The sequence below is a fragment of the Elephas maximus genome, chromosome 3 (assembly GCF_024166365.1).
Source record: "Elephas maximus indicus isolate mEleMax1 chromosome 3, mEleMax1 primary haplotype, whole genome shotgun sequence".
Lineage (NCBI taxonomy): Eukaryota > Metazoa > Chordata > Mammalia > Proboscidea > Elephantidae > Elephas > Elephas maximus.
In genome coordinates, this window is record NC_064821.1 from 139,600,164 (window position 1) to 139,672,252 (window position 72,089).

General features: G+C 40.1%; 1 pseudogene; it reads right to left on the reverse strand.

Moving 5' to 3' along the window:
• Positions 1-26,409: 26,409 nt before the first annotated feature.
• LOC126071356 (guanylate-binding protein 7-like) lies at positions 26,410-43,717 on the reverse strand (annotated as a pseudogene).
• Between the last annotated feature and the right edge of the window lie 28,372 nt (positions 43,718-72,089).

Genomic DNA, 72,089 nt, shown 5'->3' on the forward strand with positions numbered 1-72,089 from the left:
AAGGTGTGTAGTTCGAACTCACAAGGCACTCCTTGGAAACTCTATGGGGCAGTTCTACTCTATGCTATGGGGTTGCTATGAGTCTGAATGGACTTGATGGCAGTGGGTTTTTTGGTTTACTCAATCTGTATGCTGAGCAAATAATCCAAGAAGCTCTACTATATGAAGAAGAATGGGGCATTAGGATCAGAGGAAGACTCGTTAACAACCTGCATTATGCAGATGACACAGTCTTGCTTGATGAAAAAGAAGGAGACTTGAAGCACTTACTGATGAAGATCAAAAACCATAGCTTTCAGTATGGATTACACTGCAACATAAAGAAAACAAAAATCCTCACAACTGGACTAATGAACAACATCATGATGAACAGAGAAAAGACTGAGGCTGTCAAGGATTTCATTTTACTTGAATCCACAATCAACACCCGTGGAAGCAGCAGTCAGTAAAACAAAAGATGCACTGCTTTGGGCAAATCAGCTGCAAGAGATCTCTTTAAGGTGTTAAAAAGCAAATACGTCACCTTGAGGATTAAGGTGTGCCTGACCCTAGCCTTGGTGTTTACAGTCTCCTCATATGCATTTGAAAGAGGGACAAGGAATAAGGAAGACTGAAGAACTGACACCTTTCAATTGTGGTGTTGGTGAGGATTATTGAATATACCATGGACTGCCAAAAGAACAAACAAATCTGTCTTGGAAAAGTACAACCAAAATGCTCCTTGGAAGCAAGGATGGTGGGACTGCATCTCACAAACTTGAGACATTGTGAGGAGAGACCAGTCCCTGGAGAAGGACCTCATGCTTCGTAAAGTAGAGGGTCAGTGAAAAAGAGGAAGACTTTCAATGACATGGATTGACACAGTGGCTGCAACAATGGGCTCAAGGATAGCTATAATTGTGAGGGTGGTGCAGGACCAGGCAGAGTTTCTTCTGTTGTGCCCAGGGTAACTGTGAATCAGAACTGACTGGATAGCACCTAACAACAACAGCAAGGTCTCTTTTGGTTTCTTTTAGTCATATGTTATAGTTTTCCTTGTGCCCATTTTTAGTTAGATTTATTCCTAAGTACTCTATCTTCTTGGGGCTACTGTTAATGGGATTGGTTTGGTGATTTCCTTTTTTGAAGTTCTTTTTGTTGGTGTAGAGGAATACTATTGATTTTTATAAGTTAATCTTGAATCCTGCTCCTTTGCTGAAACCTTCTATTAGTTCCAGTATCTTTCTTGTGGATTCTTTGAGGTTTTCTGTGTATAAGATCATATCGTCTGAGACAGAACCAAGATGGTAGAATAGACAGATGCTTCTGGCAAGCTCTCTTACAACAAAGACCCAAAAAAACAAGTGAAACGAGTATATTTATGACAACCTAGGAGCCCTGAACATCGAAGGCAAGCATGGAAAACAAACCGAGGGTCGGGGGAGGAAGAGACGGTTCAAAAGCGGAGAGGAGTTACTGGACCTGAATCTGGGGAGCCCTCAGGCACCATTCCTGGGAGCAGCGGTGGCAGGCTGGTAATAGCATTAAGCCACAGTTTCCTCAGGGAGAAGCAGCCAGCCACACAGCCTACCCACACCTCCGGAACTAAAGAAGAATGGTGCTCTCGAAAAAAGCTGAGTACTTGCGTATATTTTACCACGTCCCTGACCCCAAGCCACCTTCAGTGGCTGATGTCCCTGGGCCCAAGATAGACACTATTGAGCACCTAGAGCCATCCTCCCGGCCCTGGAGAAGGAATAAATTTGCAATTGAGGGAAAAGATAATTTTCCAGCTCCACTAACTGGGGGAGCTCAGGACAGAAGCGGCTCCTGTAGAGGCATAAATGGTCTGTGGACTTTGAGTGTCTTTCTCTTCTGTGTGGACCTGCGTGGGCCTATTTCAGGAGAATAGGCCCTTGCTGACACACTGCAACCACTTCAGCTATGTGGTAGAGGGGTGGGTGTTTGATGTTTGATATTCCTTTTCCTATTAGACAGGGTCCACACCTCCCCGCATCAGGGGCCTAAGGACTGGTGGCTCCACTCAGGTCACCTAGCCAGCCATGACAGGGGTCCAAGGATAACTGGTACCTCCCAGTCCTTAAAACCCAAAACATTGGGTGCCCATGGGCTGTCTGCAGAACCCACCCACTGGTAAGCTTTCGGGAACAGGGACATGCTTTCCTCAGAGACACACGGGGAATGACTCTGAATGCCATGCCTTGTTCAGAGTGTGACCCCCAGCTGCAACCAGATACCGGTACATACACCAGTGACCCCTGCCCCTCTAAGACTGTAGAACAGAGCCTGCACCACGTACTCGATGATCAGCTACATGGACACCTGAGCTGAATTCATACAAGAAAACTGAATGGATTCCTAGACTGATATACCTGATAACAGCTCTAGCCATTTGGGGACTGGATGTCAGAGCTCCAAAGGTGAAAATAATCAAGCTAGCTCACTCAAGTAACTCACTTGGGCAAATCAAAACAAAGCAAGAAGCTAGAACACAGTAAGCAAGCATAAGTTGAAATAATATGCTAACTTATAGATGGCTCAGAGACAACAGTCAATTTCAAGTCACATAAAGAAACAGACCACAATCACCTCAACAAGCTCTCCAAACAAAGAATCCAGGGATCTTCTAGATGAAAGTGCCTTTCTGGAATTACCAGAGGCAGAATACGAAAGATTAATATACAGAACACTTCAAGACATGAGGAAGGAAATGAGACAATACGCATAACAACCCAAGGAACACAGAGATAAAGTAATTGAAGGAATTTAAAAAAGTATTCAGGAACCTAATGAAAAATTTAATAAGCTGGAAAAATTCATAGACAGCAGTCAGAAATTCAGAAGATTGACAATAAAATCACAGAAGTAGACAACTCAATAGAAAGTCAGAGGAGCAGTATTGAGAAAGGGGAAGGCAGAATTTCTGAACTTGAAGATAAGGCACTTGGCATTAATATATTTGAAGAAAAATCAGATAAAAGAATTTTAAAAAATGAAGAAACCTTAAGAATCATTTGGAACTCTATCAAGAGTGATAACCTATGAGTGACTGGAGTACCAGAACAGGGAGAATAACAGAAAATACAGAGAGATTTGTTGGAAGAAAACTACCCTGATATCGTGAAAGATAAGAAGATACCTGTCCAAGATGCCCATCCAACTCCACATAAGGGAGATTTTTTCAAAAACTCACCAAGACATATTATAATCAAAATTGCCAAAACCAAAGATAAAAAGAGAATTTTAAGAGCAGCTAGGGAAAAACAAAAAATCACCTACAAAGCAGAGTCAGTACGCATAAGCTCAGACTCCTTGACAGAAACCACAGAGGCAAGAAGGCAATGGGATGACTTCTATAAAAAATTACCAGCCAAGAATCTCATATCCAGCAAAACTGTCTCTAAAATAAGGTGAAATTAGGATATTTCCAAATAAACAGGAGACTAGGGAATTTGTAAAAAACAAACCAAAGCTACAAGAAATACTAAAGGGAGTACTTTGGTTAGAAAATCAATAATATCAGGTATCAACCTAAGATTAGAAGACTGTGCAGAACAATGAGAAGTAAACCCAGACAGGGAAATCACAAAAATAAATCAAGATTAAAAAAACACTCAAAAAGGGGAAAGAGCAGTGTCATTATGTAAAAGAAGAAAACGTTAGAACAATTAAGAGGGACTAAGAAATATACTTCTGAAAAGCATTAGCCAGTGAAAACCTTATGAATCGCAGTGGAACACTGTCTGATATAGTGCTGGAAGATGAGCCTCCCAGGGTGGAAGACACTCAAAAGAAGACTGCGGAAGAGCTACCTCTTCAAAGTAGAGTCGACATTAATGACATGGATGGAGTAAAGCTTTCGGGAGCTTCATTTCCTGATGTGGCACGACTCAAAATGAGAAGAAAGAGCTGCAAACATCCATTAATAATCGGAACCTGGAATGCACAAAGTATGAATCTAGGAAAATTGGAAATCTTCAAAAATGAAATGGAACACATAAACATCAATATCCGAGGCATTAGTGAGCTGAAATGGACTGGTATTGGCCATTTTGAATCGGACAATCATATAGTCTACCATGCTGGGAATGACAACTTGAAAAGGAATGGTGTTGCGTTCATTGTCAAAAAGAACATTTCAAGATCTATCCTGAAGTACAATGCCGTCAGTGATAGGATAATATCCACATGCATACAAGGAAGACCAATTAATACGACTACTATCTAAATTTATGCACCAAACACTAGAGCCAAAGATGACGAAATAGAAGATTTTTATCAGCTGCTGCAGTCTGAAATAGATGGAACATGCAATCAAGATGCGTTTACAATTACTGGTGATTAGAATGCAAAAGTTGGAAACTAAGAAGGATCAGTAGTTGGAAAATATGGCCTTGGTGATAGAAACAATGCCTGAGATCGAATGATAGAATTTTACAAGACCAATGACTTCTTCATTGCAAATGCCTTCTTTCACCAACATAAACAACATGGACCTCGCCAGATGGAACACACAGAAATCAAATTGACTACACCTGTGGACAGAGACGATGGAAAAGCTCAATTTCATCAGTCAGGACAAGGCCAGGGACAATTGTGGAATAGACCATCAATTGCTCATATGCAAGTTCAAGCAGAAACTGAAGAAAATCATAGCAAGTCCGCTAGAGTCAAAATATGACCTTGAGTATATCCCACCTGAATTTACAGATCGTCTGAAGTATAGGTATGGTGCATTGAACACTAGTGACCAAGGACCAGATGAGTTGTGGAATAACATCAAGGACATCACCCATGAAGAAATAAGTCATTGAAAAGACAGGAAAAAAAGAAAAGATCAAGATGGATGTCAGAGGAGACTCTGAAACTTGCACTTGAACGTCAAGCAGCTAAAGCAAAAGGAAGAAATGTTGAAGTAAAAGAACTGAACAGAAGACTTCAAAGGTCGGCTCGAGAAGACAAAGTAAAGTATAATGACATGTGCAAAGAGCTGGAGATGGAAAACCAGAAGGGAAGAACACGCTTGGTGTTTCTCAAGCTGAAAGAACTGAAGAAAAAATTCAAGCCTCGAGTTGCAATAGTGAAGGATTCCATGGGGAAAATATTAAATGAGGCAAGAAGCAGCAAAAGAAGATGGAAGGAATACTCAGAGTCATTATACCAAAAAGAATTAGTTGATATTCAACCATTTAAAGAGGTGGCATATGATCAGGAACTGATAGTACTGAAGGAAGAAGTCCAAGCTGCTCTGAAGGCATTGGCAAAAAACAAGGCTCCAGGAATTGATGGAATATCAATTGAGGTGATTCAACAAACAGATGCAGCACTGGAGGTGCTCACACATCTATGCCAAGAAATATGGGAGACAGCTTCCTGGCCAACTGACTGGAAGAGAACCATATTTATGCCTATTCCCAAGAGAGGTAATCCAATTGAATGTGGAAATTATAGAACAGTATCATTAACATCACATGCAAGCAAAATTCTGCTCAAGATCATTCAAAAATGGCTGCAGCAGTATATTGACAGGGAACTGCCAGAAATTCAGGCCAGTTTCAGAAGAGGATGTGAAACCAGGGATATCATTACTGATGTCAGATAGATCCTGGCTGAAGGCAGAGAATACCAGAAGAATGCTTACCTGTGTTTTATTGACTATGCAAAGGCATTCAACTGTGTGGGTCATAACAAATTATGGATAACATTGCGAAGAATGGGAATTCCAGAACGCTTAATTGTGCTCATGAGAAACCTGTACATAGATCAGGAGGCAGTTGTTCAGACAGAACAAGGGGATACTGATTGGTTTAAAGTCAGGAAAGGTGTGCATCAGGGTTGTATTCTTTCACCATAACTATTCAATCTGTATGCCAAGCAAATAATACGAGAAGCTGGACTATATGAAGAAGAATGGGGCATCAAGTTTGGAGGAAGACTCATTAACAACCTGCGTTATGCAGATGACACAACCTTGCTTGCTGAAAGTGAAGAGGACTTGAAGCACTTACTAATGAAGATCAAAGACCACAGCCTTCAGTATGGATTACACCTCAGCTTAAAGAAAACAAAAATCCTCACAACTGGACCAATGAGCAACATCATGATAAATGGAGAAAAGATTGAAGTTGTCGAGGATTTCATTTTACTTGGATCCACAATCAACAGCCGTGGAAGCAGCAGTCAAGAAATCAAAAGACACATTGCATTGGGTAAATCTGCTGCAAAGGACCTCTTCAAAGTGTTGAAGAGCAAAGATGTCACCCTGAAGACTAAGGTGCGCCTGACCTAAGCCATGGTATTTTCATTCACATCATATGCATGCGAAAGCTGGACAATGAATATGGAAAACCAAAGAAGAATTGACGCCTTTGAATTGTGGTGTTGGTGAAGAATATTGAATATACCATGGACTGCCAAAAGAAAGCGTGGCCAGAATGCTCCTTAGAGGCAAGGATGGCGAGACTGCATCTTACATACTTTGGACATGTTGTCAGGAGGGATCAGTCCCTGGAGGAGGACATCATGCTTGGCAGAGTACAGGGTCAGTGGAAAAGAGGAAGACCCTCGACGAGGTGGATTGACATAGTGGCTGCAACAGTGAGCTCAAACATAACAACGATTGTAAGGATGGCTCAGGATCGGGCAGTGTTTCATTCTGTTGTGCATAAAGTCGCTATGACTCAGAACCAACTCGACTACACCTAACAACAACAACAACAACAAAGAAATGTAGTCATAGGTCTTCTATACGGAGTGAAAGACAAGGCTATATAAAGAAATAAAAGTTAGGTTTAAATTTAGAAAAATAGGGGTAAATAATAAGGTAACCACAAAGGAGACAAACTGTCCTACACATCAAATAAAATACAAGAAAAAAATACTCACCAGAAATAAAATCAACAACAACAAATATGAAGAAAGGATAATATATAATCTACTCAGCACATACAATTAAGTGGGAAAAAGAAACTGTCAACAACACACAAAAAAAGACATCAAAATGGTAGCACTAAATTCATACCTATCCATAATTATGCTGACTGTAGTGGACTAAATGCACCAAAAAAGAGACAGAGAGTAGCAGCATGGATTAAAAAACAGGATCCATCTATATGTTGCCTATAAGAGAAACACCTTAGACTGAGAGACAAAAACAAACTAAAACTCAAAGGATGGAAAAAAATATATCAAGCAAACAACAATCAAAAAAGAGCAAGAGTGGCAATATTAATTTCTGACAAAATAGACTTTAAACTTAAATCCATCCGAAAGGGTAAGAAAGGGCACTATATAATGATTAAACAGACAATATACCAAGAAAATATAACCATATTAAATATTTATGCACCCAATGACAGGGCTGCAAGATACATAAAACAAACTCTATCAGCATTGAAAAGTGAGATAGACAGCTCCACAATAATAGTAGGAGACTTCAACACACCACTTTCAGTGAAGGACAGGACATCCAGAAAGAGCTCAATAAAGACACGGAAGATCTAAATGCCGTAATAAACCAACTGACCTCATAGACACATACAGACTACTCCACCCAACAGCAGTCAAGTATACTTTCTTTTCTGCCGCACATGGAACATTCTCTAGAATAGACCACATATTAGGTCATAAAGCAAGCCTTAGTAGAATCCAAAACACTGAAATATTACAAAACATCTTCTCTGACCATAAGGTCATAAAAGTGGAAATCAATAACAGAAAAAGTAGGAAAAAGAAATCAAACCCTTGGAAACTGAACAATACTCTGCTCAAAAGAGATTGGATTATAAAAGACATTAAGGATGGAATAAAGAAATTCATAGAATCTAATGAGAATGAAAACACTTCCTATAAGAACCTTTGGGACACGGTGAATGCAGTGCTCAGAAGTCAATTTATATCAATAAATGCAAACATACAAAAAGAACGAAGGGCCAAAATCAAAGAATTATCCCTACAACTTGAACAAATAGAAAGAGAACAACAAAAGAAACCCTCGGGCACCGGAAAAAAAACAAATAACAAACATTAGAGCAGAACTAAGAGCAGAACTAAATGAAATAGGAAACAGAAAAACATTGAAAGAGTTAGCAAGACCAAAAGGTGGTTCTCTGAAAAAAAAAAAAAAATTGATATACCATTGGCCAAAGTGGCAAAAGGAAAAGAGGAGAGGAAGCAAATAACCCAAAAAAGAAATGAGATGTGTGATATTAAAACAGACCCAACTGAAATTAAAAGAACCATATCAGATTACTACAAAAAATTATACTCTGACAAATTTGAAAACCTAGAAGAAATGGATGAATTCTTAGAAACACACTACCTACCTACTCTAACACAGAGGTAAAACAACTAAATAGACCCATAACAAAAGAAGACATTCAAAAGGTAATCAAAAAACTCCCAATAAAAAAAAAAATTCTGGCCCAGATGGCTTCACTGCAGAGTTGTACCAAACTTTCAGAGAAGAGTTAACACCACTACTACTAAAGGTATTTCAGAGCATAGAAAAGGATGGAATACTCCCAAACTCATTCTATGAAGCCACCATATCCCTGATACCAAAACCAGGTAAAAAAAACACAAAAAAAGAAAATTACAGACCTATATCCCTCATGAATTTAGATGCAAAAATCCTCAACAAAATTCTAGCCTACAGAATTCAACAACGTATCAAAAAAATCATTCACCAAGACCAAGTAGGATTCATACCAGGTATGCAGGGATGGTTCAACATTAGAAAAACAATTAACATAATCCATCATATATAAAAGACAAGAATCACATGATTTTATCATTTGATACAGGAAAGACATTTGACAAAGCTCAGCACCCATTCATGATAAAACCTCTCAGCAAAATAGGAATAGAAGGAAAATTCCTCAACATAATAAAGGAAATTTATACAAAGCCAAGAGCCAACATCATCCTAAATGGAAAGAGCCTGAAAGCATTCCCCCTGAGATCAGGAACCAGACAAGCATATGCTTTATCACCACTCTTATTCAACATTGTGCTGGAGGTTGTAGCCAGAGCAATTAAGCAAGATAAAGAAATAAAGGGCATCCAGATTGGCAAGGAAGAAGTCAAAGTATCTCTATTTGCAGATGACATGACTTATACACAGAAAACCTCAGGATACAAGGTAAACATACGAAAATCAGTTGGATTCCTCTACACCAACGAAAAGATCATCAAAGAGGAAACCACGAAATCAATACCATTTACAGTAGCCCCCAAGAAGACAAAATACTTAGGAATAGATCTCACCAGAGATGTAAAAAACTTATACAAAGAAAACTACAAAACACTTCTACAAGAAGCCAAAAAAGACCTACATAAGTGGAAAAACATAGCTTGCTCATGCATAGGAAGACATAACATTATAAAAATGTCTATTCTACCATATGGGATCCATAGATTTAATAAAATTTGATCCAAATTCCAATGATGTTTTTTAAGGAGATGGAGGAACAAATCACCAACTTCATATGGAAGGGAAAGAGGCCCTGGATAGGTAAAGCATTACTGAAAAAGAAGAACAAAGTGAGAGGCCTCACTCTACCTGATTTTAGAACCTATTATACCTCCACAATAATCAAAATACCCTGGTACTGGTAGAACAACAGATACATGAACAATGGAACAGAATTGAGAATCCAGACATAAATCCATCCACATATGAACAGTTGATATTTGACGAAGGCCCCAAAGCAATTAAATGGGGAAAAGACAGTCTTTTTAACAAATGCTTATGGCATAACTGGATATCCATCTGCAAAAAAAGGAAACAAGACCCATACCTCACACCATACACAAAAAAGAGCTCAAAATGGATCAAAGACCTAAATGTAAAATCTAAAATGATAAAGATCATGGATTTAAAAATAGGGACATGCTAGAAGCCCTAATACATAGTATAAAAAGCATATAAAACATTACTAACAGTGCAGAAGAAAAATTAGATAACCGGGAACTCCTAAAAATCAAACACCTATGCTCAGCCAAAGACTTCACTAAAAGAGTAAAAAGATTACCTACAGACTGGGAAAAAGTTTTTAGGTATGACATTTCAAATCAGCATCTGATCTCTAAAATCTACATGATACTGCAAAAACTCAACTACAAAAAGACAAATAACCCAATTAAAAAATGGGCAAAAGATATGAACAGACACTTCACTAAAGAAGGCATTCAGGTAACTAACAGAAACATGAGGAAATGCTCACGATCATTAGCCATTAGAGAAATGCAAATCAAAACTACACTGAGATTCCATCTCTTTCCAAGGCTGGCATTAATCCAAAAAACACAAAATAATAATAATAATAATAAATGTTGGAGAGGGTGTGGAGAGATTGGTACACTATACACTGCTGGTGGGAATGTAAAATGATACAACCACTTTGGAAATCGATTTGGTGCTTCCTTAAAAAGCTAGCAATAGAACTACCACACAATCCAGCAATCCCGCTCCTTGGAATATATCCTAGACAAATAAGAGCCTTTACATGAACAGATATATTCACACCCATGTTCATTGCAGCACTGTTTACACTAGCAAAAAGATGAAAGCAACCAAGGTGCCCATCAATGGATGAATGGATAAATGTTGTTGTTAGGTGCCGTTGAGTGGGTTCTGACTCATAGTGACCCCATGCACTACGGAATGAAACATTGCCCGGTCCTGTGCCATCCTTCCAATCGTTATGCTTGAGCTCATTGTTGCAGCCACTGTGTCAATCCACCTTGTTGAGGGTCTTGCTCTTTTCCACTGACCCTGTACTCTGCCAAGCATGATGTCCTTCTCCAGGGACTGATCCCTCCTGACGACATATCCAAAGTATGTAAGACACAGTCTCGCCATCCTTGTTTCTAAGGAGCATTCTGGTTGTACTTCTTTTAAGACAGGTTTGTTCCTTCTTTTGACAATCCATGATATATTCAATATTCTTCACCAACACCACAATTCAAAGGCATCAGCTCTTCTTCAGGTTCCTTATTCATTGTCCAGCTTTCACATGCATATGATGCGATTGAAAATACCATGGCTTGGGTCAGGTGCACCTTAGTCTTCAGGGTGACATCTTTGCTCTTCAACACTTTGAAGAGGTCCTTTGCAGCAGATTTACCCAATGCAAGGAGTCTTTTGCTTTCTTGACTGCTGCTTCCATGGCTGTTGATTGTGGATCCAAGTAAAATGAAATCCTTGACAACTTCAACCTTTTCTCCATTTATCATGATGTTGCTCATTGATCCAGTTGTGAGGATTTTTGTTTTCTTTATGCTGAGGTGTAATCCGTACTGAAGGCTGTGGTCTTTGATCTTCATTAGTAAGTGCTTCAAGTCCTCTTCACTTTCAGCAAGCAAGGTTGTGTCATCTGCATAACGCAGGTTGTTAATGAGTCTTCCTCCAATCCTGATGCCCTGTTCTTCTTCATATAGTCCAGCTTCTCGGATTATTTATTCAGCATACAGATTGAATAGTTATGGTGAAAGAATACAACCCTGATGCACACCTTTCCTGGCTTTCAACCAATCAGTATCCCCTTGTTCTGTCTGAACAACTGCCTCCTGATCTATGTACAGGTTCCTCATGAGCACAATTAAGTGTTCTGGAATTCCCATTCTTCGCAGTGTTATCCATAGTTTGTTATGATCCACACAGTTGAATGCCTTTGCATAGTCAATAAAACACAGGTAAGCATTCTTCTAGCATTCGTCTGGTATTCTCTGCCTTCAGCCAGGATCCATCTGACATCAGCAATGATATCCCTGGTTCCATGTCCTCTTCTGAAACTGGCCTGAATTTCTGGCAGTTCCCTGTTGATATACTGCTGCAGCTGTTTTTAAATGATCTTGAGCAGAATTTTGCTTGTGTGTGATATTAATGATATTGTTTTATAATTTCCATATTCGGTTGGATCTCCTTTCTTGGGAATAGGCAAAAATATGGATCTCTCTGACGCTGGCCAGGAAGCTGTCTTCCATATTTCTTGGCATAGATGAGTGAGCACCTCCAGCACTGCATCTGTTTGTTGAATCACCTCAATTGATATTCCATCAATTCCTGGAGCCTTGTTTTTTGCCAATGCCTTCAGAGCAGCTTGGACTTCTTCCTTCAGTATCATCGGTTCCTGATCATATGCCACCTCTTTAAATGGTTGAATATCAACTAATTCTTTTTGGTATAATGACTCTGTGTATTCCTTCCATCTTCTTTTGATGCTCTCTGCATCATTTAATATTTTCCCCATGGAATCCTTCACTATTGCAACTCGAGGCTTGATTTTTTTCTTCAGTTCTTTCAGCTTGAGAAATGCCAGGTGTGTTCTTCCCTTTTGGTTTTCCATCTCCAGCTCTTTGCATATGTCATTATAATACTTTACTTGGTCTTCTCGAGAGGCCCTTTGAAATCTTCTGTTCAGTTCTTTTACTTCATCAATTCTTCCTTTTGCTTTAGCTGCTCGACGCTCAAGAGCAAGTTTCAGAGTCTCCTCTGACATCCATCTTGGTCTTTTCTTTCTTTCCTGTCTTTTCAGGGACCTCTTGCTTTCTTCATGGATGATGTCCTTCCACAACTTGTCTGGTCTTCGGTCACTGGTGTTCAATGCGCCAAATCTATTCTTTGGATGGTCTCTAAATTCAGATGGGATATACTCAAGGTCATATTTTGGCCCTCATGGACTTGCTCTGATTTTCTTCAGTTTCAGCTCGAACTTGCATATGAGCAATTGATGGTCTGTTCCACAGGCGGCCCCTGGCCTTGTTCTGACCGATGATATTAAGCTTTTCCATCGTCTCTTTCCACAGATGTAGTCAATTTGATTTCTGTGTGTTCCATCTGGTGAGGTCCACGTGTATAGTCGCCGTTTATGTTGGTGAAAGAAAGCATTTGCAATGAAGAAGTCGTTGGTCTTGCAAAATTCTATCATTCGATCTCAGGCATTGTTTCTATCACCAAGGCCATATTTTCCAACTACTGATCCTTCTTCTTTGTTTCCAACTTTCACGTTCCAATCGCCAGTAATTATAAATGCATCTTGATTGCATGTTGGATCAATTTCAGACTGCAGCAGCTGATAAAAATCTTCTATTTCTTCATCTTTGGCCCTAGTGGTTGGTGCATAAATTTGAATGATAGTCGTATTAACTGGTCTTCCTTGTAGGCGTATGGATATTATCCTATCACTGACAGCATTGTATTTCAGGATAGATCTTGAAACGTTCTTTTTGACAATGAATGCAACACCATTCCTCTTCGAGTTGTCATTCCCAGGGTAGTAGACTATATGATTTTCCAATTCAAAATGGCCAATACCAGTCCATTTCAGCTCACTAATGCCTCGGATATCGAAGTTTATGCGTTCCATTTCATTTTTTTTTATTTCCAATTTTCCTAGATTCATACTTCGTACATTCCAGGTTCCGATTATTAATGGATGTTTGCAGCTGTTTCTTCTCATTTTGAGTCGTGCCACATCAGCAAATGAAGGTCCCAAAAGCTTTACTCCATCCATGTCATTAAGGTCAACTCTACTTTGAGGAGGCAGCTCTTCTCCAGTCATCTTTTGAGTGTCTTCCACCCTGGGGGGCTCATCTTCCAGCACTATATCAGACGATGTTCCTCTGTTATTCATAAGGTTTTCACTGGCTAATGCTTTTCAGAAGTAGACTGCCAGGTCCTTCTTCCTAGTCTGTCTTAGTCTGGAAGCTCATCTGAAACCTGTCCTCCATGGGTGACCCTGCTGGTATCTGAATACCGGTGGCATAGCTTCCAGCATCACAGCAACGCACAAGCCCTCACAGTACAACAAACTGACAGACACGTGGGGGCATGGATAAATAAGTTATGGTATATTCACACAATGTAATACTACACATTGATAAAGAACAGTGATGAATCTGTGAAACATTTCATAACATGGAGGAATCTGGAAGGCATTATGCTGAGTGAAATTTGTCCGTTGCAAAAGGACAAATATTGTATAAGACTACTATTATAAGAACTCAAAAAATAGTTTAAACAGAGAAGAAAATAATCTTTGATGGTTATGAGGGGGGAGGGAGAGTGGGAGAGGGGTATTCACTATTTAGATAGTAGATAAGAACTACTTTAGGTGAAGGGAAAGACAACACACAATACAGGCGAGGCCAGCACAACTGGACTAAACCAAAAGCAAAGAAGTTTCCTGAATAAACTGAATGCTTCGAAGGCCAGCGTAGCAGGGATGGGGGTTTGGGGACCATGGTTTCAGGGGACATCTAAGTCAATTGGCATAATAAAACCTATCAAGAAAACATTCTGCATCCCACTTTGGAGAGTGGCGTCTGGTGTCTTACATGCTAGCAAGTGGCCATCTAAGATGCATCAATTGGTCTCAACCCACCTGGACCAAAGGAGAATGAAGAATACCAAGGACACAAGGCAATTACAAGCCCAAGTGACAGATAGGGCCACACAAACCAGAGAATATCTGCCTGAGACCAGAAGAACTAGAGGGTGACCAGCTACAACCGATGACTGCCCTGACAGGGAACACAACAGAGAACCTCTGAGGGAGCAGGAGAGCAGTGGGACGCAGATGCCAAATTTTCCTAAAAAGACCAGACTTAATGGTCTGACTGAGACTAGAAGGACCCCTGTGGTCATCATGGCTCCCAGACCTTCTGCTGGCCCCGGATAGGAGCCATTCCCAAATCCAACTCTTCAGACAGGGATTGAACTGGACAATGGTATGGAGAGGGTTGCTGGTGAGGAGTGGGCTTCTTGGATCAGGTGGACACTTGAGACTATGTTGGCATCTCCCTTCTGAAGGGAAGATGAGAGGGCAGAGGGGGTTAGAAGCTGGTGAAATGGACATGAAAAGAGAGAGTGGAGGGAGGGAGCAGGCTGTCTCATTAGGAGGAGAGCAATTGGGAGTATGTAGCAAGGTGTATATAAGTTTTTGCGTGAGAGACTGACTTGATTTGTAAACTCTCACTTAAAGCACAATAAAAATTTATTTTAAAAAGATCATATTGTCTGCAAATTGGAATACTTTTACTTCTTCCTTACCAAATTGGATGCCCTTTATTTCTTTTCCTTGCATTATTGCTCTGGCTAGAACGTCCAGTACAATGTTGAATAAAAGTGGTGATAAATGGCATCCTTGTCTGGTTCCATTTCTCACGGGGAATGCTTTCAGTCTTTCTCCATTTCGAATGATGCTGGATGTTGCCTTTGTATAAATGTCCTTCATTATGTGGAGGAATTTCCCTTCTCTTGCTATTTTGCTGAGAGTTTTTTTTTTTTACCACGAATGGATGTTGGACTTTATCAAATGCATTTTCTGTATTGATTGATAAAATCATGTGATTTTTTTATTTATGTTATTGATTATGTTGATTGATTTTCTAATGTTGAACCATCCCTGCATACCTGGCATGAATCCCACTTGGTCAAGATATATTATTTTTTTAATATGCTGTTGAATTCTATTGGCTAGAATTTTGTTGAGGATTTTTGCATCTATGTTTTTGAGGAATATTGGTCTCTAATTATTTGAGGATTTTTGCATCTGTGTTCATGGGAATATTGGCCTATAATTTTGTTTTTTATGCTGTCGTTGTCTGGCTTTGGTATCAGGGTTCTGCTGGCTTCGTAGAATGTATTCAGGAGTATTCATTACTTTTCAATGCTCTGAAATACCTTTAGTAGTGTTGGTGTTAACTCGTCTCTGAAAGAATGATAGAATTTTCCGGTGAAGCTGTCTGGGCCAGTGCTTTTTTTAATTTTATTTGAGGGGGTGGTGGGAGTTTTTTATTACTTTTTCAATCTCTTCTTTTGTTATGGGTTTATTTAATTTTTCTACCTCGGTTTTTGTTAGTTTAAGCAGGTAGTACGTTTATAGAACTTTGTCCGTTACCTCTAAATTCTCAAATTTTTATAGTACAATATTTCCTAGTATTCTGTTACAACCTTTTTCAGTTGGGTCTGTTGTGGTTTCACCCATCTTGTTTCTTATTAGGGTTATTTGCTTCCTCTCCCGTTTTCCTTTGTCAGTATGGGCAGTGGTTTGTCGATTTTGTGAATCTTTTCAAGGATCCATCTTTTGGTGTTGTTGACAATTTCTGTTGTTTTTCTATTTCATTTATTTCTGCTCTAATCTTTATTATTTCCTTTCTTCTGGTGCCTGAGGGCCCCTTTTGCTGCTCTCTTTCTATTTGCTTGAGTTTTATACTTAATGTTCTGATTTTGGCCCTTTCTTCTTTTTTTAATGTGTGCATTTATTTCCATAAATTGACTTCTAATCCCTGCTTTTGCTACATCCCAAAGGTTTTGATGTGTTTTCCTTTCTCATTTGATTCTATGAATTTCTGTATTCTGTCCTTGTTTTCTTCTATAACCCAGGAGTTTTTATTCAAGTTGGTGTTCAGGTTCCATGTATTTGATTTTTTTTTTTTCTTGCTGTCTCTGTTATTGATTTCTACTTTTATGGCATTATAATCAGAAAAGATGCCTTGTATTATTTCAATGTTTTGGATTTTGTTAAGGCTTGCTTTGTGGCCTAAAACATGGTCTATTCTGGAGATTGTTCCATGTGCACTGGAAAAGAATATACTTTGCTGCTCTCAGGCGGAGTATTCTGTATATGTCTTTGAGGTCGAGTTGATTGATTCTGGCATTTAGATCTTCCGTTTCTTTATTTAGTTTCTTTCCAGGTGGCCTGTCCTTCACCAAAGTGGTGTGTTAAAGTCTCCTGCTATTATTGTGGATCCCTGTGTTTCTCTTTTCAGTGCTATTAGAGCTTGTTTAATGTATTTTGGTGCCCCATCATTGAGTGCATATATATTTATTATATGTGAACAAATCTGTCTTGGAAAAAGTACAACCAAACTGCTCTTTAGAAGCAAGAATGTTGAGACCGTCTTACATACTTTGGACATGTTATCAGGAAGGATCAGTCCCTAGAGAAGAACATCATCCTTGGTAAAGTAGAGGGTCAATGAAAAAGAGAAAAACCATCAATGAAATGCATTGACACAGTGGCTGCAACAGTGGGCTCAAGCATGACAACGATTATGAGGATGGTGCAGGACTGAGCAGTGTTTCTTTCTGTTGTACATGGAGTTGCTATGAGTCAGAACTGACTTGATGGCACTTAACAACAACAATAACATGTTTATTATGGTTATGTCCTCCTGGTGTATTGACCCTTTAATTGTTGTATAGTGTCCTTCCTCATCCTTTATCATAGATTTGCTTTAAAGTCTATTTTGTGAGAGATTAATGTTGCCACTCATGCACCTTTTTGGTTATTGTTTTCTTGATATATATTTTTTCCATCCTTTAGTTTTTTACTGGGTTTTTGAGTTTTAGTTTGTTTATATCTTTGTGTCTAAGACACTTTACACACATATATACTATATGCTCTTGTAGATAGCACATAGGCAGTTTTTTTTTTTAATCCATTCTGCCACTCTCTGTCTCTTTACTGGTGTATTTAGGCCATTTACATTCAGTGTAATTATTGATAGGTATGAGTTTACTGCTGTCATTTTGATTTTTTTGCACGTGTGCAGTGTTGACAGTTTCTTTGTACCACTTAATTTTCTGTACTGAGTTCTTTTTCTTTATGTATTTCCTTTTCATCTTTTTCAATATTGTTGATTTTGTGTTTGCTGAGTCTTTATGTTTTTCTTCTTTTTATATTGATGGGTAGGTTTTTTAGCTTCCTTTGTGTTATCTTAAAATTTACCTGTATTTTTCTAAGTTTGAACAATCTTATTTCTTGGTATTGCCTTAACTTCCTCTGTATCCTACTCTTGGATTTTTGTCTGATATTGTTTCTCTAGCCAGAGGACTCCCTTTAATACTTCTTGTAATTTTGGTTTCTTTTTACAGATCTCCTTTACTTCTGCTTATTTGGAAATGACTTAATTATGCCACCATATTTGAGAGACAACATTGGTGGATATATGATCCTGGTTGGCAATTTTTTTTCCTTCAAGGCTTTGTATATGTCACCCCATTGCCTTCTTACCTACATGGTTTCTGCTGTGCAGTCAGAGCTTAGTCTTATTGGTTCTCCTTTGTAGGTGACTTTTCATTTATCCCTAGCTATTCTCAAGATTCTATTTTTGTCTTTGGTTTTGGCAAGTTTGATTAAGATACAACTTGGTGACTTTTTTGTGGGGTCTACCCTGTATGGGGTTCATCATGCTTCTTGGATAGATATCGTCTTGTCTTTCATGATATCAGGGAAATTTTCTGCCAGCAAATCTTCAACAATTCTGTTCTCTCCCCCCCAACCCCCCACCATCCTGGTACTCTGGTCACTCATAGGTTTTTCTTCTTGATAGTATTCCACAGAATTCTTAGGCTTTCTTCTCCTTCTTCTTTTTTTTTTTAAATTCTTTTTTCTGATTTTTCCTCAAATAAATTGTTGTCAATGGCTTTATCTTCAATCTCATTAATTCTGACTTCCATTGTCTCAATTCTGCTCCTATGACTTTCTATTGAGTTGTCTAATTCTGAAATTTTATTGTTAATCATTGGATTTCTAGTTGCTGTCTCAGTATTGTTTTGAGTTTATGGTTTATTCTGTTGTTTTGTTCTTGTGTTATTTTTCTAAACTTTTCTATTGCTTTTTCTGTGTGTTGCTTGGCTTGATATGAGTTTTGCCAGATCACCTTCCTGATCTCTTGGAGAGGTCCATATATTAGTATTTTGAATTCTTTCTCAGGTAGTTCCATTGACTTATCTTCCCCTGGAAGGTGTTTTGGCTCTTTATTTCGGTCGCTTACTGGAGCCATCTTGACCTGCTTCTTTATGTGATTTGCTATTGCCTGTGAGGCATCAATAAGTTATTATATTTATTTATTTTACATTTGTTTCTTTAGTGTGTCCTGACTTTTTTTTGTTTAGTTTTGTTTTGTTTTGATATCCTCAAGTAGGCTGGGTGTGGGAGGTGCTTTCGTTGTTGCGGTCTTTGAGGCTCTCACATCCTGTCTCAGAGTGGCTACTAGGTGTGTGAGCCCAGGAGTCTGTTCACTTTTCTTGCAGGGGTTCAGCACAGGTATGCAGGCCATTGGTCACTGAGTGTGTGGTGCAGATTCTCACCTATGGTCCTAGGCCAGCAGGGTGGGGTGGGGGTGTTTGGAACAGGCACAGGTATCTGGCTGCAGTGGAGGGCTCTCTGTGTGTGGGCAAGCAAGGGGCTGACGGCTGCCCCAGGTGTATAGGTGATAGTTGTGTCCCTAAGCCCTAGAGCATGTAGCGGGGGTATTGTTCTTGAGCACCCAATGCTGTTGTCTTGGGGGACTGGGAGACAACAGTAATTCTCAGACCCCTGTCATGGGTGGCTAGATGGAGTGGGTGGTACCACCAGCCCTCAAGACCCTGGTCGGGGTGGGTGAGACCCCTGCTTATGGGCCAAAAACCAAAACCAAACCCAGTGCAGTTGGGTCGATTCTGACTCATAGCGGCCCTATAGGACAGAGTAGAACTGCACCATAGAGTTTCCAATGAACACCTGGCAGATTCAAACTGCTGACCTCTTGGTTAGCAGCCATAGCACTTAACCACTATGCCACCAGGGTTTCCGCTTAGGGGCCAAGGCAGTGTCAAATGTCATGAACCTGTAGCTCACCCATGGCTGCTGCAGTTGAAAATGGGCTTCAGGTGTCTTCCCCGCTGTTTTATGCTAAGGAGAGTGTGCGGTGTTGAATTGGCCCACACAGGCCTGGGTAGGCATGAAGGGTGCTACAAGTCCATGAACCCCCTACTCCAGTGGGTGGACAAAGGGGCAGGGCCTCCGGACCAGCCCTGAGTTCTCGGCTTAGGGGGTATGGTGTTTTTTAATGCCACGTGACTGGTGTGCGAGTGGATGGCCCTGTGTTGCCGGGCTTACGGGGCATGGCGTTGTTGAATACTGTGGAACTGGTGTCCCAGCAGAGCAGGGAGGGGGATAGGTGAGGGAAAGGAAATGCTTCTACACTGTGAAACTCTGGGGGGAGGGGTTATTTGCCCCTTCATGGTAGGTTAGAAGCTTGCACTTAACTTTCACAGGTCCGGTGTTGCTCCCACTTGGTTCTGGAGGTGCACGCAGATTCACTGCTTCTTGGCTGCACCTGATATGGTGGAGCTCCTCTTTGGATGTTGCCCTTGCCTCAGCCTGTGTGTGCTGCACAGTCTCAGCTAGCAGGGCTCTGGCAATCTCACAATCTGTACTCCTACACTGCTTTTGAATTGTCTCTCTTTCCACCAGCCTGTCCGTCTGATTCTTCAGCTTTGTCTTTGATGACTAGGGTTCCTAGGTTGTCATATATAATTGATTTACCTGTTTTTCCTGGTCTTTGTTGTAAGAGGGATGACAGGAATCATCTGACTATTCTGCCATCTTGGCCCCACCGTCTAAACTTTTGAATGTTTTAATAAAAAAAAAAAAACCTCTCTCCAGGGCTAAATAAAATCACTACCAGCTTTATAGTCCAGAGATGTCTCCAGGGATCTACGCTCCATCCATTTTGAAATGTCGACACCCAGGAAAATAAAGCTGCAGGCTCCCTAACACCCTAGGAGCTTAACCTAGAAATCTATCCAGGCTATAACTGCTTGTGTGTCAGGGAGATGGGAGAAGTTTCATTGTTCTTTTAGATAAAGTCAATTAACTAAACAGATGGCTTCCTCAATTCTCAAGTAAGCATAGGATGAACTATATGGGGGAATGTCCAAAAAGTTGAGGATGTAACTGCAAATTATATTGTCAGGTTCTCTTATGGGAAAGCAGGATACTATTGATACTGAGGAAACATGTTACATACTGGCTAAAAATACTGTAGTATAAAAGAATAGTATCTGCTTGAATGTGTATGCCTGTTCCTGATCCTACTTATTCAATAATAAAACAGTGTTCTTTCTTTTCTATATTGTTATGGAGAAGATTTTCTTTGTTGGTTAGACTTCAATTCGCCAACATTCTGAAAGAATTTCGTTTGCTACCGTACATTCCCAACCTCTTTCCAGATGAATTAAAGTTATTATCTGTAGATAAATTTAGACATGTTGGTTGAGAATAATTTAGTTCATGGTATGTAACAACTGATTCTATTTATGAAAAAAACATAAAAATCAATAATGAATAGATGAAAGTCTAGAAGGATATATACTCCAAAATTAACATCTCTAGCTTATTGATGAGACTAGAGATTATATTTTGGTTTTATATTTTTCTGTGTTTTGTAAATTTTTTCAATGACTATGAATTATTTTACAATCGAAGAAAAACACAATAATAAAGTAATTTCCCTTTTGTGAAAAAGAAAATCATTTATTTTAAGAATTATTTTCTACTAGATATCAGCTATTGCAATTCATTGGTTATTATTAAATACTTGTCTAACAAATATTATTTGTTAGACAAGTATTTAATAAGCAATGATTACATATGAACTCTGCCACATGTGTGTGTTTGAGCACAGCTGATTTATTTATATTAACACAGGTTAGATAGGACAGACTGCTTGGAATGAGGGATTGTAGTGGTCCCCTTGGTTGGGACAAAAACCAGGCTCATCTGATACAGTTCAAAAACCCAAAGCGTATTGCTGTCAAGTTGATTCCTACTCATAGTGACCATACAGGACAGGATACAACTGCCCCATAGGGTTTCCAAACCTGGAAATCTTTATGGAACCTGACTGCCACATCTTTCTCCCATGGAGCAGCTGGTGGGTTTGAACTGATGACCTTTCAGTTAGCAGCTAAGTGCTTAATACTCCACCACCAGGGCTCCTTTTGGATATAATTACAGGGACCAAAAAAAAGTGTTTTATCCTGGTGGGGAAATGAAGGAAACAATGCTTTATGACAATGACAGGTGGAACTGGGGCAAGTTATTCTTTTACCCAAGTGGTAATTTAAAACATTTCCAACTGAGCAGTGTGATGTGTGTAATTACAAAATGACTCCGATTTACACCCATGGGGTTAATTACTATATGAATTGTCCTAATCTGGTAGAAAAAAAAAAACAACCTGTAGCCATCCAGTCAATTCCAACTCACAACAACACCACACGACAGAGTAGAACTGCCCCATAGGGTTTCCAAGGAGCACCCGGTGGATTCAAACTGCTGACCCTTTGGTTTGCAGCCGAACTCTTAACCACTCTGTCACCAGGGTTTCCCTAATCTGGAAATATCCCCTTAAGAGTTGGTGATTTAGCACATGTAGCATTTTTTCCTTAATTAACAAACTCAAACCCTTTGCCTTCGAGTTGATTCTGACTCAGTGACAGACTCATGGGACAGAGTAGAACTACACTATAGGGTTTCCAAGGAGTGGCTGGTGGATTCCAGCTGCCAACCTTTTGGTTAGCAGTCAAGTTTTTAACCACTGTGCCACCTGGGCACCAATTAACAATAGTTTGCTAATTGGCATAAGGGTTAATAGAAATAATGAAGTAAGTGGTGTTGAAATTATGTGATTGTTAGAAGATGTAAACAAGACCCTATGCCCATGTATGAACAGGACATACAATATGACAAGCCGGTTAGTTCATCCACCCATGCAATTATCCAGGATTAGAACCTGCTGTCCCACTTCTCCCCACTCCAAATAGAATCTTGCCACCTGATCAACCTTCAAAGCCAGAGGTCCTGCCACACCATCTAAATGCATCCACCTCGGAGTGAGCCTTTGCTTCATAGACAGGAGCCTCCTGGCCTCAGACATGTTATTTATATGTCCTTACTTGCTTGTTATATTCAATGTACTTATAAATGGCAGAATTTATATGAGGCCGTTTTCATTGCAACTCAAACCTGGTTTTAAACCACCAGGGACTAGCAATGTTACCAAATGAACCTGACATCTGCCAAACGATATTTGGCTTTCAAACTTGCCCACAAACCCCAGAAAAAAGAAAAAAAATACTGCTGTAGAGTCAATTCAGACTCATAGCGACCCTATAGGACAGAATAAAACTTCCCCCATAGGGTACCCAAGGCTGTAACTCCTTACGGAAGGAGACTGCCACATCTTTCTTCTGCAGAGACGCTGGCAGGTTTGAATCACTGACCCTTAGGGAAAAGACCAAGGGTAAGACTGTAGAGAGCTCCTACAGGTGTCAGGAACAGCGTGAAACAGAATCCAAAGCAGGTCAAGAGCTTCAAGGAGCCCAGCCAATGCAATCAGGGCTTAACCTCAGTGGGGTTCTAGATCAGTTTCCCTGTCTTTGAGAGAGCAGATGACTTGCAGAAGTCATGCCCATAGTTTTACAAGGGTATTAGGTAAGATCCCTTAACAGAAACTCTACAGGTTCAAGGCTAACACCAAATGTTAAGTGGAAAAGTGGAGTACATATCACAATCACGATCTTCTCCAAGTGTTGGTTTTGACAGGGTTAACTGGCATGTGGAAAAATCTTGAGACCCTGATCCTGACCCATGGACCTATAGCTTTGGGAATATGGGGAGAGATTCTGGAAGTGTGGGCAGAGAGTGATCAAAGTGAACTAACAATGTTTTCTGAAACTATGAATATTTTGCGGAATTAATCCACTCAACTTTTGAATCAATACCCTATAAATTAGAAGAAGCAGTTGAGTCCTGAGAATTTTAGGGTCCTTTCAGGATCTCAGAGATGGCTTGTATTGGAACCTGGATCAGCCAACTGTAGTGAGATATTCCTGTGCTGGTTATATTTCTACACTGCACCTCCCCAACCAGACACTGAAGAGACCACCTGACACTGTCTGGTCAGCCCTCCTGCTTCCGTAAGTTCTTTTTGGTATTCTTAAAGACATGGCTGTCTACATTCTTTGAATTTTTAAGGAATTGTCTGCCTTATCCCATCTCCCAAAACTGACGAGTTTCCTCAAGAACAGGTGAGAAGGCAGCACCAGCGAAGCAGGCTATGGTCTAAATCTGGGAAATGGAGAAAGGAATGGAGAAAGGGCTAAAGCTGATGATGTCTTACTGTACCAAAATACCAATGTGAAAGAAATGATGATAAGCTACCGTCCTCCAAATCTGTTGAAAAAGTGCTTGAAATAGATCTATTCTTTCAAAAATTTAATAATTATTTATTTTCAGTTATGTGAGAGGATTTTTACTTGGAGCCTTATTTATTACAACAGATTACAACATATTATTGAACTTCAAAATAGATAATGAAGTCATTTGTATTGTTCTATACCTCATTCCTGGTGCCTTCTTGATCTCTGCTGTTGTTGGGTGCCATCGAGTGGATTCCGACTCATAGCAATCCCGTGTGACAAAGTAGAACTCAGTTTTCTTGACAGTTTTCTTTACAAAGCAGAAGGCCAGGCCTTTTCACTGCAGAGCCACTTGGTGGATTTGAACCACCAATCTTTCAGTTAGCACCTGAACACTTAACATTGCACCACCAGGGCTCCTTTCTTGATATCTAAACAGCTATAATTTCACATCAACTTCCCCTTCTTGATTATTTCATATTCCTATCACTGGCCATGTGTATAGGGAGGTGTGAATGGGAAGTAGAGCTTATTCCTGTCCATCATCCCCTTCACAATACCATCTAGATGTGCAATAGGAGGTGCATTCCTCTGGGTGATCCTGCTCAGCTGTAGGACTTCTCACTCCAATTTTTTTTTTTTTTTCCCCGAGATGGGGGAGGGGTGCACGGAACCAGGAGGGAACTAAACATTGTCTCAAAACCCTCAAAAATGCAGAGTTGTACCTTTACAATTGAGAGAAATGAAAGAAATGAAGACTGACCACCACGATGCTGTCTGATGACTCTTTGGACAATGTGCAGATTTCACAACTCTGCATGTTTGAGGGTATCATTTTTAGTAAGAAATTGATCTTCAGAGAAAAACCACGGCTTTATTTTAGCAGAAGCACCCTGAGCTCACCCTGAAAATGAGAGATGCATGATTCTTTCACATTCTTTATTATTTTAACCTTGATGATTGTCCTGTGGACAAAAGCAATGACTTCGTTCCTCAGTGATTTTTGTGGATAAGAAGGTTGAGGAGCACAGAGCACATGGTGTGTCCAGTACCTCAGAAAAAATAGGGCACCAAGTTCAGAGGAGAGTGCCTGTCCTTTCTGCTTCTCTGAGTCCCTTCTGCACAATTTCTAAATCTGTGTCCTTTATATTTCAAATCCTAGAGAGTAGCTAATGTAATGAGCGCACTATAAATTGGGGTGTTATCAGATGGCATCTCATGTGTTTATTCAACCATTTTTTTGAACATCTGATTTTTGTGCAATAGACTCTGTCCTAGGAGCTAAAGAGATGAGGAAGAAGAAGACCAAGGGATCAAATGGTGGAAGTAAAGACAGCTCTAAATAGATAATATCGATTTTTGTAATTATATACAAATTTCTATGGTAGAAGTGACATCATAGCACAATGGCAACACAGAGGGACACCATATTGAGTCTTAGGAAGTCAGGAAAGAGGACTCCTTATGGAGGAATGGAGAAGAATGTTGGTGGTGCAGTGTTTAAGAGCTCAGCTGCTAACCAAAAAGTTGACAGTTTAAATCCACCAACCACTCCTTGGAAAGCCTATGGGGCAGTTCTATACTGTCCTCTAGGGTCACTATGAATCGACTGGATGGCAACGTGTTTGGTTTCTGGTATGGAGGAACAGAAATTAGTAAAGGATACAGGCTGAGGAAGCAAAGTTGTTTTAAGATGTCTGTATACTGTGTGAAAAGGCGCAGAGTTAGGAGGTAACATGCCCAGTTTGTGGAGTCACAAGGAGCTCCTTTAGCTGCAGCACAGTCTAGAGCACTCTACAGAAATTCCTAAACAGTTAAGTAGACCCTGGAAACAAATTCTGCTTTTAATTCACCAATGTTGTAATTTAAGGGATTGAATTTAAAGGCCACTCCAGGAAAATCCCAGATTTTATATCTGAAAATTTATTAGGCATTAGGTTGTCAAGGCCTTACTGAAAGGCCACAATGAAGACAAAGTTAGTATGCTCGTGTCATGTTCTCCAGATCCTTGTTGTCATGAGCAGTCTTCTAGTTGAGCTGACTTACCCTATTTCTAGTAGCACTAAACACTTTCATTCTGTCACAGAAATGCTCCCATTCCATGTATTATTATTGCAGTTTTAATTTTAGCAACTATTTATTTTTGGAGTCAGTAATAAATTAATACTGTATAAAATGTAAAATGCACAAACTACACAATGTAAAATTAGTTATCCTCCCACTCCTCAGATCAGCTACCCAGGTCCACCCCCAATGTTAACCACAGCTGATAGTTTATGGTGTATTTTCCCTGAGATACCTAACAGCATATGCTCACCTTCATTATTTTCTGAATTCAGTGGAAGCAACTATACACACTTTCTGCATCTTTTTATTTTTCATGTTATGATAAATCTCGGACATTTTCTCATACTTGTACAATCCCCTTTTCACTTTAGCGTCTGTAGAGTCTCCCTTCGTAAGTACGTCCCATGATTTATATTGCTAGTACCTACAGAAGAACTTTAGAGTTAATTCAGGCTTCTGGCACTACAACAATGCTGCAACAGATATCCTAGAACATATGCCATTTTCTACTGGGTGAATGTATTTATAACATAAATTCCTAGATGTAGACTTGCTGAATCAAAGGCATGTGTGCATTTAACATTTTGATATATAATTGCACTGACTTACACTCTCACAGGCAAATATGAGACGTTGCCTGTTTCCCCAAACACTTGCCAACTCAATATCCTGACTAAAGTGTTCTTCCTTGCCATCCCTAGAGGTGAAACAGGTTACCTCATAGTTTTACTCTGGACATCTTTATTATGAGCAAAATTAAACACTTTAATTTCTTTCAATATATTTTCCTGTTTTTAAAATGGGTTTGTTCTTTTTGGAGCCCTGGCTGCACAGTGGTTAAGAGCTACAGCTGTTAACCAAAAGATTGGCTGTTCAAATCCACCAGCCATTGCTTGGAAATTCTATGGGGCAGTTCTACTGTGTCCTACAGTGTTGTTATGAATTGGAATAGACTTGGTGGCAAAGAGTTTGGTTTTTTAGTTTTTCTGTTGTTTTTTTACTACTGATTTTTAAGAAATCATAGGAGCCTAAAGAAATTTTCTCCATGTGTGTAATATAAACTCCAATATTTTCCTCACCTTTCCATTTGTGTTTTTGCTTTGCCTGTATCTTTTCCATGAATAATTTCATTATCTTCAACTTGTTTCCCATTTCTTAATTAATTAAATCAAAATTTAGTTTGAAGAACACAAACTTTGGCAATCTTTACTTCTAAACTTTTCTAGACTGAAACTAGGATGACATAGATTTATTTAAAAGGAGCCACCGTATTGTGCTATTAGCAAAAAGAAGCCTCATTCTAACCATTATTATAAGAACTCAAGAAGTAGTTTAAACAGAGAAGAAAATATTGTTTGATGGTTACAAGAGAGGGGAGGGAGGGAGGGAGAGGAGTATTCACTAATTAGATAGTAGACCAGAACTATTTTAGGTGAAGGGAAAGACGACACACAATACAGGTGAGGTCAGCACAACTGGACTAAACCAAAAGCAAAGAAGTTTCCTGAATAAACCGAAAGCTCCAAAGGCCAGCGTAGCAGGGACGGGGGTTTGCGGGCTATGGTTTCAGGAGACATCTAGATCAATTGGCATAATAAAATCTATTAAGAAAACATTCTGCATCTCACTTTGGACATGGCATCTGGGGTCTTAAACGCTAGCAAGTGGCCATCTAAGATGCATCAATTGGTCTCAACCCACCTGGAGCAAAGGAGAATGAAGAACACCAAGGACACAAGGTAATTATGAGCCCAAGAGACAGAACGGGCCACATAAACCAGAGACTACATCAGCTTGAGACCAGAAGAACTAGATGGTGCCCGGTAGGGAACGAAACAGAGAACCCCTGAGGGAGCAGGAGACCAGTGGGATGCAGACCCCAAATTCTCATAAAAATACCAGACTTAACTTTCTGACTGAGTCTAGAAGGACCCTGGAGGTCATGGTCCCCAGACCTTCTGTTAGCCCAAGACAGGAACCATTTTCAAAGCCAATTCTTCAGAGAGGGATTGGACTGGACTATAGGATAGAAAATGATACTAGTGAGGAGTGAGCTTCTTGGGTCAAGCAGACACATGAGACTATGTGGGCAGCTCCTCTCTGGAGAGGAGATGAGAAGTCAGAGGGGGACAGAAGCTGTCAGAAAATAGAGGGTGGCGTGAAGGAGTGTGCTGTCTTTTTGGGGGGAGAGCAACTAGGAGTATATAGCAAGGTGTATATAAATTTTTGTATGAGAGACTGACTTGATCTGTAAACTTCCACTTAAAGCACAATAAAAATTAAAAAAAAAAAGAAGCCTCATTTTATAATTTCTCTAAAAGGAATTTCAACCTATCTAATATGTGAGCTAAGTGCCATCCCTGCCCTGAGGAGTCTAGGAAAACCAGCACCAATTAGTGCTGCTGTAAACATTTTGCCAGTTTCCACAACGATCTTTAAAAATACTGAGCATTTGTTGATAACTTGTTTCAATCTCTTTTTTAGTTGATGTACCTCTTTATTTAATTCCTCAGATTTATTTTCAAAAACCTTCTCTAAGCAGGTCTTCTGGGACCTATAAAGGGAAAAGAGTATCTTTTAAAAAATACAATTATCAAGAGTCATGGTTTCGCATTTAACAATTTCATTTAAGCATGTGTGTCTATTCCCCTACCACCTTAGAGAGCTCTTGGATGAGTTATTCCAGTCTCTTCACACGTTTGAACCTGTATATTGATAGTGTCCATGGTTGCAACCTTCCTAAAATTCCCTCACCACCATCTCACTGAGAGTGGGGAGCATTATGGCTAAGTTATAATGCTTTCCAGCCCATAGGATGCCCTTTGTGAGGGAATGTACCTTTGATGAGAATTAATTCTCACTTCCAACTGAGGGAGCATGGTCACACACATCTGACAAATGATGGGAACTGCTGACCTTGTACAGAAAACTGCTTTTCAGCATCCATGTCATGACAACGGTTGTACAGGGTGACTCAGGGAGATTTGGAAACAAATATAGCAAGTATCAGAGCTTTTGCACACTTTATTTCATATCAAGCCAAATCTAACCTTTCGAGGCCTGATGGATCTATTTCAGGTCTCTTTGACGGTTTGATGTTGTACCAGGAATCCTAAGGACCATAGGACTAAGGTCACATCCGACAGGAGCACAGTGATGTTACTCTATAATCACAACGAATGGCAGCCCATGCTCTGGGGGATGTTATTTGCCCTCTCCAGAGCCTAACACTAAATGAGTTGCTGGAGACTTGGGGATTTAAGGACTTCAGTAGGATTCAGATGAATTTCATGTTTTAGTAAACCAAATGCCTTATGTGTTTCCCTCTGAGACCATGTTTTTGCTTCAAATTTTGACCCTTCCCTTCTTTAGGTACCATGGCATTGTCCATTGTTCATGCTCCAGCATCATTTTCTGCTCTCTCAGAATGTTTTCTATGTCTCACTTCATTTTCTCTTTCAATTGTTCCATGTTTTCTATGAAGCTCCTCTCTAGAGCCTCCATCTTTTGTTGTAGCTCCTTCTCTTCCTGTTTCAGTGCTCATTTCCTTCTCAACTGCCTCCAGCTTGGCCCGCTCCACTGTTCCACAAATGTTGTAGAGAGGGAAGAAAACAACAGGTCAGGCCTGAGCTCTACCCTCTTGTGCTCAGAGATCAAACTGACTTTGAAAAAGGGAGAGTCCAACTCTCTGAACTACCCCCGTATCTATACCATCAAAGATACTCTTCAGAATGCGATGGGATACACCCTACTTATCTGGCTGGACATAAAACCACAACTCCCTCTTGTTATTTTCAGACTCAGCAGACTGTGTATTCCATAGGAGAGAGGAAGCTCGTTGTTTCAGAAGATCTTCCTCTCAGGTCCCCCAGAGGGCACTGCAGGAGCCTTCCCACCTGGCTGTGGGCTGAGCACTGCCTCTATACATGCTATGGCCTTCTCTCCAGCTGTGAGGGCTCTGGCTGACTGCAAGATGGAGTCCTCTATTGCCTTCTGGCAGTGGGAATGTGTTGAGGACCTCACTTGCCTGAGAAACAAGAAGGATCAAAGACATGGCAGGCAGCAGAGATCTAGTTTCTTAATGGGGAATTTGTGTTCCATAAAACCTCAAATCTGACCATAAATAGTTTAAAACTTGCTTAGGATCCCCCAGAACTTTCTTTCTTTCTGCGACCACAGTATAAATTCTAAGCTCATTTGGAGGACATGAAAAACCCTCCATCACAGCCTTCTTCCTAAATCTCCAGCCTCCTTCACCAGTGATGCTGCCCACCACCCACCCAGGTAAGAGCCAACCAGCCTTGTGTGCTCCTGCAGTACGCAGTTCTACAAACACATAACATATGCTGTTTTCACATATTTGCACATTCTTTTTCTTCTGCTTGGATGCTGTTTTATACTTTCTTAACTAGGATAATGTCTGTCAATACTTCAACTTGTATCGCCTATCTCTTCTTGCAGGGGGCTTTCCTAGGATGCATTCCCAGTTTGGAATAGATGCCAAGTACACTGAGCTGCCCTACTAGCTCTATCACTTGCTTTCTGTGTGACATTCAGCAACTTAAAAACTTCTCTGTATATCATATTTCTCAACTGTATAACGTGGATCGTAGTAGTGACACTATGATTATGTTGTTGTTGTTAGGTGTCCTTGAGTCGATTCTGACTCACAGCGACCCCATGTGACAGAGTAGAACTGTCCCGCCATAAGATTTTCTAAGCTGTAATCTTTACGGAAACAGATCGCCAGGTCTTTATACAGTGTATATTATATTATGGTACATGTATTTTATATATGTGTGTGTGTATATATATGTAGATGTACACATAAAGTGAGAATAATATAATTCTGAGGATTAAGTTATAATCCAACAAAACCTCCAAGACCATGCCTGGTCTAAGAAATGAGTGCTCGGTACGTGCTAGCCATTATAATCCTCATCATCATCCTTGTTACTATCTGTGCATAACATTATGATGACCCCTACCACACCAGACCCAACTGACTATTTATTTCTCTGTCTCAAAATGATCATGAGCTTCTTGAGAACAATGATCATTTCTTTAATATTATATCTCCCATACTTAGTGTGCAGTCCCTGGGTGGCACAAACAGTTAAGCACTCAACTACTAACCAAAAGATTGGTGGTTCAAACCCACCCAGAGGTGGCTCAGAAGAAAGGCCTGGTGATGTGCTTCTGAAAGATCACAGCTGTTGAAGACCCTACGGAGCAGCTCTCCTCTGACCCACACGGGGTCGCCACAAGCTGGATCCACCTGATGGCAGCTGGTTTGGTTTTTGGCGCTTAGCACAAAATAATCGCATTGTTTGAAAAACGAAGTGTTTCATGTCATCTGGATTCTTGATTCTAATTCCTTTCTTTGGAGATAAATATATGTGGTTTCTTCAAGAGTTTCTAATTAATTGTGGATATAAAACTAAAAATGTCTAGAAATCACCATGCTATGCTTTCTCCCCACTGCTGGTGCTGTGGTCTGAGATTTCCAGTAGGACAAAGGCCTCCTGCCTCAACTCTGCTGACCTTCCCTCCTCTGCCTTATTCCTCACTTTAACTCCTTTCCTGGGCACTCGTTCATAGTCCTGTTCAACGTTTTTTTTTAGGTCTAAGTAGAGACTGTGTCCTCCAGGAACAGAGAAAGTTCCTCTCGAAATACTTTCCATCGGGGGCTCTAAAAGCTGATTAAGCTCAGCCTGACAGTATTTCTCAGATGCTTCTTCATTCTGCTGCACAAAGTCTTCCTTCTTTTCCTCTATGGTGCACTGCAGGAAAATGTAGAGAAACGCCATAGAAAGAAGCTGTTAGAGAGGATGGTCCGACTGTGGTTCTCTTGGAAGAAGCAGTCTGACAGCCTCAGAGTGGAGCCAGGAGATTTGTTAGACATCGGTCAAATTCAACATATATAAATGGTGGGAGTGGACGACATGAACTCTATGGTTTCTTTAGCTGTATAGTGTGGTTAACAGTGATCCAACAATGGCAAACTATACGGTCACTATGAGTCAGAACTGACTCGAAGGCAACTTTTTTTTTTTTAACAATGCAGTGGATGAAAATGTAAACATGAGAAAGCAACTCACATGGCAATGACTTAAATGCACTCTGAGCAGACTTTGGAACCATTCGTGAATTCTCTCAATCAGGATTTGAGTGTGATTAAGAGCTCAGGTGCTAACTAAAATGTTGGCAGTTCAAATCCACCAGCTGCTCCTTGGAAACCTTATCAGGCAGTTCTACTCTGTTCTATACGGTCGCTGTGAGTCAGAATCGCCTAGATGGCAATGGGCTTTTGATTTTTAAAAGCAGAGTTTTCTAGCTGTTGTCAGAAAAGAAAGCCAGAGAGATTCAAGACAAGAGAAAGATTTGATGGATCATCGTTGGCATGAAGGTAAAGTGGGGTACCCCAGAGGCTCCAGTTGAGAACAAAGCACAGATGACACCTTTATTTTAGCTTGTGGTACCCTGAGCAGAGACCCCATACTCTCTGAGCTGAACTTCTGAAATAAAAAACCATGAGCTGATAAGTGTGAATGCTAAGTTCATAACAAATCTGGTGTACAGAAATAAGAAACGAAGTACACATCTTTTAGAAAACAAAAGTGAATGGCACCCCTGTAGATCCCTGTCACTCTCTGCAATGTAGGCTCCTTCTACTACACGAAAGTCATGAGGCATGGGATCAAAGGGGTGACAGGAATCAGGAAGGATAAGTGCTAAGACAAGTACCAGGAGCTGTTTCTAGAACTCCTGATTTTCATTCTTGAAGGAGTGCTCCATGAAGAGTGCAATGGCTTCCTTCTCGCAGGCCATGTGCACGTCCAGCAGCTCCTGTAGTGTGTCTGTGCGGAGCTCACGTGCTGGGCCATCTGCTTGCTGTAGTGATCGGCTGCCTTCTGCACGGCCACCAAGTTCTCATAGTGGGTCAACATTGTCACTGCATTCTCCAAAGAAGGCACTGCTCCGCTGTTGACAGCACCCACACGGGTCTCCACTAGAATTCCCAGCCCTGGGTAAGCCAGAAAATTAACAAATTTAGGGAAAAATATCAAGTTCTCACTTGCTCTTTAAAATACTTTGGTGGTCAACATTGAAATTCAACGTGAACTTTTCTTCCTTTTTCTGTTCCTTCTTTTCCTTTTGGATGAATCCATTTCCTTAAAGTAACATCAGTTTTTCCCCTATTTATTCTTTCTTTTATGACTCTCCATTTCATTACTATGTAAAATTGCATTATTCATCACAGTATCTTTTTCAGTTTCCTGGAAAAAATATTTTCCTATTTAAATAAAATAAAAAGTATTTATTAGCTAGCCAAAGTAATTATATAATTTGTGGGGTCAGTTCCAAAAGAAAACAAAGGTTTTTGTGAAAAAAAAAAAAATTCAAGTTGGCAACACAAAGCATTAAACCAAGTATGGACACATCTCAGCACAGACACTGCACAACTGCACAGGTCACATGCTTGTGAAGATGGCCCTGTAGATAGATTATATTTAACATTGTTTTTCAAAATCTCAATGGAATTGCAGGGACTCATGGCCTGCTATGTATTTTCTGACTTGTGTAATTTTACAAAGTATCTTTTCTACCCTATGAGTCACTTGTATCCCATAGGACTGGTCTACACAACACAGACCTTCCCTCCTTAACAGCAGTTTGTGTCTATATGATTAGTGGATTATTTTCTTGAGATACATTTGTCCTCAATAAACCACTATGTGTGGCATGAGCGTCTGCTTCTCCACATTCACATACAAATGCAGACAGAATTAGAGAAACCCACAGAACAATCAAGGCTTCAGCACACATGCTGATCCACAGAGAGACATGCTTTGGGGCAAAGGTGACTCATGGTTTCCAGTGACAACGATTCCACATCTCAGGCCCTTGGTCTTTGCATAGGTGAAGATATAGGAACTGACTTTTTTTCCTTGCACCTGAAAATTACAATCCAGTTTATCTTCCGGCACTTCTTCAACACAGACTAAGATTTTTGTCACTGGTAGGCCGGTCAAAGACAAAGCACTTCAGTTTTGGGAAGAGATGCCTGAAACGCTCTCTACATGGGTTGGATTTTAAGATTTGGAGTTCATTATCTGCTAAATTAGAAAAAGAGCAATCGATCAAGGGGCAGCCTTCAGGAAAGGTATCTGTCGAATTTTATTTCCAGGAATCTTTGCACCAGTGCACTCTCCGTCTTTAAATCTCCTTTTGTCCAATCATGCAAATCAACCTTGAGCCAATCTACTCAAAGCAAAAAAAAAAAAAAAAAGAAAATCCATTTGTAGGTAAAGCAAAGAGCCAAGGAAGCAGTTCTGAAGAGGAAATGGCAGAATCTATTCCAAGTGAACAAACTTATGTTTGGTTTCCTCAGACTGTGTATGGAGTTCAGTAGAATAAGTATTTAATAAATGTTTATTGAATGACTGACACATAAAAAGTACTGATCAGAAGTGTTTTCTGATCTTACTGCCCTTGTGTCAGAAATAAAATGTGGGCTCAAAAAGAAAGTAATGATTGATATAAGGGTAAGATGTGGCTAGGAAAATACTGAGGAGAGGTGATACCCAGGGCAGTAAAGAAAAGGTTAAAATCGGAGCCCCAAAATATACACACCATAAATACTTTTAGGTATTCTTTTTGCAAAAGTCTTCAAGGAGTAGGGTTAACCTATATGTAATTTGGAAACCTCACAACTTCTCTACATCACATTATACAGGACTTGACCATGTCTTGCAGAGAGATACTGTGGCAGATATCAGCCCTTTAATAAGTGTTTGTTGAAGAAATGAAGAAATGAAAATGGATATTCCTTCTAATGTTATCAGCTAGCCACCCTCCTAACTATAATCCATGTAACGAGTTCATAATATGAAAATGATAACTTATTATGTAAGGATGTAGAATGATGTATGTGATATTATGAAAAAGATAAAGGATTTGACAGTCTTTCTGAAAGGATATCTCAATTTTTTTTCTGACTTTTATATAAAACAAAGTCTTCAAAAGCCAGAATCTGTGTAAAGCGGAAACCTGTGAGAGAAAGAAAACTCAAGTATTTTCCACTAAAACGAACAATAGAAAAGCGGTAAGATTGCACCCTGTCAAAGGCAGAAAACTTGCAAGATCTGGAAAAACAAGGCAGTCCTGCCACATTCTAGCTCTCACAGGTTTCACTGTATAAATATCTTTCTCTGAGGTATGTAACTATCAAGGTTAGTAAAAATATGTTGCTGTTGTTGTTGTGTGCCCTTGAGTTGACTTAGACTAATAGCAATCCCATGCAACAGAGTAGAAATGCCTCCTGCCCCACTAGGGCTCCTTCAGTAACATATACCATATGAAATATATTTTAAAAGTTAAGTCAGTTGATTTCATTGTGATTCTGTGTTTAACAACATCCAATTTCATGGACTCTTTTTTTCAAAGCAGAAGGAGAACTTAATAAGGAACACAGGTATGTGGGCCTTAAGAAGTTATAGCACTGATTGTAATCTGAAAAATAATTTTTTTCATGGTATCAATTGCTCTGAAATCATTTGGTCTACCATTGGGCCCTAAATTTCCACAATGAATTTAAACTCTGGCCACTGGATATTTTCAGGTAATTATAACCCACTAAAATCATACCCTCCTCTCAATCACCATTTTCCTGGGCCTCAATCCAGTCTCAAATATATACTGACTTCAAATTCTGAGTGACAGGGCTCACTTGCTATGTGTCACACCCTACTTAACCTTCCACCACCCAAGCCATGCACTGATACCTGGATTCAACTTCAAGGCATTCTCCAGGTACTTATCTTCGGTGATAGGGCATTCACCTAACTTCAGCTCCAGGCTGAAATCACGAACAGCCCAAACAAAGTCTGGAAAGAAACTCACAAACTTAGTGCAACCCTCTACTTCATCAGATCTGGAGGAGGATTGTGCCCGGATTAGCTCCGTTAGTTCAGTCACATAGCTGGGAACGTAGCTAAGGAAGGAGTAGTATTCAACACCACAATTCCCAGATCTCACTTGGAAATAAATTTTATAAACATTCTATTTTGCCCTGTTTTCCCTCCTCCTCGCTCCTGACAACTGAGTCCCAAGAAAAAAGAAATAGTTTCAGTTGCCATTCCCAGAAGCTCGGTGGACATGGCGGTTGAATTTGTGGAAGGATACTATAGCTGTTCCCGATCCCGGTGGTTGATGGCGGACAAACTGTTGTAGATAAAGGTGCTGCTCAGAAGCACAATCAGTGCAAAGATCCACGAGTCCTTCTTAGCGTCAGCCTAGACAGCACATTAGAGCCAGAAGCATAGAAGTCTGCTCTTCATTCATTCATTTGATTTGTGCATTCATGACTTCAGCTGTTCTATAGCTGAATAGGAAATATAATCTATGTTTTAAAAATAATATTAAATTCAAACCTCATATTTTGTATTTACACTGATCCCTCTCAAAGCTTCAGGTTCTTTAGTTTTTAAACTAAGTGAATGACACTGTCAAGATGTGTAAAATGTTTAACACATAGTTTATATGAAAGGAAGTGTTCAGTAAAAGTGGACAATTTTTTTTTTAATTGGCTGAGGGCTATATTAAGGACAGAATGTTATTCCATTTAATTGAACAACCATTCACTGGGCTTCCATAGACTCTGGACACATTCTTTGGTTTTATGAATACAAATTCCTATATGGGTGTTCCTAACCTCGAGAAGACGACTTTCTGGAGGTAAAGGTATAAATGCAACCAAGATTATACTCTGTCAGGAGTGGCCCAATAGTTACAGTGTAAAATAAAAAGGAATAAGGCCAATAAATAGGAATAAGAACTCTGTGGATTCAGAGCAAGAAATGACTACACCCTTTCCTCACTTACTGACATGGTTAGGTTCCAAAGGCCAGGTCATTATACCAAATTGGCACTATGCAGTAATGGAAGATGGCCATATCAGATCACAAAATGGAGGATGACAATATCATTACCCAGAAAACAAAAAAAATACATCATTACATGACTGCCAAACCACTGAGAATCATGGCCCAGCCAAGTTGACAGATAACCATCACGGCCAGCATTACTCTTACCTCACACCTCAGCATTCATTATTGCCAGATGTACATTGTTAATGTGCAAAATATTCAGATAGTAGATGTTTTACCATGGTGGTAAATGGGAAATGTCGGATAATGAGGTAGTCAGTAAGTGAGAATCTGACTGGGGTAGGATCTCAATAGACTGCAATAAGCAAATAGCTCAATAGACTGCAAATAATCTTTTAAGAATTGATAGAATATGAACTTGTAGAGGTAAAGGGATCATACCGGTGTCAAAACCAACACAAATCATGTCAGAAATGTTAGACACACGTGTCATTCAGAAGTATCCTCGAGTTATTCCATTTGACTGAAGCAGGGATACCTGTGTCAGAGTGGAAGCTAAGCCTGGAAACAAGATTCAGGGTAAACTCTTCCCATGTTTTTAGCTGTTGTTGTTGATATTTTGGGCAGTCATGAAAACCATGATCTACTAATGTTACTTTCAATTTAGACTCATGGTAATGAATAAGGAGAAATTAAGTAAGGAGAAATGATCCATTGCACATAATATTATAAAGACAAACTGCCTAAAATTATCCCATTTACAATGTTTTTGGTGGGTCAAGCTCATGGTTTTATAGAGAAGCTAGTGGAGAATTAATCTCCAAAGCCCAGAGACTTAGACCAAAAGTGTTATGAATATTCCTCATGTGGTTGAAGCTTTTCTGAAGGTTGTTTAAATAGATTACTTCACTGAAACCCTAATCTCATGGTTCCTACCTCCAACCATCATCATCAGCTCCACATTCTTTAACTGGTAGCTCCCAAGGATCCCATGAGTCATAGCTTCCCCTAACCCTTAAGTCTGGGTTAGGTGCTCACTTCCCAAGGATTCATGACAACTGATGCTAATCACACTTTGCACATGTTGAGTCTCCAACCAAGCTCTGGGCCTTTTCCTTATTCACTCTATATCTATAACACTTAGCACCACCAAACCAAAACAAAACCCACTGCCGTCGAGCCAATTCCGACTCACAGCGACCCTATAGAATGGAGTAGAACTGCCCCATAGAGTTTCCAAGGAGCGCCTGGAGGATTCTAACTGCTGACCTCTTGGTTAGCAGCCATAGCACTTAACCACTACGCCACCATGGTTTCCAAAATGCTTAGCACAGAGCCCTGAAATTCAACTGCTCATAAAGTATTTATTAATATTTTTATTCATCCCAGTGTTAAACAAAAGAAGATCTATATTATATACCAATATTGGTATATTATATACCGATAATATTTGAGCATACAAAGAAATAAGTTTAAGGAAATAAAATTTAACCTAATTATCCCTAAGTTTATTATAAGAACATGTCACAAAAGTTGAATTAATGTGGCAAATTAAAAGGTAAGTAGGAAATCAAGAGCAAGGACGACTTCCATGACTGTCTGTCTTACCTTTTCCATATCACCCAGTCCCTCAGTGTCAGAAGGACCAGGGTGTGCTTGGGTTTGGAAGGGTGAGGTACATACCACGTCCAGATGCCCTTGGTTTCAGGCCCCCCCATGGAGCCCAGACAGAAGCCTGCAGGGAAGAAAGGAAAGCAACATCAGTCATAGCAGATAGCCCAGACTGCCCAGGAGCTACAGGGATTAAAATTGTAGTATGGCAAGGGCCTGGCAGGGAGAGGTGTTTCTTCCATTTCAGCAAAGAAAACTTATCAAACTATTATATATATTAAGTCCCTTTTCAAGAAACACTCTGTGTCCTCTGCTCACCTTATTCCTTGAAAGACTTAAACCACATCATATTACAGAATTCATGGAAACTCTATTAAACTGAGGAGCCCTGGTAGTGCACTTATTAAATACTAGCTGCTACATGAAAGGTCAAAAGTTCGACCCACCAGCCATCCACAGGAGAAAGATGTGGTAGTCCGCGTCCATAAACATTACAGCCTTGGAACCCCTATGGGGTAGTTCTTCTCTGTCCTATAGGGCCGCTGTGAGTCGGAGTTGACTTGATGGCAGAGGGTTTGGTTTTGTTCTATTAATCCATGTCTTTCCATCTGATGCTCAAGAGGAATGAAAAAATATGAAATGTATGCATGGAATTAGAGAGAGAGCGGAGAGGAGAACTCTGTTCTGGATTATCATTATGTAGAGCTTCCTTTTCCTTATTTGGTCTCATGTTGAGAGAATACCACCGAACTGGAGGAGACCCTGACATGGTAAGGGACAACACTGAGCAGTTTCTCAAGTCCAGTTCTGCTGAGACAAGGTTCCAACAGAGAGTAGTGAGAACTGAGCCTGAAATATAGTTGAGGAATTCTTGATTTGGGGGCCTGAATGCATAATCAAGGAGATCTGATTGGTTAGACAGTGAAGGTCAGTTAAGAGTTTGAGATGGATGATCAAAAATTAAGAAGAATTTATGAAAATCACTGCAGTATTAAAATAAAAGAACCAAAACCCAGTGCCTTCGAGTCAATTCCGATTCATAGCGACCCTATAGGACAGAGTAGAGCTGCCCGGTAGACTTTCCAAGACGCACCTGGAGGATTTGAACTGCCGACCTTTTGGTTAGCAGCCGTAGCACTTAACCACTACGCCACCAGAGTTTCCATTAAAATACAAGAGTAACTAGGAATTGAGATCCTAGAAGCGTGAGGAGCCTTCTAGAATTTTAGAGCTGGGAACAAGTCCAGTGATTATTTTGTCTAAATCACTCATTTTGTGAATGATGAAAATGAAACCCAGAACTGCCACTGGTTAGCACAGCTACTTAAACATACAGCTTGAACTTAACACAGGCCTCCTGACTCCCAGTCTGTTTCTTTGTGGGCTACGCTGACCCTGTACACAGATCAACAGTCTGATGTAATGAGGTGGCCAACTAGGGGGAAAGTAGTAGAAAAATGAATAAAAGGATTTCTCAAACTAGAGAAGAAAAGGATGTGACAGGAAGTGAAGAGGGAGGAGTCAGAGCATGCCAAGGTTTCATAACCTGGTGAGAAAGCATTATAATTTCCAGCATGACAGATAAGGTTTTTGATGTACTAGTTGTCTTTGTTCACCTCTCTTTTCCACTTATCAGATTAACTCTTTTCTGCTCTGCACCCTCATCTGTGCCCCAGGTCATGGTCCTTTATGTCCTCTATCACTAGGGCTCGCTTGGCCTCTGGCTCCTGGTAGAGCTTAACCAGCGGGACCTACTGCAGGAGAGCAAAAAGCAGGCATATGCTTTCTCATGCCCCAACCTGCTGGAACGCAATATTCCTGTGGCTCTGTTCCTCTACCTCAGGTCACAGCTCCTTTCACTCAGCCTCATCCAATAACTCATCCTGCCACATTCTGCTGTCCACTCTCTGCTTAACACTTCAGTCTTAGAGATGATAATGGCTACACTGCTATTGCTATTACCACTGTCTCTGTGCTTGTCCATCCCTCATTGGTCCCGTTGCCCTATTTATGCTCTTGTAAATGGTCTCTCCATTAAATACTTTCATTACTCTTTGAGCGAGTCATCTATTGGATTTAATCCTCTCTATTCTCCCTGTATTTTCCTCTCTCCTCTTCAAGAAAAATGATGAGTTCTGTGTTCATTGCTTCAAGAGGGGGATATAACAGAGGGGAAAGCAGTAAAGACTTTTCAGACCTGCCAAATTTTCTCTCCAATGCTTTAAACCCACAGGGTGATAGGATTTTAGGGTTATGCCTGTGGATGATATATCCTCTTAAGGAGTATAAAATTTTGACCACCTGCCATTTGTAATGCTTCCTTCAACAAAGACAAGAATTGGTCATGGTGAAATACCTAGGGGAATATGGTTTAGCATGGCTCAGGCCATTCTATTCCTTCACCCTGTGTTTTCTCCAAGGGGTGAAAATAAAAGCATGGACTAGACTGCACTCTCCTAAACCCATTTCCCACTGCCTACTCCCAGAAACTGTATAAGATAGAATAGAACCACCCCATAAATCTTTACAGAAGCAGACTGCCACATCTTTCTCCTACGGAATGGCTGGTGGGTTCAAACCACCCACCTTTTGGTTAGCAGTCAAGCATTTCACCACCAGGGCTCCTTTGCACTCTTCTACATCGTGATAATTTTTCTTGTTTGCTAATTGATATAGAGTAAGCCCTGCTCCAGGGCCCACATGAGGAAGGGCAAGGTGTAATTGAAGGTCATACTCTTAGTCATCAGGGTTATAAAAAAAACAGAGCAAGTCACTGCCAAGAAGACAGAAGTAGTGACCTGATCCTGCTCATGGACATTGACTGGGAGTGAATATCTTTCTGTTCTTCCCATGATATAGGTGGGGTGGTAGAGTCACAAGTCAGAAATTTTACAACGTCTTGAGGTCAGGGACTTCCTCAGCAGAGTGCTGGGAAATCACCTGGTTATTGCTTGATGTTATCTCCAGTAGAAAATAAGTGTTGTTGAAATCTGTCTCCTGAGGTTCTGAGCTGCACTCCATCAGAAAAATCCCTATGAATTTATTTGGGTCAGGCAAGGAAAAGTGTTCCTCCTTTCCTTATTGTTGGCCAAGAACTCCCCTAAAATAAAAACAAAGACAAATTGTTTCCTTAGAAGCCAAGTGGGAGATTGGGAAACTAGAAGGGGAAATGGAGAAAGGAAAGAAGGAGACAGGGAAAATGAGAGGGACAAAAAGAGATAAGGAGAAAGGAAGGGATGAAGAGAGGGAGGAAGAGAAACAGATAGACAGAGACAGAGAGATAAGCATGGTGGTGCTGAGAGTTTAGTGGACTGAATTTCAATCCCTAGTGGTACTGAGAAGAAGCAACGTATTAGAAAAATAGAAAAAAAAAAAATGTCTACAAGGCCTTCATGGACAGATCATGGGCAATTCTCTAAAAATCAATAACAGCCAAAGGATACAATCCACTAGGAAAAAAAGACTTCAAAAAATAGGAAATATAATAGGCAAAGACATGTTTGAAAGGGTACTCGACCTCCCTTATAGTGAAGCAAACTGGCGGTTAAGAGCTAGGCTGCTAACCAAAGGATTTGAGTCCACCCAGAGGCACCCTGGAAGAAAGGGTTGGCAATTTTCCTCCAAAATATCAGCCATTGAAAACCCTGTGGAGCACAATTCTACTCTGGCACACATGGGATTGCTATGAGTTGGAAATGACTGGACAGCAACTGCTTTAGTTTTTGGTTTTATACAGTAACAAGATCAGCAAAAGTTTAAAAGTCCTACAGTAGCAAATTTTTGTAAGGTTGGAGAGAATTCTCAGTTACTACAAATAAGCATGTAAATTGCATGAAAAATTTGAAAACGTGTTAGATATTATCTATAATGACTGCAGACACGCATATTCTGTGATCCAGCAAATCCAGTTCTAGGGATTTATACACAAGTGGTTTGTGAATACGAGCAACAGTTAATAAGTAGAAAAAACAATTCATGGCAACCTTATTCATAAAAGATAAAAACTGAATATAATAAAATGTTCATCCACAATAAATGGATAAATTGTGGTATCTTCAGACAATGCCATACTATAAATTTAGTACAAATAAATAAATTGCAGATACATACAATAAACTGAGTCTGATAAACTTCTTGATGAGCCAGAAAGCAAGACACAAAAGAATGCATACAATATAATTCCATTTAAATAAAGTTTACAAGCAAGTCAACCTGTACCGCTTTTTTGGAAATGTATGCATAGATTGTAAAACCATCTTTAAAAATCAAGAGATGAAATCCCATGAAAACTAAAATATTGGTGATTCCTAGTGAGGGTGTGAGAGGGCATAAGATTTGGGCTTTTGCATATTGAGAATCTTTTACTTCTTGACCTGAGCATTGATTATACAGGAGCTCATTTATATTTCTTAATTTTATTGTGCACTTATGTGTTATGAACTTTTATGTATGTGTTATATTTCACAAATTACAAAAGACTAAATAGAGTAAGAGGGTACAATTTATCGAATTTTCTATGATATGGGGCAAAAAAAATTAAATGCTAGTGTTATTAAGATATTAGATATACAGAGATTCTGCTTCTTTTTCTTTCTCCTACATCACATGTACCTGTGATATAGGAGAATCACGTGTATGTGATGTAGAAGAAAGAAAGAGTATCATTGCCTGAGCTGTGTTCCTGGGTAGGTGAGAGTGGAGGGATGCAGAGAACTCATGGGGTGGATATTTGGATAGGGTTGAAAGAACTCAACTTTATTACTGGGGAAAAGAACTCTTGTTTTTTCAGATTTTGTGGATAGATAAGTTTGAAGTTGTAAGTTTGGTGATGAGAATTAGAAGTATTTTTTTGTTTGTTTTGTTTTTTTCCAGTGGGAAGAGGTTGGCTCTTCCTTAATATGACCCGAGAGGAGGCATGATCAGTCTTCCTTATCACTGGTTCCAAACTAATGGTTCCTGCCCTGGGACAACACTCACCGTGCTTCTGTCCTGCCAGGCAGTTCATCAGGTAGGATTTTCTTGCACGATACAGCCCTGCAATGGCCACCAACACCACAGGCTGAGAAATTTCGTTATGAATCTTTAATGCTTCTGGATTCACTGTCAGCTGCTCTTTCTGATTTTCTACCAAACAAGTGGGGTCCGTCATGATGGGTCTGGAAGCCATGGTAATCTGATATCCAGAAGAGACACTGAATAGAATGCAAGACCTAATGTCATATCTAACAGTTATTCAAGGTACATGCATTTCAGCTTTCTCCTTGTGGAATGTGTATAACAGCTTTTTACATTTTGTAAGGAAAGTATGTAGCCTCCTGCTATGGCTCGAATTCTGTTCCCCCAAAATGTGTGTCAACTTGGCTAGGCCATGATTCCCAGCAGTGTGATTTTCCACCACTTTCTCATCTGATGTGATTTCCCTGTGTGTCGTAAATCCTCTGTCTGTGGTGTTGATGCAATGAGTTTAGCAGCAGTTATGTTACTGAGGCATGATTCAATCTACAAGATTAGGTTATGTTTGAAGTCAATCTCTTTTGGTATATAAAAGAGAGAAGGGAGAAGAGAGACGTGGTGACTTCATACCACCAAGAAAGTAGTGCCAGAAGAAAAGTGTGTCCTTTGGACCCAGCATCCTTGCACCGAGAAGCCCCTAGTCCAGGGAAAGACTGATGATAAGGACCTTCCTCAAGCGAAGACAGAAAAAGTATTCTGCTAGAGCTGACGCCCTGAATTTGGACTTCTAGCCTACTAGACTGTTAAGGAATAAATTTCTGCTTTTTAAAACTATCTGCTTGTGATATTTCTGCTATAGCAGCACTCGATGACCAAGACACTTTCCATTTTAAAGCCTGGTATGCATGCCTTATATGTTGTTGTTGTTAGGTGCCGTAGAGTCAGTTCTGACTCATAGCGACCCTACGCACAATAGGATGAAACACTGCTCAGTCCTGAACCATCCTTACAATCATTGTTATGCTTGAGCTCATTGTTGCAGCCACTGTGTCAATCCACCTCATTGAGGGCCTTCCTTTTTTCCACTGACCCTGTGCTCTGCCAAGCATGATGTCCTTCTCCAGGGACTCATCCCTCCGGACAAAATGTCCAAAGTATGTACGACGCAGTCTCACCATCCTTGCCTCTAAGGAGCATTCTGGTTGTACTTCTTCTAAGGCAGATTGTTCGTTCTTTTGGCAGTCCATGTTATATTCAATATTCTTCACCAACACCACAATTCAAAGACATCAGTTCTTCTTCAGTCTTCCTTATTCATTGTCCAGCTTTCACATCCATATGATGCAATTGGAAAATACCATGGCTTGGGTCAGGTGCACCTTAGTCTTCAGGGTGACATCTTTGCTCTTCAACTCTTTAAAGAGATCCTTTGCAGCAGATTTACCCAATGCAATGAGTCTTTTGATTTCTTGACTGCTGCTTCCATGGCTGTTGATTGTGGATCCAAGTAAAATGAAATCCTTGACAACTTCAATCTTTTCTCCATTTATCATGATGTTGCTCATTGGTCCAGTCATGAGGATTTTGTTTTCTTTATGTTGAGGTGCAATCCAAACTGAAGGCTGCGGTCTTTGATCTTCATTAGTAAGTGCTTCCTCTTCACTTTCAGCAAGCAAGGTTGTGTCATCTGCATAACGCAGATTGTTAATGAGTCTTCCTCCAATCCTGATGCCAAAATTTTGCTGAAGATCATTCAAAAACAGCTGCAGCAGTATATTGACAGGGAACTGCCAGAAATTCAGGCCGGCTTCAGAAGAGGATGTGGAACCAGGGATATCATTGCTGATGTCAGATGGAGAATACGAGAAGGATGTTTACCTGTGTTTTATTGACTATGCAAAGGCATTCAACTGTGTGGATCATAACAAATTATGGATAATATTGCAAAGAATGTTAATTGTGCTCGTGATGAACCTTTATATAGATCAAGAGGCAGTTGTTTGGACAGAACAAGGGCATACTGATTGGTTTAAAGTCAGGAAAGGTGCGCATCAGGGTTGTATTCTTTCAATCTGTATGCTGAGTAAATAATACAAGAAGCTGGATGCCTTATGTACATTACATTATTGATCCATAAAGAGCTCTAAAAGAACCTTGCCCAGCTGACGCATAAAATGAATCAAAAGAAAGGACAGACAATGAGTCCCTGCGAACATTAACAACTGGTGGGTGAATAGAGGCAGAGTGGGATATGAAGGAAAGGAGAAATAGCAGTCAGAAAAGTTTCTAGGAGTTCCCGGAGAACTTGGTCTCTCATTATTTCACCAAATATATATTGATTACCTACTGTGTGTGGGGCACTGTTCTAGGTGCTCAGTATTCAGCTGTGAACAAGATGGATACAAATTCCTCCTCATACAACCTCTATTCTAGGGGGGGAGACAGACAATAACTAAAACAAAGGACCAAAAATATATATGCATGCAAGTGCTCTGGAGAAAAATAAGCAGCGAATAGTGATAGGGAGTTTTGGGGGTTGTATTTATATGTGGGGTGACCAGGGAAGGCCTCCCTGAGAAAGAAACAAATAGAGACGATCATTGGCTTTGATGAGGGTAAATTTAGTGAACCGGGGGGAGCAGCAGCCAGACCGGATGGAGGAATGATCCTGAGAGGAGAAAGGAGACATAAAGAATGTAGCTCTCTCTCAAAATGGAAAAGAAAGCTCTTTATAGTGCTTAGACAAAGATACTGGTCCAGGAATTAGTTTGTTTAACTCTTTATAGGCTGATAGGGAAGATAGCTAGTACACAGGGTGTTTGGGAATCTGCCCATACCTGACAGGGTTCCCTCATCTGGGGGAGACCCCTCTTTGTTTTCCTCAAAATTAGTGGAGAGTTTCTGGCCCCAAAAGGCTGAGACCAAGATTTGACTACCCCTTTATTCTCTTATCTAACACATCACTACGTAACACTCCTTTCTTCCTATACTTTAGTAGCTGTATGACCATAGAAAAATACTTAATCTTCTGTGCTTTGGTTTCTTCTCTTATAAAATGGAAAGACTAATATTAACTATCTCCTAGTTTTGATATCTCACGCTATTTATAATGTACTTAAAATCATTCCAGGTACATAGTAAATGCTGTATAAGAACTGCTTAAACATTTTGAGTGTCTAAGAAGACAGGGTTTAAGCGTCTATGAAGGTGGGGATTGGGTATGCACAGAAACAGTGGCAGTTCTTTCCAGGGCGAGCCAGTGGAGGGTGTGTCCCCTGAGGAGGAGGAGCAAGCCTGAGTAGATGCAGTAGAAGGGCTTATAGGGAGGGCACCTTGGGGGATGAGTCAGACAAAAGGAACACAGAGCAGTCCTGAGGTGTTAGAGCAGAGACTCTGGAATGGCTGCCTGGGTTGAAATCCTAGCATAATTACTGCCTGTGAGAATTATAGGAAGGAACTTACCTGTCTAAGCCTCATTTTTCTTATCAGCATTATGGATAGAACAATAATTCCTACTTGATGCATTGCTGTACAAACTAATAATATATAGGCTCTCAAGTTATTTTTTATTTTCTAGCATTAAATGCTGTTTATACAAGGAGCGAGATAGGGCATGCAGTCAAACGTGTCAGTATGTTATAATCTGAAAGTTACCAAAAAATACTAAGGTAACTAAATCCTTTTCATCAGAAAAATCAGCAATTTGGTTCTTAACATACTTCTACCACATGATTTCTCTTCTCTTTTCCATAGGTGGTGGGGAACAGAGTTGGACGACTTAAGTATGAGGCTTTTACTGTTATCTTGTAAGCAGGAGGAATCATATCATTTCTTCCTTAGATTTAATATTTTAAAAATTTGAGGAGGATTAGATAAGAAGTGCATTTTTTTTCTTCTAATGCCAAACAGAGACATCTAAGCCAAGAAGCTTTTAATTCCATATTAAACAAATAGAATGAGATAGTTCAATTAGATTGGGCAGAGCTTCAATGGTTTCCAAGTTACTGTTCATAAGAATCACGTGCAGTGATGGTTCAAAACACCCAAGAACCATATTCTCAGTAACTATCACAGGTTATCTGATGCCATTAATGACAGAACTACAAGCTTTTAGAAACAGTGCATGATTAACAGGCTTAGATCTCACAGTTATTTTTAATAGTTGATTAGAGTGAGGATGAAGTACCCCGTGTAAATACAGCTTTGAAGATTCATTGGAATATTAAATATGCTGAATATCAAAATAAGCAAGAAATAATCTTCTGGGATTTTAAATTGTCTGTAAGATAAGGACCATCTTTTTTCTTTGTTCCTCTTTTGCAGGGGAGAGGGCAGTCTGCAAAAGCCTGAGGGAGGTAGGAGAGAAATGGGAAGAAGTGATCCCACAGCAGTGTTTCTGCTAGGGGACTGGAATTTGGTCCCTCATCTGAGAAAGGACTCCAGTCCTGCTTTCTTTCTAAAGATGAGGGAAGGATACACTCTTCCATCCCCCATCTAGGGCCTTGGGTGGATGTCCCAGGAAGAGCAGCCCGTGGTACACAGGCTATTGCCTCACAGCCACCTCTTGTGCAAACCCAGACACCGATCTGCTGGTAGCAAAGCTCCCTTGGGCCTGATGCTGTTCATCCACTGCGCCTCCTCCCACCGCTCAAGGGCCACTGCCCAGTGTGGAGTCTGCGCTTGGGAGTGTTTTGTTGTTATTGCTGTTGTTAGTTACTTACCGGAAATGTGGAAATGTTGGAAAGAACTTACCTGGCACTGTGGCTACAAGCCAGGGGAGAATATCTCAGCTGCACCTGCTCACCTCTTGAGCCCTCTTCCTGCCAGTGACTCCTTAGGAAGAGATATTGTTCTTTTCAGAAGCTGAAAAGCCAGCTGAACATTAGCCATCAAGTTAAGGGTCAGTACGAGACCTGACACTGAAAATACGTGCCCTTTTTGTGGAGTTAACAGTTGTTTTTACTGACTCTAGAGACTAGCATGTGTGCGCGTGGCCGGTGATAAGTCCCCAGTTTCTCTACACCCTGGTTTGGAACCCAGCCTCCTCCCTCTTTCACAGTTGACATAGGTGTCCTTGGTTCCTACAATAAATATAGGACACCAGGTATGAATGTTGCCCTATAAAAACCCCAGGTTTTGCTCGGTGTGACTTGTTACAGCCAATAAGCAAGAGGCCAAGGTGGGAGATCAGAGAGAAGCCTTTATTCCATTGTACAAGGAAAGGAGCACTGGGGGCTGTTGCCTCCTAGAGTGCTTGCAGGCAGTTTGGGGAGGTGGGCTTTTACAGAAAGTAGACAAAGCCACTAGACAAGGAAATGCAAATTCATCATGAATATTCATGATTGACCTCTGATTGACCTCTCAGAGCTTGGGGATGATTATGCATTTTCTTTATACAAGGTTTTGATCCCCCAGGCTGGAAGAAGGGATGAATTTTTCTTCATTAGGATGTTAAGTCTCCTCCCAGAGGCAGATTGAGGCTATCTAGGGCCAGTTCTGTTGTTATCTTGTCAGGGACAATTTCACAAGAAAGGACAGCTTATTTTGCTGGGTATAGGAGGATAAGTCACAGCAGGTGTCTCTTACAAGAGTTGGGCTCTGAGGCTGCCTGCCTCATGAATGCTAACAAAGTTAACAGGAGGATGAGACTATTTCAAAAACCTGTCTCTTAGGGGTACTTCAACAGGGAAGAGGTTTTTGTTGTTCTTGTTGTTCTGTTTTTTGTTTTTAATTTTTTTACTTGCTCATTTCTTCTCTATTCTCTTTCCAATGTATATTTTTTATTAACCACGAAAATACATATATGTCTGTGTGATGCATAAAAAAAAAAAAAAAGTTGCTGTAGTACTGATTCTGACTCAAAGCAACCTCATGTAATAGAGAAAAGAGATGTGCTCCACAGGGATATTTGGCTATAATCTTTGCAGATCTCCAGACCTTTCTTCTGTAGAGGTGCTGGGTGGGATTGAACTGCCAACCTTTAGGTCAAGTGCAAATCTTTGTACCACCCAGGGGCCTAGTGTAACATATAAAATGCCCAATATTATAGCCCAGACATATAATGGTGAAATGGTGCAACAAGAATGCTGAGTATCTGCCAGTGTAACAGGCTTACTGAAGAGAAGATTGAAAGATCAGTTGGGATCTGCGTCATGTACTCTACTCCACAATCATGTAGAGATTTTGAGGATCATTAGGCGTACTCAGAGCTGTCGTGGGCTCCATCCATCCTGTGGCAGCAGGAACAAGAGAATAAAATGAGGATACTGGAGGGAGAGATCGTTTAAGAGGCTGTTGCTATAGCTTAGAAGACATGTTACAGTCCTACCACTCCAGGCTTGTGTGGAAGTATTGCTCCACCAGACTGTTAAGACAGAAGCCTGCCACCTGATCTAACTTCAATGCCAGAGGTCCTGCCACACCATCTTATTGTATCCATGTTGGAGTGAGCCTTTGCTTCATAGAGAGGAACCTCCCCAGGCTTCAGTCATGTTATTTATATGTCCTTACCTACTTGTTATATTCAGTGTACTTATAAGTGGCAGAATTTCATATGAGGTTTTTTTTTCATTGTAACTCAAACCTCTTTTCAAACCACCAGGGACTACCAATGTTACCAAATGTACCTGACATCTACCAAATGACATTTGGCTTCAAAGCCCACCCTCCACCACCACCCCCGCCAGAATAAAAAAAAAAAAAAAAAAACACTGCTGTCAATTTGATTCTGACTCATAGAGACCCTATAGGACAGACTAGAACTACCCCAAGAGTTTCAAAGGCTGTAAATCTTTACAGAACAAGGCTGCCACATCTTACTCCATGGAGCCACTGATGTGTTTGAATTGCCTGCCTTTCGGAAACAGACCAAGGGTAGAAATGAAGAGAAGTCCTGTGCATATCAGGAACAGTGTGAAACAGAATCCAAAGCAGGTCAAGAGCTTTAGGGAGCCCAGTCGATGCAATAGTCAATGCAGTCAGGGCTTCAAGTCAGTGGAGTTCTAGATCAGCTTCTCTGTTGTTGAGGGAGTAGTTGACTTGGAGAAGTCACGCCCATAGTTCTACAAGGGTATTAGATAAGATCCCTGAACAGAAACTCCACAGTATCAAGGTCAAAGCCAAACACTAAGTGGAAAAGTAGAGCCCATGTCACAAGTGTTGGTTTTGACAGGGTTACCTCACGTGTGGAGAGATCTTGAGACCCTAGTCCTGGCCCATGGACCTATAGCTTTGGGGATATGGGGAGAGATTTTGGAAGTGTGGGCAGAGGGTGATCATTGTGAACTAACAAACAAGGCTTTCTGAAACTGTTAGTATTTTGCAGAACCGATACACACAACTTTTCCAGTCAACACCCTGTAGTTAGAAGAAGCAGTTGAGCCCTGAGGCTTTTAGGATCCTGTCAGGATCTCAGAGATGGCTTGTATTGGAACATGTATCAGCCAATTGTAGTAAGACATCCCTGTGCTGGTTATATTTCTACACTTCTCCTGCCCAACCAGGCACTGAAGAGACCACCTGACACTGTCTGGTCAGCCCTCCTACTTCCTTAAGCTGTTTTCGGTATTGTTAAAGACGGGCTTGTCTATGTTCTTTGAATTTTTTTTAATTTTCTGCCAGGGCTAGTCAACCTAACAGGTGAGAGGCAGCACCAGTGAAGCAGGCTATAGACTAAATCTGAGAAATAGAGAAAGGAATGTAGAAATGGCTAAAGCTGATGAGGTCTTACTGTACCAAAATACCATGTGAAAGAATGGATGTTAAGCTGCCTTCCTCCAAAGCTGTTGAAAAACTGCTTGAAATAGATCGTTTACTCTTTCAACAATTCAATAATTATTAAGTTTCATTTATGTGAGAGGCTTTTTTAATTGGAGCCTTATCTTGTGGTGGATATAAACTTTATTATAACAGATTACAACCTATGATTGAACTTCAAAATAGGTAAGGAAGCTACTTTATTGTCCTATACCTCATTCCTGGTCCCTCCTTCTTGTTGGGTGTCACTGAGTTGGTTCTGACTCATAGGGATCCCGTGTGACAAACTAGAACTGTCCCATAGACTTTTCTTGACTGTATTCTTTAATGAAGCAGAAGGCCAGGTGTTTCTACTGCAGAGCCACTGGGTGGATTTGAACCACCCATCTTTCTGTTAGCAGCTGAGCACTTAACGTTGCATAACCAGGGCTCCTTTCTTGATCTGTAAACAGATATAATTTCACATCAACATTCCCTTCTTGATTGTTTCATATTCATATTGCTGGTTATGTGTGTAGGGAAATTTGAATGGAAAGTAGACCTTATTCCAGCCCATCAACCCCTTCACCGTACCATCCCGATGCACAGTATGAGGAGCATTCCTCTGGGTGATCCTGGCTCAGCTGCAGGACTTCTCATTCCAATGTTTTGTTTTGTTTTGTTTTGTTTTGTTTGGGGGGTAGCACTGGGAGGCAACTAAGCATTGTCTCACAACCTTAAAAAAATGCAGAGTTGTACCTTTAAGATTGAGAGAGATGGAAGAAATGAAGACTGATCACCAGGATGATGCCTGATGACTCTTTGGACAATGTGTGGATTACACAATTCTGCAAGTCTGAGGGTACCATTTTCAGTAAGAAATTGATCCTCAGAGCCAAAGCATGGCTTTATTTCAGAAGCACCCTGAACTGATAGAGCTGTGCTGAAAATAAGAGGTGCGTGATTCTTTCACATTCTTTACTATTTTAACCTTCATAATTGTCCTGTGAGCAAAGGTGGTAACTTTTATTCCCGGTTGATTTTTGTGGATGGGAACGTTGAGGCGCACAAGCACACAGTGTGTCCAGTACCTCTGAAGGAATACAGCAACAGGTTCAGAGGAGTGTGCCTGTCCTTTCTGCTTCACCAGGTTCCTTCTGCACGATTCCTGAAACTATGTCCTTTATATTCCAAACCCTAGAGAGTAGCTAATGCAATGAGCACACTGTAAATTGGGGTGCTGTTGGATGGCATCTCATGCATTTGGTCAACTTACATTTTTTTTAAACACCTGATTTTTATGTAATAAGCTCTATGCTAGGAGCTAATCATACGAGGAAGAAGACGACAGAGGGATCAAACGGTGGAAGTAAAGACAGCTCCAAATAGATAATGTCAGTTTTTGTAATTATATACAAATTTCTGCAGTAGAAGCGACATCATAGCACAATGGCAGCACTGAGGGACATGACATCCAGTCTTAGGAAGTCAGGAAATAAGATGCCTAATGGAGGAACAGAGAGGAACTCTGGTAGTGTCCTGGTTAAGAGCTCAGCTGCTAACCAAAAAGTTGGCAGTTCAAATCCCCTAGCCACTCCTTGGAAAGCCTATGGGACAATTCTCTTCTGTCCTATAGGGTAGCTATGAATCAACTGGATGGCAACGGGTTTGGTTTTTGTAAGGAGGAATGGAAATTAGCAAACAATGGTACAGGGTGAGGAAGCAAAGTTGTTTTAAGATGTCTGTTGTCTTATTTATATGGTGTTGCTGTAACAGAAATACCACAAGTGGATGGCTTTAACGAAGAGAAATTTATTTCTTCACAGTAAAGTAGGCTAAAAGTCCAAATTCAAGCCGTCAACTACAGGGGAAGGCTTTCTTTCTCTGTCCTCCTTCTCATCAAACTTCCCTCAGATTAAGAGCTTCTCCTCACATGGACCTGGGGTCCAAAGGACACGCTCTGCTCCAGGCACTGTTTTCATGGTTGTATGAGGTCCCCCGTCTCTCTGCTAGCTTCTCTCTTTTATAATTCAAGAGATTCCATCAAGACACAATCCAATCTTGTAGATTTGAGTCTTGCCTCACTGACACAACTACCGCCCATCCTCTCTTATTAACATCGTAGAGGCAGGATTTACAACATATAGGAAAGTCACACAATACCAAGAATCATGGACCAGCCAAATTGATACACACATTTTTGGGGGAACATAATTCAACCCATGACATCTCTATACTGTGTGAAAAGGCCCAGAGTCAAGAGGTAATATGTCCAGCTTGTGGAATTACAAGGAGTTCCTTTTAGCCACAGCAGAGTCTAAAGCACTCTACAGAAATTCCTAAAAAGTTAAGTAGACCCTAAAGACAAATTCTGCTTTTAATTCACCAATGTCGTAATTTTGGGGATTGAGTTTAGAGGCCATTCCAGCAAAATCACAGACTTTGTATCTATAAATTTATTAGGCATAGGGTGTCAAAGCCCTACTGAAAGGCCGTAATGAAGACAAAGTACGCATATGTCAAACTTTCCAGATCCTTGTTGTCATGAGCAGTCTTCTAGTTGAGATGACTGACCATATTTCTAGTGGCATTAAACACCTTCATTATGTCACAGAAATGTTCCCTTTCTATTATTATTCTTTCAGTTTTAATTTTAGCAACTGCTTATTTTTGGAGTAAGTAATAAATTAATACTGTATAAAATGTAAAATGAACAAGATACACAGTGTAAAATTAGTTATCCTCCCACTCCTCAGATCAACTACCCAGGTCCACCCCACAGCTACTAGTTTGTATTTTTCCTGAGATAGATAATAACATATGCACACCTTCATTATTTTCCGAATTCAGTGGAAACAACTATACACATTTTATGCATCTTTATATTTTTCATGTTATGATAAATCTCAGATATTTTCTCAAATTAGTACAAGCCAAACCAAAACCAAACCCATTGCTGTCGAGTCAATTCTGACTCATAGTGACCCTACAGGACAGAGTAGAACTGCCCCATACGGTTTCCAAGAAGTACCTGGTGGATTTGAACTGCCAACCTTTTGGTTATCAGCCATAGCTCTTAACCACTACACCACCAGGGTTTCCAAATTAGTACAAAGCTTCCCCTTTTCACATTAGTGTCTGTAGTGCCCTCCTTGGTAAGCCTGTCTCATGATTTATATGACTAGTACCCTGTTGCCCAGTTAGGGTCTGTGCCCTGGAGCAGTAGAGCCAATGAAACATACTCCAAGTCAGAAAGAGTGAGAAAGTTTATTTAGGAGATGTATACGCACCACCAGAGACCCAACAGCAACACAGACTGTCTCTATGGAGTCCTAAAGAGCAATTTTGCATTACAGCTTATACAGAATTTTTACAAGGGTTAGAAGTGAAACGGGAAAATACTGCTTGAACATCCAGATGGTAGAATAGTTAACGTTTATGGGGACTGGTGAAACTCCTGTGAACTATAGCATAGCGTGCCTTGGGATTCTTTTCTCTCTGATTGTTCTCTCATGACGTTGTAAAAGTTTAAGATTAACCTATGTTTTCTCTCTAAAGATGAAAACAAGTGATATGATCTGGGAACCCAGGAGTCAGGAGACAGTGATATCAGAAGAACAAACTTCGATGACGCCAGAAGGGACCCTAAGAATACCTTGAAAAGCTCATCTGGCAGCTGGTTTGCAAGACTACCTCAAAGAGGAATTAAAAGTTCTCCAGATTCCTTGGACTTAGCCTTTCTTTCCCTATAAAACCCTCCAGCTGGCCCTTTTGGGGCAGACAGAATTTGGGAGGAACCTATCCCCTCTGTCTCTTGCATCAAGACCCCAAAACCCAAACCAGTGCCGTCGAGCCGATTCCGACTCATAGCGACCCTATAGGACAGAGTAGAACTGCCTCATAGAATTTCCAAGGAGCATCTGGAGTATTCAAGCTGCCAACCCTTTGGTTAGCAGCCATAGATAGCACTTAAGCACTACACCACCAGGGTTTCCATCTCTTGCATACCGGTATTCAGTTAAAGCCTTCTTGCTGCTTACCCTCCCTCCCGTCTCAGTATTGGCTTTGCGGCAGGTGGCTGGAATCCCTAGTAACAGAAGTGTTTTTGTAGCCTGCAGATGGCATGGCTGGAGGAGTTATTAATTAGAAGATACTGAAAAGAGACTCGTTATCAGACTAAAGAGATACGTGCCAGTCATCTCCTTATCAGGCTAAAGATATACTTGTCAGATAGCTCGGCTCTGATTTCCCTGTAAACTGATTTCCGTGTGGGAGGTTGTAAATCACAGGTGCTTGGACAGAACAAAACGAAGTTGTTTGCATCAGATCATAACAAAGAACAAAGTCATTAGCATTAGGTCAAAAGAAAGTAATTAACAAAGGTAAGTGAAGGAGGAGGCAGGCAGAGGGAGGAGAAGAATTTATAGGTTCATCCTGGTGTTAGTTATGTCAAGCTCCCAGCCACCCATTATGAAAAGGAGAAAACATGCTGGGAACTATTAGGGTCACAACCCTACTGGAAATCCTGGTGGTGTTGTGGTTAAGTGCTGTGGCTGCTGACCAAAAGGTCAGCAGTTTGAATCCACCAGGTGCTCTGTACCCTACAGAGGAACTTTAGAGTTGATTCAGTCTTTTGGCACTACGACAATGCTGCAACAGATATCCTAGAACTTATGTCATTTGCTACTGGATAAATAAATTTATAACATAAATTCCTAGATGTAGACTTGCTGAATCAAAGGCATGTGTATTTAACGTTTTGATATATAATTGCACTGACTTACACTTTCACAAGCAAATATGAGAGATTGCCTGTTTCACCAAACACTTGCCAACTCCATGTCCTGTCAAAAATGGTCTTCTTTGCCTTTCCTAGAGGTGAAACAGGTACCTCATAATTTTACTTTGCACATCTTTATTATGAGCAAAATTAAACTTGCAATACATTTGCCTGTTTTTAGAATGGGGTTGTTGTTCTATTTGGAGCCCTGGTAGCACAGTGGTTAAGAGCTAACCAAAGGTTGCCAACCAAAAGGTTGGCAGTTCAAATCCACCAGCCACTTCTTAGAAACTCTATGGGGCAGTTCTACTCTGTCCTATAGGTTTGCTATGAGTCGGAATTTACTCGAAGGCAACAGGTTTGGTTTTTCTGTTGTTCTTTTTATCACTGGTTTTTAAGTGCTCATAATAAGCTAAAGAAATTGTCGCCATGTATGCGCTCCTTGGAAACCCTAAGAGGCAGTTCTACTCTGTCCAACAGGGTCACTGTGAGTCAGAATTGACTCGACGGCAATGGGTTTTTTATGTGATATAAACTACTACTATTTTCTTCATCTTTCCATTTGTGGTTTTGCTTTGCCTGTACCTTTTCTATAAATAATTTCATTATCTTCAACTTGTTTCCCATTTCGTATTTAATTAAATCAAAACTTAGTTTGAGGAACATAAACGTTGGTAATCTTTACTTTCATACTTTCCTTGAATGAAGCTAGTATGATTTTTTTTTTTTAATGAGCCACTGTATAAAGGAAGCCTCGTTTTATGATTTCCCTAACAGAAATTCCACCCTATCTCTTATGTGACCTGAAAAGTCTCATCCTTGCCCTGAATAGTTTAGAAAAACTAGTACCCAATAGTGCTCCTCCTAACACATTGCCAAGTTGATCAGAGAACTTTGAAAATCCTGAGCGTTCCTCGTTAGTTGTCTCAATCTCTTCTTTTAGTCGATGTATCTCTTTATTTAATTTCTCAGATTTCTTTTCAAATCCTTCTCTAAGCAGGTCTTATTGGACCTATAAAGGGTATTTTTTAAAACACAATTAGCAAGAGTCATGGTTTCACATTTAACAATTTCATCAGGTGTAAGCATGTGTGTCTATTTCTCTCCCACCCTAGAGAGCTCTTGGATGAGTTTTTCCATTCTCTTCACACGTTTGAACCCATATATTGATAGTATCCATGGTTGCAACCTTCCAAAAATTCCCTCACCACCATCTCACTGAGAGTGGGGAGCATTGTGGCTAGGGCATAATGTATTCCTGCCTAAAGAACGCCCTTTGGGAGGGAATGTATGTTTGTTGCTAATTCTTAGTTCCAACTGAGCGAGCTTGGCCACACAAGTCTAACAAATAATGGGAACTGCTGACCCTGTATGGAAAACTGCTTATCAAGATCCAGGTCAGGACAATGAATGCATTTCACTCCTGGTTGCATGGGGTGACTCGGGCAGATTTGGAAACAAATGTAGCAAGTATTAGAGCTTTTTCACCCTTTATTTCATATCAGGCCAAATTTAATCTTTCAAGGCCTGATGGCTCTGTTTCAAGTCTCTTTGATATTGTACCAGGAAGCCTAATGACTATGGGACTAAGGTCATATTCAACAAGGGCACAATCATACTAACCTATAATCACAGCAAATGGCAGCCCATGCTCTGGGAGATATTATTTGTCCTCTACAGGATCTAACACTAAAGAAGGTGCTGGAGTTTTGGGAATTTAAGGAGTTCAGCAGGATCCAGATGGATTTCAGATTTTAGTAAACCAAATGTCTTATGTGTTTCCCTCTGAGACCATGTTTTTGCTTCAAATTTTGACCTTTCCCTCCTTTGGGTACCATTGCAGTGTCCCTCAGACACTGTTCAGGTCCAGGACACACTTACCTTCAGTTCATGCTCCAATATCATTTCCTGCTGTCTCAGAATGTTTTCTCTTTCTCTCTCCATCTTTTCTTTCAATCGCTCCATGTTTTCCTTGAAGAAACTCTCTTGAGCCTCCATCTTTTGCTGCTGCTCCTTCTCTTTCTGTTTCAGCAGCTCCTTTTCCTTCTCAACTGCCTCCATCTTGGCCCTCTCCGCTGTACCACAAGGGTTGCAAAGAGGGAAGGAAACAGCAGGTCATGCCTGAGCTCTATCCTTTTGTGCTCAGAGATCAAAGTGACTTGAAAAAGGGAGAGTGCAACTCTCTGAATTATCCCTGTATCTATACCATCAAAGATACTCTTCTGAATGTGATAGGATAGGCCCTACTTACTGGAATGGGCATACAACCACTACTCCCTCTTGTTATTTTCAGACTCAGCAGTGTGTTCCACAGAAGAGAGAAAGCTCGTTATTTCAGAACATCTTCATCTCAGGTCAGTCACACGGTATTGCAGGAGTCTCTCCACCTGGTTGTGGGTTGAGCCCTGCCCCTGTACCTGCTCTGGCCTTCTCTCCAGCTGTGAGGGCTCTGTCTGACTGCAGGATGGATTCCTCTATTGCCACCTGTGACTGCAGGAAGATCTTGAAGACCTCGTTTGCCTGAGGAAACAAGGAGGATCAAAGACATGGCAGGCAGCAGAGGTCTAGTCCCTTAATGGGAAATTAGTGTTCCATAAAACCCCAAATCTGATCATGAATAGTTTAAAACAAGCTTAGGTTCCCCAGAGCTTCCTTTCTTTCTGTGACCAAAGTATAAATTCCAAGTCCATTTGGGGGGCGTGAAAACCGTTCATCACAGCCTCCTTCCTAGATCTCCAGCCTCTTCTCCCAGTGGTGCTGGGCACCATCCACCCAGGTAATAGCCAACCAGACTTGTGTGCAGTTGTACAACCACATAACATATGTTGCTTTCATATATTTACACATTGTTTTTCTTCTACCTGGATGCTGTTCTATACTTTCTTAACTAGGATAACATCTGTCAATACTTCAACTTGTATCACCTATCTCCTCTTGCAGGGAGCTTTCCTAGGATGCATTCCCAGTTTGGAATAGATGCCAAGTACACTGAGCTGCCCTCCTAGCTCCAACACTTCCTTTCTGTGTGTCCTTGAGCAACTTATAAACTTCCCTGTGTATCATATTTCTCAACTGTATAATGTGGATAATAGTAGTGATACTATAACAATGTTGTTGTTCTTAAGTGTCATTGAGTGGATTCTGACTCATATCAACCCCATGTGTCAGAGTAGAACTGCCCCACCACAATGTTTTCTAGGCTGTAATGTTTACAGAAGCAGATCACCAGGTCTTTATACAGTATATATTATATATATATTTGTATATACATATATTATATATATATAATGAGAAAAGTATTAACCTGAGGATTAATTTATAATCCAACAAAAGCCTCTAAGACCATGCCTGGTCTAAGACATGAGTGCTCAGTACGTGCTAGCCACTATATAATCATCATCCTCATCCTTGTTACTATCTGTGCAGAACATTATGGTGACCCTTATCACACCATATCCAACTGACTATCTCTCTATCTCAAAATGATCATGAGCTTCTTGAGAACAAAGATTGTTTCTCTAATATTGTATTTCCTGTAATTAGCGTGGAGTCCATCAGTGGTGCAAACAGTTAAGCGATCAACTACTAACCAAAAGTTTGGTGGTTCAAATCCACTCAGAGGTGCCTCAGAACAAAGGCCTTGTGGTCTGAGAGATCACAGCCATTGCAAACCCTATGGAGCAGTTCTCCTCTGACACACATGGAGTTACCATGAGTTGGAGTCGACTTGATGGCAGCTGGTTTGGTTTTGGGCACTTAGCACAAAATAATCACATTGTTTGAAAATGAGAGTAATGTTATGTCATCTGGATTCCTGATTCTAATTCCTTTCTTTGGAAATAAATTTTTGTGGTTTCTTCAAGAGTTTCTAATTGTGGATGTAAAACTAAAAATGTAAAGAAATCACCATGCAATGCTTTTGCCCCACTACAGATGCTGTGGTCTTAGATTTTCAGTAGGACAAAGACCTCCTGCCTCCACTCTCCTGATCTTCCCTCCTCTGCCTTTTTCCTCGCATTAACTCCTTTCCTGGGCACTCGCTCATAGTCCTGTTCAACCTTTTTTTTATGTCTAAGTAGAGACTGTATATTCTAGGAACAGAGAAAGTTCCTCTTGAAATACTTTCCATCAAGGGCTCTGAAAGCTGCTTGAGCTCAGTCTGACAGTATTTCACAGATGCCTCTTCATTCTGCAGTACAAAGTCTTCTTTCTTTTTCTCTATTGTGCACTGCAGGGAAATGTCAAGAAACACAATAGAAAGAAGCTGTTAGAAGGGATGAACCAACTATGGTTCTTTTAGAAGAAGCAGGCTGACAGCCTCAGAGTGGAGCCAGGAGATTTGTGTTAGACATGGGTCAAGTTCAGCATATATAAAATGGTGGGTGTGGACGACATGAATTTTATGGTTTCTCTAGCTGTATAGTGTGGTTAACAGTGATCCAGCAATCACAATGAGTAATAGAAAAGTCAATTTGGCCCAAAGGAGAGTTTCCTCAGAGAACGTGGGTGGCTGTGGATGAAAATGTTATCATGAAAAAGCAGCCCATGCGGTAATGACTTAAATGCACTCTGAGCTGACTTTGGAAACCTTTATGAATTCTCTTAATTAGAATTTGATTGTGATTAAGAGTTCGGCTGCTAACCAAAAAGTCAGCATTTCAAATTCACCAGCTGCTCCTTGGAAACCCCATCAATCAGTTCTACTCTGTCCTATAGGGTCACTATGAGTTGGAATTGCACCAATTGCAATGGGTTTCTGATTTTCAAAAGTAGAGTTTTCCAGCTATTGTTAGAAGAGGAAGTCGGAGAGATTCAAGACAAGAGAAGGATCTGATGAATCATTGTTGATATGAAGGTGAAGTGGGGTTTCCCAGAACCTCCATTTGAGAGCAAAGCACAGAAGACACCCTAATTTTAGCTTGTGATACCCTGAGCACAGAACCCATACACTCTTACTGACCTTCTGAAATAAAAAACTGTGAGGTGATAAGTGTATGAATGCTAAAAAAATAGGTCATAGTAATTCGTTGTACAGAAATAAAAAATGAAGTGCACATCTTCTAGAAAAAAAAGGGAATGGCAGCCCTGTAGAGCTCTGTCACTCCCTGCAATCTAGGCTTCTTCTACCACATGAAACACATGAAACATGGAGTTAAAAAAGTGAACAGGAATCAGGAATGATAAGTGCTAAACAAGTACCATGAGCTATTTCTGGAACTCCTGATTTTCATCCTAAGGAGTACTCCATGAAGAGTGTAATGGCTTCCCCCTCACAGGCTGTGTGCACGTCTAGCAGCTCCTGGAGCGTGTCTGTGGGGAGCTTCATGCACTGAGCATTCTGCTTGCTGTAGTTGTCAGCTGCCTTCTGCACAGGCACCAAGTTCTCCTGCTGGTGCAGAGTTGTTACCGCATTCTCCAAACAAGGCACCATTCCACTGATGATGGCACCCACATAGGTCTCCACCAGAGTCCCCAACCCTGAATGAGCCAGGAAATTAACAAATCAAGTTCTCTCTCACTGTTTTAGAAATTTTAGTGATCAGCATTCTAAATTTAATGTGAACTTTTCTTCTTTTTCTTTCCCTTCTTTTTCTTTTTTTATGAATCCATCTCCTTCAAGTAACATCACTTTTCCTCCTATTTTTTCTTTCTTTAATGATTCTCCATTTCGTGACTACATAAAATTGGAGTATTGATCACAACTAATATCTTTTCCAGTGTTTGCTGGAAAGATACTTTCCTATTTAAATAAAATAAAAAGTGTATATTAGATAGGCAAAGTAATTACATAATTTGTGGGGTCAATTCCAAAAGAAAATACAAGTTCTTTCTGGAAAAAAAATTCAAGATGGCAACACAGAGCATTAAACAAAGTGTGGACACATCTCAGCAGAGATATTGCACAACTGCACAGGTCACATGCTCATGAAGACCGCCTTGCAGGTAGATTATATTTAACTTTGTTTTTCAAAATCTCAATGGACTTGGAGGGACTCATGGCCCGCTATGTATGTTCTGATTTGTGTAATTTTACAAAGTATATATTCTACCCTGAAAAGCATTTGTATCCCATACAATTTCTCCACGCAACACAGATATTCTCTCCTTAATAGCAGTTTGTGTCTATACGATTAGTGGATTATTTTCTTGAGATATATTTGGCCTCAATAAACCCTCAGGTAGAGAGAAAATAATTAAGAAACACGCATTACTATGTGTGACATGAACATCTGCTTCTCTACATTCATATACAAACTCAGAATCACAGACAAACTCACAGAACAATCACAGCTTCACCACATGCACTGATCTGCAGAGAGACATGCTTCGGGGCAAAGGTGACTCACAGTCCCTGGTGACAATGATTCCCTTTCTCAGGGTCTTGGTCTTTGCATGGGTAAAGATATAGGAATAAAAGTTCTTTGCTTGCACCCAGAAGTAGAGCCTAGAAAAGGAATAAATTCACAATTGGGAGAAAAGATAATCTCCCAGCTTCGCTAACCTGGGGAGCTCAGGACAGAAGCAGCTCCCATCCAGGCATAAACAGTCCGTGGACTTTGAATACCTTTCCCCTCTGCAAGGACCTGTGTGGGCCTATTTCAGGAGAATAGGCCCTTGTTGGCAGACTGCAACTATTTCAGCTGTGCAGTGGAGAGAGGGGTGTTTGAAGTTTGATACCACTTTGCCTTTTAAACAGGGTCCTCACCTACCCGCATCAGGTGCCTAAGGACTGGTGGTTCCATGCAGGTCACACAGCCACCTGTGACAGGGTTCCAAGGATAACTGATACCTCCCATTCCTTAAAACCAAAAGCATTGGGTTCCCCAGGTCCGTCTGCAGAACCCAGCGATCTGTGCACTTTAGGGAGCAGGGACATGCTCTCTTTACAGACACTCAGAGGACAGTGCTCAGCCCCCTGCCTTGTTCAGAGCATTACCCCCTGATGCAACCAGATACCTGTACCTACACCAATTGCCCCTGCCCCTCTAAGACTGTAGAACAGAGCCTGTGTGACACACTTGATGACCAACTACCTGAACACATGAGGTGAATCCATACAAGAAAAGTGAATGGACTCCTAGGCTGAAATACCTGGTAACAGCTCTAGCCATCTGGTGACAGGATGTTAGAGCTTCAAACGTGAAAATAATCAAGCTAGCTCACTCAAGCAATCTATTTGGACATATCAAAACAAAGCAAAGCAAGATGCTAGGGTATAGTAAACAAACATAAAATAAACTAATACAATAACTTATAGATGGCACAGACACAAGAGCCAATAGCAAATCACATAAAGGAGCAGAACATAATCACTTCAACAAGCTCTCAAAAGGAAGGCTCTAGGAATCTTCCGGATGAAGGTGTCTTCCTGGAATTACCAGATGCAGAATACAAAAGATTAATATACAGAACTCTTCAAGACATCAGGAAGGGGATCAGGAAATATGCAGAACAAGCCAAGGAACACACAGATAAAGCAGTTGAAGAAATCAAAAAGGTTATTCAAAAACATAATGAAAAATTTAATAAGCTGCAAGAATCTGTAGAGAGACAGCATTCAAAAATTCAAAAGATTACCAATAAAATTACAGAATTAGACAACTCAATAGAAAGTCAGAGGAGCAGAATTCCGTGAATGGGAGGCAGAATTGGTGAGATTGATGATAAAACACTTGGCACAAATATATCTGAAGAAAAATCAGATAAAAGAATTTTAAAAAATGAAGAAACCCTGAGAATCACGTGGAACTCTATCAAGAGAAATAACCTACAAGTGACTAGAGTACCAGAACAGGAAGAAGAATGGAAAATACAGAGAGAATTGTTGAAGATTTGTTGGCAGACAACTTCCCTGATATTGTGAAAGATGAGAAACTATCTATCCAAGATGCTCATTGAACTCCACATAAAGCAGATCTTAAAAGAAAGTCACCAAGACATATTATAACCAAATTTGCCAAAACTAAAGATAAAGAGAGAATTTTAAGAGTGGTGGTGGAATTTAAGAGTAGCTAGGGATAAATGAAAAGTCACCTACAAAGGACAGTCAATAAGAGTAAACTCAGACTACTCAGCAGAAACCATGCAGGCAAGAAGGCAGTGGGACGACTTGTATAAAGCACTGAAGGAAAAAAATTGCCAGCCAAGTATCATATATCCAGCAAAACTGTCTCTCAAATATGAAGGCGAAATTGAGACATTTACAGAAAAACAGAAGTTTAGAGAATTTGGAAAAACCAAACCAAAACTATAAGAAATACTAAAGGAAGTTAACTGGATGGATAATCAATAATATCAGATATCAACCCAAGGGAAACCTTGGTGGCTTAGTGCATAAGTACGATGGCTGCTAACCAAGAGGTTGGCGGTAGGAATTCACCAGGCACTCCTTGGAAACTCTATGGGGTAGTTCTACTCTGTCCTATACTGTCATTACGAGTTGAAAATGACTTGATGGCAGTGGGTTTTTTTTTTTTTTTTTTTTTTTTTTTTGGCTTATCAACCCAAGACTAGAACACTGGAGAGGGCAATCAGATGTCAAACCAGGTAGAGAAATCATAAAAATAAATCAAGATTTAAAAAATGCTCAAAACAGGTAAACAGTGATGTCACTATGTAAAAGAAGACAACATTAAAACAACAAAGAAGGACTAAGAAATGTAGTCATAGATCTTTCATATGGAGAGTAACACAAGGTGATGCAAAGAAATAAAAGTTAGGTTTAAACTCAGAAATATAGGGGTAAATATTAAGTTAACCACAAAGGAAACTAACAGTCCTACTCATTAAAATAAAATACAAGAAAAAAATAGAGACTTAGCATAAACAAAATCAAATACAGCAGATAAGAGGAAAAGACAATATATAAAGATAAACTACTCAGCACAAAAAATTAAGTGGGAAAAGAAATGGTCAACAACACACAAAAAAGACATCCAAATGAGACAATACTAAACTCACACCTATCCATAATTAAGCTGAATGTAAATGGACTAAATGCACCAATAAAGAGACAGACCGTGGCAGAATGGATTAAAAAAACACAATCCATCTATATGCTGCCTACAAGAGACAAACCTTACACTCAGTGACACATACAAACTAAAACTCAAAGGATGGAAAAAAAACATATCGAGCAAACAACAATCAAAAAAGAGCAGAAATGGCAATAGTAATTTCTGACAAAATAGACTTTAAAGTTAAATCCACCACAAAGGATAAGGAAGGACACAATATAATGATTAAAGGGTCAAAAAAAAAAAGTTTTTTTTTTTTTTTATACCAGGAGGATATAACCATATTGAATATTTATGCACCCAATGCCAGGGCTGCAAGATTCATAAAACAAACTCTATCAGCATCGAAAAGTGAGAGAGACATCTCCATAATTATAGTAGGAGACTTCAACACGCCACTTTTGGTGAAGGACAGGACATCCAGAAAGAAGCTCAATAACGACGTGGAAAATCTAAATGCCACAATCAACCAACTTGACCTCGTAGACATATACAAAACACAGCACCCAAAAACAGCCAAGTATACTTTCTTTTCCAATGCACATGGAACATTCTCTAGAACAGACCATGTATTGGGTCATAAAGCAAGCCTTACCAGGACCCAAAACATCAAAATATTGCAAAGCATCTTCTCTGACCATAAGGCCATAAAAGTAGAAATCAATGGCAGAAAAAGCAGGGGAAAAAAATCAAACACTTTGAAACTGAACAATACCCTGCTCAAAAATGACTGGGTTGCAGAAGACGTCAAGGATGGAATAAAGAAATTCATAGAATCTAATGAAAATGAAAACACTTCCCATCAGAACCTTTGGGACACAGCGAAAGCAGTGCGCAGAGGTCAATGTATATCAATAAATGCACAAATACAAAAAGAAGCAAGTGCTAAAATCAAAGAATTATCCCGACAACTGGAACAGAGAGCAACAAAAGAAACCCTCAGGCACCACAAGAAAACAATAAAAATTAGAGCAGAATTAAATGAAATCCAGGACAAAGAAACAATAGAAAGAGTTAGCAAGACCAAAAGATGGTTCTTTGAAAAAATTTACAAAATTGATAATCCGTTGTCCAAAGTGACAAAAGAAAAACAAAAGAGGAATCAAATACTCTGAATAAGAAATGAGATGGATGATATTGCAACAGACCCAACTGAAATTAAAAGAATCATATCAGATTACTATGAAAAATTGTACTCTAACATTGAAAACCTAGAAGAAATGGAAGAATTTCCAGAAACACATTACCTGCCTAAACTAACACAAACAGAGGTAGAACAACTAAATAGACCCATAACAAAAGAAGAGATTGAAAAGGTAATCAAAAATCTCCCAACAAAAAAAAAGCCCTGGCCTGGATGGCTTCACTGCAGAGTTCTACCACACTTTCAGAGAAGACTTAACACCACTACTACTAAAAGGTATTTCAGAGCATAGAAAAGGATGGAATGCTCCCAAACTCATTCTATGAGGCCACCATATCCCTGATACCAAAAACAGGTAAAGACACCACAAAAAAAATTACGGACCTATATCCCGCAAGAACTTAGATGCAAAAATCCTCAACAAAATTCTAGCCAATAGAATTCAACAACACATCAAAAAAATAATTCACCATGGCCAAGTGGGATTCATACCAGGTATGCAGGGATGGTTCAACATTAGAAAAACAATTAATGTAATCTATCACAATTTTTTTATCACAGAAATAAAACAGACAAGAACCACATGATCTTACCAATTGATGCAGAAAAAGCATTTGACAAAGTTCAACACCCATTCATGATAAGAACTCTCAGCAAAATAGGAACAGAAGGAAAATTCCTCACCATAATAAAGGGCGTTTACATAAAGCCAATAGCCAACATCATCCTAAAAGGAGAGAGTCTGAAAGCACTCCCCTTGAGATAGGGAACCAGACAAGGATGCCTGTTGTCACCACTCTTATTCAACATTGTGCTGGAGGTCCTAGGCAGAGCAATTAGGCTAGATAAAGAAATAAAGGACATCCAGTTTGGTAAGGAAGAAGTAAAAGTATCTCTATTTGCAGATAACATGATCTTATACACAGAAAACTCTAAAGAATCCTCAAGAAAACTACTGAAACTAATAGAAGAGTTCAGCAGAGTATCAGGATACAAGATAAACACACAAATATCAGTTGGATTTCTCTACACCAACAAAAAGAACATTGAAGAGAAAGTTACCAAATCAATATCATTTACAATAGCCCCCCAAAAGGTAAAATACTGAGGAATAAATCTTCCCAGAGATGTAAAAGACCTTTATAAAGAAAACTACAAGATGTTACTGCAAGAAACCAAAAGAGACCTACATAAGTGGAAAAACATACCTTGCTCATGGATAGGAAGACATAACATTATAAAAATGTCTATTCTACCAAAAAAAAAAAAAAAAAAGCCATATGTAAATACAATGCAATTCCAAACCAAATTTCAACTACATTTTTTAATGAGATGGAGAAACAAATCACCAACTTCCTATGGAAGGGAAAGAGGTTTCAGATAAGTAAAAGCATTACTGAAAAAGAAGAACAACTTGGGAGGCCTCACTTTACCTGATTTTAGAACCTATTATACCGCCACAGTAGTCAAAACAGCCTGGTACTGGTAGAACAACAGATACATGGACCAATGGAACAGAATTGAGAATCCAGACATAAATCCATCCATATATGAGCAGCTGATATTTGCTGAAAGCCCAAAGTCAGTTGAATAGGGAAAAGACAGTCTCTTTAACAAATGGTGCTGACATAACTGCATATTCATCTGCAAAAAAATGAAACAAAACCCATACCTCACCCCATACAAAAAATGAACTCAAAATGGATCAAAGATCTAAATATAAAATCTAAAACGATAAAGATCATGGAAGAAAAAATAAGGACAATGCTAGAAGCCCCAACACATGGCATAAACTGTATACAAAACATTACTAACAATGCAAAAGAAAAACTAGATAACTGAGAGCTCCTAAAAATCAAACACCTATGCTCAGCCAAAGACTTCATCAAAAGAGTAAAAAGATTACCTACAGACTGGGAAAAAGCTTTTAGCTATGACATTTTGGATCACTGCCTCATCTCTAAAATCTACATGATACTGCAAAAACTCAACTACAGAAAGACAAATAACCCAATTAAAAAAGGGTCAAAGGATACGAACAGGCACTTCACTAAAGAAGACATTCAGGTAGCTAACAAATACATGAGGAAATGCTCAGGATCATTAGCCATTAGAGAAATGCAAATCAAAACTACACTGAGGTTCCACCTCACTCCAACAAGGTTGGCATACATCCAAAAAACACGAAATAATAAATGTTGGAGAGGTGCTAGAGAGACTGGGACACTTCTACACTGCTGGTGGGAATGTAAAATGGTACAACCACTTTGGAAATCGATTTGGCACTTCCTTAAAAAACTAGAAATGGAACTGCCATATGATCCAGCAATCCCACTCCTTAGAATATATCCTAAAGAAATAGCAGCCTTTACATAAACAGATATATGCACACCCATGTTCACTGCAGTATTGTTTACAATAGCAACAAGATGGAAGCAACCAAGGTGCCCATCAACAGATGAATGGTTAAATAAATTACAGTATATTCACACAATGGAATACTACACATTGGTAAAGAACAATGATGAATCCGTGAAACATTTCATCACATGGAGGAATCTGGAAGGCATTATGCTGAGTGAAATTAGTCAGTTGCCAAAGGACAAATATTATATAAGGGCACTAGTATTAAAAAAAAAAAAAATTAAGAGCTCCAAAAATAGTTTAAACAGAGAAGAAAATATTCTTCGATTGTTACAAGAGCAGGGAGGGAGTAGGGGAAACGGGTTTTCACCAATTAGGTAGTAGATAAGGGCTATTTTAGGTGATGGGAAAAACAACGCACAATACAGGAGAGGTCAGCACAACTGGACTAAACCAAAAGTAAAGAAGTTTCCTGAATAAACTGAAAGCTTTGAAGGCTGGCATAACAGGGGCAGGGTTTGGGGACCATGGGTTCAGGGGACACCTAAGTCAATTGGCATAAAAAAAAATCTTTTAAGCAAATATTCTGCATCCCACTTTGGAGAGTGGCATCTGGGGTCTTAAATGCTAGCAAGTGGCCGTCTAAGATGCATCAATTGGTCTCAACCCACCTGGAGCAAAGGAGAATGAAGAACACCAAGGACACAAGGTAATTATGAGCCCAAGGAACAGAAAGGGCCACATAAACCAGAGACTGTATATCAGCCTGAGACCAGAAGAACTAGATGGTGCCCATGACTGCCCTGACAGGGAACACAAAGAGAACACCTGAGGGAGCAGGAGTGCAGTGTGATGCAGACCCCAAATTCTTGTAAAAAGACCAGACTGAATGGTCTGACTGAGACTAGAAGGACCCTGGAGGTCATGGTCCCCAGACCTTCTGTAAGCCCAAGACAGGAACCATTCCCAAAGTCAACTCTTCAGACAGTGATTGGACTGGACTATGGGATAGAAAATGATACTGGTGAAGAATGAGCATCTTGGATCAAGTAGACACATGAGAGTATATGGTCAGCTCCTGTCTGGAGGGGAGCTGAGAGGGCAGAGGGGGTCAGAAGCTGGCCAAATGGACACGAAAATAGAGAGTAGAGGGAAGGAGTGTGCGGTCTCATTAGGTGGAGAGCAACTAGGAGTATATAAAAAAACAAAAAGTTTTCGTATGAGAGACTGACTTGATTTGTAAAAAGCAGAATTAAAAAAAAAATGTTAGAAAGTACGGGTCATTTAGAGGTATTCTAGAGTTATCCCATTTGACTGAAGTAGGGGGTAGGTGTATAGGATTGAAAGCTGAGTCTGGAAACAAGATTCAGGTTAAACTCTCCCTGTATTTTTGATTGTTGTTGTTGTTGTTGTTGGCAGTAATGAAAACCAAAGATCTACTTTCAATTTAGACTCATAGTAACGAACAAGGAGAAATTAAATAAAATGAAATGGTTCATTGCACTTAATATTATGAAGACAGACTACCTAAAATCATCCCATTTGCAATGTTTTCTGTGGGTCAAGCTCATGGTTTTATAGAGAAGCTAGCAGAGAATTAATCTCCAAAGCCCAGGGATTTGGACCAAAATTGTTATGAATATTCCTCATGTGGCTGAAGCTTTTCTGAAGGTTGTTTAAGTAGAATACTTCACTGAAACCCTAATCTCATGGTTCCTACCTCCAACCCCATCAGCTCTACATTCTTTAACTGGTAGCTCCCGTTGATCCCATGGTCATAGCTTCCCCTAATCCATAGATCTTTGTTAGGGGCTCATTTCCATGCATTCATGACAACTGATACTGATCGCACTTTGTACATGTTGAGTCTCCAACTAGGCTCTGGGCCTTTGCCTTATTCACTCTGTACCTACAACACTTAGCACAGAGCCCTGAAATTCAACTGCTCGGAAAGTGTTTATTAATATTTTTATTCATCCCAGTGTTAAACAAAAGAAGATCTATCCCTAATAAAGCAATAATATTTAAGCATGCAAAGGAAGTAAGTTCAAAGAAACAAAATTTAACTTATTATCCCTAATTTGATTATAATACTATGTCACAAAAGTTGAATTAATGTGGCAAATTAAAAGGTAAGTAGAGAATCAAGAGTAAAGACGACTTCTCCATGACTCTGCCTTACCTTAGCCACATAGCCCAGGTCCTCAGTGTCCAGAAGGACCAGAAGAATTTACCAAAATCAGTGTAGTATTAAAATACAGGAGTAATTCGGAATTGAGATCCTGGAACCATTAGGAGGTTTCTAAAATTTTAAAGCCGGGAAAAAGTCAAATGATGATTTTGTCAAACTCAATCATTTTGTGAATGATGAAACTGACACCCGGAACTGTCACTGATTGGCACACCTACTTAGACATACAGCCTGGACTTAAGACAGGCCCCCTGACTCCCAGCCTGTTTCTCTGTGGGTTACACTGACCCTGCAAACAGATCGATAGTCTGATGTAATAAGGTGACTAACTAGGCTGCAAGTAGTAGAAAAATTGAAGCAGGCAACCTCAGAGCGCAACCCTTCTGAGAGACACCTGCTCTAGTTTATCGTTCTACACACAGAAAAATAGGCTACACATTCGGAAACTGTCCTTGATAAGATAGCTATAGAATGGGCCAAAAACTACCCTTGACAAGATAACCACAGAACAGCCATAGTGGACCCAAACCAGTCTTAGCAAGATTTCTATGTTATCTCAACACTTCAAGAGACCTGTCGTTGTTAGGTGCCATCAAGTCGGTTCTGACTCATAGCGACACTGTGTACCATTGAATAAAACACCGCCTGGTCCTGCGCCATCCTTACAATCATCGTTATGCTTGAGCCCATTGTTGCACCCACACTGTCAATCCATCTCATTGAGGGTCTTCCTCTTTGCTGCTGACCCTGTACTTTACCAAACATGACGTCCGTCTCCAGGGACTGATCCCTCCTGATAACATGTCCAAAGTTTGTGAGATGTACTCTCGCCGTCCTTGCTTCTAAGGAGCTTTCTGGTTCTACTTCTTCCAAGACAGATTTGTTTGTTCTTTTGGCCGTCAACAATCTTCACCAACACCACAATTCAAAGGTGTCAATTCTTTGGCCTTCCTTATTCATTGTCCAGCTTTCACATGCATTTGACGTGATTGAAAATACCATGGCTTGGGTCAGGTGCACCTTAGTCTTTAAGGTGACATCTTTGCTCTTCAACACTTTAAAGAGGTCGTTTCAGCACATTTGCCCAATGCAATGCATCTTGATTTCCTGACTGCTGCTTCCTTGGGTGTTGATTGTGGATCCAAGTAAAATGAAATCTTTGACAACTTAAATCTCTTCTCTGTTTATCATGATGTGGCTTATTGGTCCAGTTGTGAGGATTTTTGCTTTCTTTATGCTGAGGTATAATCCATACCGAAGGCTGTGGTCTTTGATCTTCATCAGTAAGTGTTTCAAGTCCTCTTCACTTTCTGCAAACAAGGCTGTGTCATCTCCATAAGGTAGGTTGTTAATGAC